The sequence below is a fragment of the Rhodamnia argentea genome, chromosome 11 (genome assembly GCF_020921035.1).
Source record: "Rhodamnia argentea isolate NSW1041297 chromosome 11, ASM2092103v1, whole genome shotgun sequence".
Lineage (NCBI taxonomy): Eukaryota > Viridiplantae > Streptophyta > Magnoliopsida > Myrtales > Myrtaceae > Rhodamnia > Rhodamnia argentea.
In genome coordinates this window covers 4,615,719-4,687,807 of record NC_063160.1, presented here as the reverse complement: position 1 = coordinate 4,687,807, position 72,089 = coordinate 4,615,719, and the positions used below count along the sequence as shown (strand labels likewise).

Genomic DNA, 72,089 nt, shown 5'->3' with positions numbered 1-72,089 from the left:
GCAGACCGAGAGGCAGGGTGGTTATGTAGAACATGTCCGACCAGTCTAGCTTCTGCTCCTCCGACACCACAAAGAGCTGCCCGAACCCTTCGTGGTTCTCCGGTTGTTGCCACAGCTTTTGCTTTTCTTCATAAGGAAGGTCAAAGAAACTCTCAATTTCCTGTTTGAATTCCTCCAGCAACGGCACGCTAACTCCATGATTTAAGACCTATGCTTAACCATATATAAATTAGCAAATCCCTCAAGAAGGACATCCAAACTGAAATGAGCATCCTAATTCTAAAATTCGATTCTAAGGCTGAATGCAAAAATTCTCAGCCATGCAGTGAAACGATCATTAACAAGTGAATATCCTAATTTGTCGTACATATTAGATTGGATGACTTCATTGGATTGGTGATACATGTTCCAGTCAGATGTAGTCCTAACACTTAATGTGCAATCATCAATCATCCAACAGACATGGAAAACGGGTTTCTCCCCTTTCCGGCCCTCCTTCCTACTTGGGATCTACCTTATCCTAATGTGAGCTCAAACAGTATCTCAAAGTCTCAAGACTCTTCCTGGAGAGACCCTTTCTCCAAATTACTTTCGTCCTATTTCTCTTATGCCAAACATCTCCAGCATTGACGTATTTAAAAAGAGGAGAAGGAGAATTTAGGTGTACCTGGAAAAATCCCCAGTCTTTGCAAGCGGAGTGCAATTTCTCCAGCTCCAGCGGATCTCCGCGAGCCAAGCGTTGAACATCGACGACGGGGACGGACTCGGAAGCATCGCCGGAGACGAGCGGAGGGTCCTGATCGGAGCAGCGCACGTACCGAGGCGGGAGGTTGACGATGGGCTCCCTCGCCAGCTCCTGCACGCTGGGTACTATGATTGACCTCCCCAAGTTGACCGCAACCGAAGCCGTTGATTCTGGTGACTCGTCTTTCTCCATCCCCTCTTCACCGATATGACTGATCAGGTGTTACTTGTGAGTCTGTGACCTAGACGAGCTCGCCACCCGCGTTTCAAGGTTACATCACCGACGAGAGGTTGAGGATGGGCTCCCTCGCCAGCTCCTGCACGCTGGGTACTATGATTGACCTCCCCAAGTTGACCGCAACCGTAGCCGTTGATTCTGGTGACTCGTCTTTGTCCATCCCCGCTTCACCGATATGACTGATCAGGTGTTACTTGTGAGTCCGTGAGATAGACGCGCTCGCCACCCGCGTTTCACGGTTACATCACCGACGAGACTCTCTGGTGCATTTCTTTTGCAGAAAATTAGTAATTTAAAAAAATATATATTTACTAGAAATTCTAAAACTTATCTAAAAAATGTAATTGAATCTTCAAACTTGCCAAATTGTTACAATAGAGTCTACTGCTAACATCGTCAATTTATTTGACGGAAAATGATAACGTGATATTTTTAAATTAATTTATTTATCATACATGGCATTTTTAATTATTTTATATTTTGAAATATTATTTAAATTAAATTAAAATCTGAAAAAAAGTTAAAAATTTATTTGAAAAAAATAGAATCGAAATAAATAAAAAAGGGTAGGGCCACGTCGATGAGACCCTACCGCTGCTAATGCCCATCGCCGGAGGGGCCTGCAAGGCTTGCTAGGCATAGGCGAGGCCCCACCCGGATCGGGTTGAAGAAATCTAGACTTAGGCAATGTTGGCTCTCGCTCGGGGCTGACGAGGCCTCGCTAGGGGCTGGCGAGGAACACACTTAATACCACTTGCTTGCATAAGGGGATGAAACTCCGGGCTTCTTTAAAGCTGCGGCATACACCTTCGTGAACCGATCTCTCGGGAGAATATTGAATTGAGCAATTGATCCCAAAGAGAGAGAGGAAGAGACCTGGGGATGTAAGTTTTGCCGGAGAGCAAGTCATCAAGAGAATAGAGGCCCGACTCTACGTGGAGATTTGAGAAGGTGATTGTCATGGCTTCCAATCGATCGAAGATGCGAAGAGTCAATGGCGAGTCGGTGAAGTGAAGCAACTTTGCTTGAACCAACGATGTCGGCTCTCACCCGGGACCGACGAGGCCAAGCTAGGGGTTGGCGAGGGTCGACCACCTTGCCCGGGAGATCGCCGGCTCCTCTAGTGATGGGCATGAGAGACAGCAAGACCTCACCGGCGAGGCTCTGTTCTCTTTTTTTTTTTTTTTTTTTTTGCCCAGTTCTTTTTTTTTTCCAATAAAATTTTATCTCTTTTTTAGTTTTTAATTAATTTAAATAATATTTAGAAAAATAAAATAATTAAAAAATGTCACATAGGATAAGGAAATTAATTTAAAAATGCTATGTCGGTATTTTCCGTTAAATCAATTGATGGTGTCAGCAGAATGACTCGATTGAATCAATTTGACAAGTTTTAGGACTTGATTCTACTTTTTGCAAATTTTAGGACTCAATTGTACTTTCATGACAAGTTTTAGGATTTCTAGTGAACATAATATGAGTAATTATTGCTATTTTTTCATCTTGACGTTTTAAGTTCCTATGCTAAATTTGTTGTTATACAAAAAAAGCTTCTAATTTTAGTTCCCAGAACCCCCCCCCCCCAAAAAAAAAAAAAAAACTAATTTCAATTCTTGGACCATAAAAAAAAAAATTTCAGTTCGACATATAGGATGCATAAGTGGAGTCGCGTGAGTGCAATATTTGGATGGATGAGTGAGTTAACAACAATATGATATTTAAACATATGACCCTCTTGAAAAAGCGCTTAACCTATAATAATTAGTATGGGATGGACGATATCGCACGATATCTCGAGTCATCTAAGCGATTCGATCATTATACTAACAAAGTGGTAGCCATGATAGCAAAGCTCTAACAAGCGGCGAGAGGCAAATAATAAAGATAGAGCTTGATGCGTGATGGGATTGAGAGATTCCGAAATTCGTTTTCCAGGCTAACTGTATGGAAACGGTTGATGGGAAGGTTGTAAATGGATGTGTACGAGTGGAAAATGAAGTTGGGGTTAATTAAGGTCGCCACCATGACATAAAAAAGCACGTCACCACCAGTAACAAAGAACCTTAGATGAAGTTCACTACCCAAGACATAAAGGACCAAGCCACCCATCAAGGAAAAAGGACATTTGGATAGATAAAGTTCACTACCAAGGCTCAAAGAACTTTTGGTTCATCACCTATGGAATTAGACGAAGAACTGAAGATACATATTCACTCACTTCAGGAAAAATTTAATGTATTCATCATATTAACGTCTTTTATCGTACAAATGAGATACACTTCTGTTTATGGAGGACTCTACCAAGCACATGAAAACCACTCTTGAAATTCCATGACTTCGTTATTACGACTCTTGAATTTGTCAACACATTAAGACTCATAAAAACTAAGAGTTGTAATTGACTATACATTTACTTCTCTGACTTAGAAGGGAGTTAAGCTTGTTATGGTCAAATCAGTGTGAGCATAGTTTTTAAGAGTTGACGAGACAGTTAGTGTCAACTCATATATTGACATTACCTTTAGGAATTAGTGTCTTCACAATCTCTTGCGATGCATCTAAAGAAAGTTTAAGTTGTGTTCTTATGCAAAGGGATAAACTTATTGCCTATGCCTCTAGACAGTTGAAGTCACATGAGAAGAGCTATCCCACTCAGGACCTTGAATTAGCAGCGATTGCGTTTGCTTTGAAAATATGGCGACACTACTTGTATGGTGAGAAACGTGAGGTCTTTACCGACCATAAGAGTTTGAAGTATATCTTTACTCAGAAAGAGTTGAATATGAGGCAGAGGAGATGGTTAGAACTTCTCAAAGATTGTGAGCTATCTATTAATCACCATCCGGGTAAAGCTAATGTAGTAGCCGATGCATTGAGTCGAAAATCTTCTAAAAGCATGGCGGTGTTGCTCATTTCTCGAAGACTATTCTTGCGAGATATGAGAAAATTGGACTTAGACGTATTAGTGCATTAGCTTGGCACTCGGTTAGCTAATTTTCGAGTACAACCAACTTTGATTGATAGAAGTAAAGCTAAACAGAATGAAGATCCTTATTTACGGAAAATCAGAGACGGCATAGAAGATGGAAACAAGCAGATTTTAGTATCCATGTGGACGGGTCATTGAGGTTTCGTGATCGGTTATGTGTTCTCAATGATTCAAAATTGAAAACGGAGATATTGTTTGAAGCTGACAACACTAGATTGTCAATTCATCTTGGAAGCATTAAGATGTATAGGGATTTGAGAAGAAATTTCTGGTGGGTCAACATGAAGAAAGATATTGCAAAATTTGTTGACCAATGTCTTGTTTGCCAGCAAGTGAAATTTGAGCATCGGAATCCAGGTGGATAGCTACACTCACTTGAGATACCTATATGGAAATGAGAGCATATCACCATGGACTTCATCTTTAATTTACAGAGGATGCTAGGTGGTAATGAATGCTATATAGGTGATTAGTGAAGTGGTACGTTAATGAGATAGTGTGACATTCCAAATTTTTGTTACATTAGAAATAGTTAGAAAGTAAAATAAATCTCATGGAATAAGCTATTCCATAAGATTTTAAGTAACTTTTAGAAGAGGGTATTCCGTAACTTTTTAAAAAGTTGTTTCAAAATTTATCAAGGAAGTTATTTCTTAATTTATTTGAGAAGTTTTCGAAATTTGCATTAGAAAGTAGAATATAAAGAAATATCTCTTGAATTGATGTTTATAAATCAAATAGAATAGAGAAGTTAATGCTAAGTCAATTTTTTTTTTTTTTTTGGTAAGGTGCTAAGTCAATTTAGTCTTTCTAAAAGTTAAGAACAATGTCATTTTCGGTAAGTCAATGTCAAGTCAAGATATAGTAAATGTTATTTTCAACAAGTCAATATATAATAAATTATACTTTTATAAGTCAATGCGAAGTCAAGAAGAAAATGATAAATAGAAATGTCATTTTCAAGCATTGAATGATAAGATAAAATCAATGTCACTTTTATTAGTAAAGTCAAGATGTTATAAATATGTTTATATTTGTCTAAAACTTAATGAGCAAGAATAATGAAGAAACTTGAAGAAGAAGTAGGGAACTATAATTAAGAATAGTCATAAATGAAATTACATCGAAAAGATTTATAAAGTAGAAATATTCTTAAACTTATTTTTTATAGCAAAACTTATTAAGATAAAGTGTCGTTAATAAATCTACTTAAGATATCTTCTTAGAGTCTATAAAACAAAGATGTAGGACAAAAAATAAGATTTACGAAACAAACAACGACAGATTAAATAAAAACGACGGATTAATGGCAAGAATGCCTAGCCAACGAATGCACGACGAAGTCCGGTCGACTCATGGTTGGCCAGCATGAGGCCGATCAAGACGCGTTGGCCGGATCGCCGGAATGAGGTAGTCGCCGGTCCACGCAGTGAAGACGGCGTGAGCTAGGTGGCGCCGCCGGTCACCACCGGCTGCCGTACCTCAACGGGGAACGGCCAATCCCAAATCTTTCATCTTTAATTGATTAAAATTAATTTAGAAGCAATTAGTTACTTAGCAAACTATTTAATAAGATTGTCATTAAGTGGATTAACCCTTCTTGGACACTTAAACAAATTAGAAAGTGCTACCTAAGATGACAAAGTTAGTTAGGTAGATGCATTAGAGGGCTTCATAACAAGAAATGACTTGATTATAGTCATGACTTTAAAGGAGTTTCATCATTGTATCACTTGAATTCAAGGAGGTTCATTATCAAAGGTTTGAAGTCAAGAGGACTCTATCATAAGGTGGGCTGACTGCAAGAAAGTAAGTCATCATTTTATCTCAAAGAAGAAGAAGAAGAATTGTTCCCCTTCGTGAAACCCACGTGAATTGCATTTGTACTCATCTTCTCCTTTTAGTTTCCCAAGAACCGACATTCTTCTACTCTTTCTTTGCCGCGCGGAGTGATGCGAAGCAATCATACTCACACCGCCGTGGCTGGAATGCCGCACGTGTGGAGCAACCGCAACCGCCGCCGCTGCCGCTCAAGGCGTCGCCCGTCGGCCACCACCGACCGTTTTGCTGTTCGCTTTGTTACGTCTCACCGTTCGTAAAGGTCCTTAATTAATTACTTCCAAAATATTCTAAGTGGACAATTAAAGTAGATAAGGTTAGATTTAAAATAAATCTATGAAACTAATGAGGAATTAACTAAGAGGGTTCTAGAAGAGAAAGATGTGGATCAACAGAATAAAGATAAGTAGCTAGTCTATTCCTAGATTGTCATAAGAGAGTTTTAGGTTGATAAGTGGCCCAATCAAATGAAGCTAAGTGCATGGCAAGTAATGAGTCTTAACAAATACCAAAAATTTAGGTGGAGTAGTAAAGAATGAGTTGACTAATACCATGGAATCTTATTCATTATAAGAAGAGTTAGCCCCCATCTTGAAAACCCACGAGCACCTCAACTTAACCTTTCCTTGTCTTCCCTTTTTCCCAACTAAGTTTCCCCTACTCTCTCTTCCCCTTCCCACCTCACACCAACCCCCTTCACTACTAACTCCCATGTCGCCGTACAAGCCACCACCGCTTGCCATCGCCGATACCATGTCATCCGTCGTCACACCGCAGTCACACACACCTAACATCACGCCGTCATGCCACTATTCCGCCGCCGTCATTTACTTTATTATTACTTGAGGTAGAAAACTGTAAAAGCTAAATGAGATTTCTAGATCTAACGTGGTAATATCCGTTTATTACTTGATTTAGTGTTGCATTACCACATGATTGCATGTGTTCATGAGTATCATGGCATTAACTACAAGATATTTTGGCATAATTTGCAAAGGCAAAGTTGAGGACACCGAACAGGGATCAATTGAAGGAAAATCAGGAGTCATCGAGGCCAATGGAACTGAAAATGAGTTCCTTTTAGACCTAGTCCGGTCTAGAAATGACCAAACCGGCCCGACAAAGCCGATGAGGCTAGGTTAGGCTCGAATTGGACTGGTCTAGACCTATTCCAGATCATACCGGAACCGGTCCTGCCTTTTCGAGCCCAAATAGGTCTGATTTGGTATAGTTCGGGCCGGTCTAAGTGGTTGGTTCAGCCCTAAGCTTTGTCAAGTTGATTCACCGGGTTGAAACATCTCGATTTACCCCTCGTTCTACCTTTATTTCATCAATTAACTCCTGCACATCCGATAATGCGAAAAGATAATAAACGGATCATGCGTATGCAAGTTGGTGAATGGCATTTAAAGATGATGATCGCTACCATAGCGAGAAAAGCAACGATGTAGAGGTTTAAGGGTAATGACATATTTTAATAATCATTGCTCATGACAATGGATGTACCTACCATCATTTGCTAAAAGTTTTATTTGAAACGATGATGTAGATGTCGTTTACCATAATGATGATATAAAGTGAATGTGCCATCGTACACGTTCAGTGATGACATTGCCCGATACCTGAAGTCCCGATATGAAGCTTGGGAAGAGAATGACCAAAAGTGAAAAAAAAGTAAATGCATTGATTGCATAAATCTTTTATGGGAAAATTTTACAATTTATGATGCATAGCATTTTTGAAATGGATCACAAGATAACTTTGTGTCAAAATGAATTTACACTACTAAGTTGAGTTATTCTAATATTCCTATCTTAGGCCTAGAAATTTCATTTATTAGGTTATTTGCTTATCCTATCTTGACACGAACAATTGGAGGAGGGTATGATGATGGGCCCATTATGCAATTTTCATGGGCCACTTGGATTCCCAAGCGCTACAACGCCTTAGGATGAACCACTCCGAGGAGTTAGGGTGATCCCATCCCGTATCGGTAGTATAATTTGACGAGTTAGCGGTTATGGTGGATGGTAGGGAAAAGTACACTAGAAGTGCCATAACTTTTGTACAGCGTTCACTTGAATGCCATAACTTTCAAAACGTTCACTTAAATGCCATAACTTTTAAAAATCGTTCATTTGAGTGTCATGTTGACGTGGCGACCACAAAAGCTGATGTGGTAGCCGAAAAAGTTATTGTAGACGCCGGAAAAGTTACCGTAGCACGCCGGAAAAGTTATTGTAAACGTCGGAAAGATGACGTGGCATGTCGGAAAGCCGACGTAGCACGTCAGAAAAGTTCTTGTGGCACTCAAGTGAACGATTTTGCTCCAACGTAGCACTCAAGTGAACGATTTTTAAAAGTTATGGCACTTAAATGAACGTTTTGAAAGTTATGGCACTTAAGTAAACGTTTTGAAAGTTATGGCACTCAAGTGAACGCCGTACACAAGTTATGGCACTTGTAGTGTACTTTTCCCATGGATGGTAGGATAGCCTCTAATAGTTTTTGCTTGCAAGATAGGTTGGAAGGTGATGTATTATATGTCTACAAGCGATTATGGTGTGTATAGCTTTCCTAAATTTTGGATGTAAAATAAAATAGGAAAGCTTGGATATTATAGTAATGGTTTGGGATGCTTACCCTTATATAATATTAAGTAATTTTCAATTATCTTGGAAGTTGCTACGTTTGCTAATTAAATAGGCTAGGTAGTCCCCAACAATTAAGAATAAAGGTTGGTAGAATATAAGTAAATAATTTAGAAAAAGGTAAAGTGTCATAGAGTTAAGTAATTGATGGAATTAATTAAGGGTCCTTAGGAAATTTATAAAAGAGAAAGACCCTAAATAAATAAACAAAGTAGTCTGCTAAAGTAAAAGAATAGCGGGGTCGGGTCCTACAATCGTTACAGATAGTAACAATTCATCCGGTTTCAATGAGCATTGTTTCTGATAGTGTCCTAGATTTGTATCCAACTTTTAGAGGAGTTTACAAAGATGTTGGGTGCTAAAGTCAACTTCAAGATGACTTTTCATCCATAGAACAGATGGATAGTTACAGAGGATGATTTAAACGTTAAAGGATATGCTAAGATCATGTATTATTAACTTTGGCGGCTGATGAACAAATATGTTCATTTTGCAAAATTTTCTTATAACAACAACTATCATTCTAGCATTAAGATGGCACCTTTTGAAACTCTATGTGACATTCACGATTTAGCTTAGATGAAATTATCATATTAACCATTGAAAATTTAGAAAATGTAATAGGGTGGTTTAGATAACGAACGAGGATGAGACGAGCCGGGGTCGGGATCGCCGACTCCGTCTGACCTAGCATAGTAGGGGCAAGGCGCTCACCCGGCCAACGGGACGCCCTAGCTACCAAGCCCAAGCCACCCACGACCATTCGCCCGCTTGGCCGACATAGGCTGGCCGATGTTTTGATTTCTCTTTATTTGCAAGCCCAAGAAAGGTAGGGAAAGTTCCATCATGCAAAAATATGGAATAAATGAATTGGAATAGGTAATTAAGGAGGGGATTGTATATGGTCGACAATGCAAAACTCATATTTGTTGGTACAATGTTCGTGAAAAAAGACTAACCGGCCCCGAGTTCAAAGAACCTTCAGAAGAGAAAGTCAAATTGATTCGAGAACATTTGAAAATAGCACAAAGTCATTAGAAAGGCTACGCATACCTCAAAAGGCGCAAAATAGAGTTTAGTGTGGAATTTCATGTATTTATGAAGGTTTCCCCTATGAAAGGCGTCATGAGATTAGGCATGCAAGGTGCACGTCGAGTCCAAGATATGTTGGACAATTCTTGATATTAGAGAAGATTAGTGAAGTTGCTTATAAACTAGCTTTGCCACTAGCTTTATCTAAGGTGCATAATGTGTTTCAAGTGTTCTTATTGCAGAGATATGTGTCAAATCCTAAACATGCACTAGGTTTTATGCCATTGAGGTTAAGGGAGTACCTAACACATGAGAAGCAGCCTATTCGGATCATCGATAGAAAGCATCAAGTGTTGTGACAACACACTATCCCTTACGTGATGATCCAATGGTAAAACCACACGGAGATAAAGGCTACTGAGGACCTCGAGGAAGAAGCAAGGCACAATTACCCCTCATTTGTTTGAAAGTTGAGGTAAGTATAAATTTTGACGACGAAATTTCTTTTAAGGAAGGTAGATTATAATATTTGGCCTTTTAATTAGACTAGGTCAATTAGTGGTGGGGACCCACACACAAAAGAAAAAAGAGGGTTGAAAAGTCAAAAAGGCATAACAGTAGACTCCTCAGCTCAAATAATAGTGGCTAAGAGCTTACACGGGAGAAAGAAAGAGAGAAAAGAAAGAAAGAAAGAAAGAAAGAAGAGGAGGAGGATGAGGAGAGGGAAAATAGAGGGCTTTGCATGTACACTCCACGGATGCCTCACCGAGCCAGATTTACTTCAATTCACAATGCTCAGTAAGTACTCCTGCCCTTCATTCTTTTAATTGGAGGAGTTTCCAAATAAGGGCTTAAATTTGAAGTTATATCGATTTTGAGTTGCGAGATCCGATTAAGGGGTTGTTGAGCTACATATATATATTGAAGTGCAACGTTAGGGTGTTGTGGAACCATGAGATTTAACAAAACTTAAATTGAGCTGACGATTTGGTTGGAATGAATTTTGAAGTTGGATGCTTATGCTGAACAGTTTGTGAACAATAGTTTTCAAGCAACTTTTTGGCAATTTCTGGCTGGATGCTGGGTCGGCCAAGTTAGAAATATATAATACACTGAAAGAGATTTTTATGGACTATAAGTTTGCTGGAAACGGAATTTGTTGGAGAAAGTTATGGCCTAAATGATTTCAGTTCACGAGCTATTTGTAGTAGACAAGAATGGATGTCTGCTATGGGCGAGCTCTTTGTTGGCGCATATGTGTCATTTTATCGATGGATAGGCTTAGTTTAGTGGAGTCATTCATTAGAATGTTATTTTACTCAGTTTATGATATCGTTTTTCAATTATTTGTTAGGAATTCGAGTGTATTGGCTTAACTAGCCACTATAGATTGGGTTTTGGCTTTCCTAGGTGAGTAGTGTTTCTCTTCTTTGAGTTTGTAGACTCATCTTTCAAAAATAAAAGGTCTTATATATGTTTTTTTTTGTCAAAAAAGGTATTAATATGTTAGGAATTAAGAAAAAGCATATTTCTTGCATAAATTGGATCGAACTTTTGCTATCTTTTATAGTTGGTTGACAAAGTATTGGAGGTCATTACTTGAAAAAGTTTGAAAGGATCGTTTGTGAATGCCTTGAGTAAATGTTTTGTGAAAGACAATACTAAGAGTTATATGCGCTCATTTATGAAATGAATTTTGTTGATAAATGGAATTGTGATAGTTTATGTGATTTGGTTATGACAGGGTGCTGTTTTGGTTGTGTGTAATTGGATATCGAGATTTATGAACTATGCTCATATTATTATGTTAAGAACCCATTGAGGGGAAATATGCAAACTGTCATGACGTCCTTCTAGGCCGAACCTTCGGCTGATATAGGTGGTAGACCTATCCAAGGGGGTAAGTTTGGTCGCCTTTGTCACGGCGTTAAATGTGACCATAATTTGATGTTCACCATTATAGCAGTCAATGAATTGCACCATTAACACATGGTTTGATGATGTTAATCAATGGAATAGACCATTAGAAGTTGCTTGTTATTGTTGAGTATGTTTTGTTGACTAATCATGTATGTATAAAGTTTTTATCACACACTTTTTCGATATTTTACTTATATTTTATATTGAATTTGAGGTGATGAGTTATGATCTCATTTTATAATGATGCATAGTGATATGTTCAATCCTCTTAGAATAAATGTATTACACATTGAGCTGTGGTTGCTCATTCAATTTATCTTATTTACTTTTTAGGTTCTTCAGTGAGTCATAAGTAGGAATGAGTGTATCATTACAAGGAGGACTTTTTGATATGGTGGATCTCTTGGTATGGGTTTTATATAGCTACTGAGCTTCTAATTTAGTTTTCGTTGGATATGTATATGTGTCTCTTTGATGGCTTGTAGAAAACTTTCATATTATAACCAAATGATGCTTATATATAATATGTATGGATGTATATATATTGACATCGTACATTTGAGGTTGCGTCCTATTGGGTTAAAGGATGGCCATGTAATTGCTCCATTCTTGTAGAAATCGGGGAGTGACACCTTCCATTCATCCAACAATGGATTTACAAATCCCTTTGCCAAGTACGTTAGGTAAAATCACAATTCCCTCTATAGAGCAAACAACTTATGCACACACTACAAAAGGATAACGAATTTTTGAAGAAGATTTGCGAATGAACTTTCAACTCTCACAGTGACAATCACAAATTCCAGCTAATGAGCATAAATGTGTATTCGCAAATTCACGCATCTGCTGGAGTTCATCGTCTTGTGTTCTCAGCTTCGTTTCACATATTCTCAGATATCCAAATCAAACGTTGAAACTTGAATGAGTATACATATGTCAATCTCGAATTTCCTTGAATAATACATTCGTTAATCCACCATTACAACTATAAAAAAACTTCCAATCTATTCGGTTGTCCTATAGATAATCTTCTATTTTTGGAAATATATGTCACAATCTTTTATTAGTATCAGCCTGATAAATCATCGGATATTTTCACTAAAATTTGGTTTACTATGAAATATGTATTGACACCTGATTTTCAATCAATTTATTTTTAGAAAATTCATAAAAAGTTAAAAAAAAAAAAGGCAAATTCAAATTTGGTATCCTAGGCCAAGCCTAAGGAACCATTCTTGAACAAAAAATAATTTTTCATATTTTTTTTCACTTTTTAATATTTTTTGAAAATAGGAAAATGTTTGAAAATCAGAAAAAATAGCATTTGAGGCCGCAAAAATACATAAAAATAGTTAATGGTTTTATTTTAATTACATTTTCATTTTGGCCTCTTAAAATTTGAAAAATTCAATTCGAGGCTATAGGTTACTTCATTGATCGTAATTCCGAGTTGAGCCGAAAAATGCATTTCAAGTCATTAAATTTCCTTTTTCATTTTTTGCTAGTTGTGACATTTGTCTCAAGTCCCTTACATTCACTTTTTGCCCAAAAATTTAGCAGATTGGCCAATTTGGACTAAAAGGACCTAAATGCATAAATATTTTTCAATTTAGTCATTGGGTTTCAATTGAATTGAAATTAATCAAAATCCAAGGATCACCATGGCAAAGGAGGATCCCTACCCTATAGTTTTCAATCTCCTGAATCAATTAGTGGGGGTCGCTTGAACTGATTTTTCCATTTGGGGTCTGAATTGCTCATTTTTAATTCCCGGGTCAAAATAGAAATTGGGGGTTTTGTATAATCCCATGCATAGTCTTTTACAAAAATCACATTTTCTGATAGAATTCATTCCCCTAAGCCCAATTTTGTGGTTTCATTTGACAAATTCGCAAGATTTTCAGGTTAATTTGACGAAATTGAGACAACTGAGTCTACCAAGTAAGACCGGTTCTGACCCACAGACTCGATCGACCATCTTCTTCCCCAATGGTCTTCAAGCGCAAATTTGAACTCCATTTGCAGGCCAAGATTCAACACAGAAATTGAGGGATCAATCGGCCATGATCAAAGGAGCTTGGGGAGGGGTGGTTTTGTCCACCACTCAACTCCGCTCCAATAGAGCCAAGTCTCACCGCCTAGGACCGCTAGAGCTGTGATAGTGAGCCTAGTCAATGTTGTGGCAGTTCAAGAAAAGTCAACTAACACGAACAGACCATGTTGAGCATTAGATTGAGCACGTCGGAGGTGCTACTGGACTTGACGGAAGTTCCCACCCTCCCCGATGCCGTTTGGACCATTTCGTATGTGAGATCACGTGCGAAGTGGAGCCAGTGACAGCCCTCCTGCGTGCCCATTTTGGATTCAAATTGGATATATACAAAACTCAAGCGTTGTCGTCCAAGAAGAGGCTCATTTGGTTCACAGATGCAACAAGAGAGAGAGAGAGAGAGAATTCTCTCTGCGATCACCATTGTAGAAGCTTGAAGCTTTGACTATGGATCTTCAGCAAGAGCAATTTAAAGCAAATCGAAGTGGGAGACCACTTCAGGAAGCTTCGTCACGACTCCAGGAAGCGATCTGACCAGCTTCGCTCACTTGAGAAGTTAGAAAATGGTGAGTCGCACCTCTAAGCTCTCCTCTATGCATCAATGGTGGAGCTCGACTCCGATCATGAATATCGAAACGTTTTGAGGCATTTTAGTCCTTGAACTTCACTAAGCACAACTTGTATGTTTTATTGCATCGATTTCGCATGAGTCATCATGGTTGAGCTTCGAGAAACCTTGAGTCTATTGCGACCTCCATAGCCAAAACTAGAGATATCTAGGTCAATCAAGACCTTAGGCAAGCTTTCTTGGACTTCATTGACGCTGTATGAATGTTCGGTTTAGTTTGATTCTTCGTTTTTGCACATTCATTTCTACCACAGCTGAGCTCTATATGAGCTCGACTAGGTTACATCGCATCGTTGGTTTGCTCTAAGTTTTGGATATGTTAATCTATGTGTTAGGAGCTTTCGATGGATCTATAGATCGCTCGATTTGGTTTAGGATCCACCGTTAATTGGAGTCGGGGAACTCTTGGCCGTTCGAGTCGTCTTCAACCTCTCGACGGTTGACTAATCAAGGTGGTGTTGACGTGGCGCCCACGTCGCCGAGGTCATTAGAACAGTTTTTAAAAATATAGGAAAATAAAAAAATGATCGGACAGTGGGGGTGGTGCCACGCATTACGATCTAGCTTTTTTCCGAAAATAGGAAATGATTTTTTTATATTATAAAACCCTTTTCTGAAATAAAAAAAATAAAATTGGATCATACGGTCGAGAATTAGTGTCGCCGTACGATCGTGGCTGTAGGATCTAGTATGCAAATCGAACAATCGAGAGTTAGTCTTCCCATTCGATCTTGACCGTCCATTTAAGTATGCCAATCGAACGGTCTATGATCTAGTCTCCATTCAATTTGGGCCGCAGATCTTGGTAATCATATCCAAGAGTTGTGGCTTAACCACGTGGGTGAACCCGAATCATAGGATCAAATATTAGAAATAAAAATTCTCAAAAATTCTAAAAAAATCAGAAAATTTCAGAAAATAAATATAAAAAATTCGTGCGGCGTCGTTTTAGGCCAACCCGGGACTGGTAAGGTTTGGGTCGGATGCTCGGTTCAAGTGTGTTGGGTCAACCTGGTCCAAAAATTAATAAAAAATATTTAAAAAGTCAGAAAATCAATAAAATTCATAAAAAATTCCAAAAAAAATTAAAAGATAGAAAAAAATTCAGAAAAATTCCCAAAAATCACAAAAAATGGGAAATTTCCACATTCAACTGGCCCGGCCCAAATTTGTTGATTTTGGATTCTCGAGCCTTTGAAAATGACTATTTTACTCCATTGGACACTCCATCCCAAATTTTTACCGAACCATTCATGAACTTAAATGGACCATTCTCTAAGCCTTTGGGGCTATACTAGGTATGACATGTGGCATATTGATTGATAATTTGATGCGTTTTATCCACACATTATTGATTCCTTGATTTGAGGACTTTTCATTATTAAATGTGATTGATAGTTTAGAAAATTCCCATCCGCATGACACCCTTTAGATCGTTAGAACTTACCTCACCATTCGACGTATCTGCATGAATTCGTAGTTTAGGAAATCACTCAATTTAGGTACCAAAAGAGCGTCGATGACAATCTCGATATAACTAAGTCCCCGAACCAGTTTCTACGATTTTCGTAGAATCAAATGGATTCTCCCGATTGCTCGATAGGGTTTTCGATCATACCCTCCAAAAAATGATTGGTGGCAACTTTGTTGACATGCACACTACGCACATGTCACCCGACCGCACTAAGGTCAACCTCGATTTTAAAATCCTCCATCACAATTTGGGGAATGAGCCTTAGGAGGGGCTCAAGTGAAATCCATACCATCGAGTGTGTGGACGACGGCGACCCATTAACCCTCGCTCCCGCGAGAGGGTCGCGACAATATGATATACCAACATAATAACCATGTGTTAGACTCTTTTTTTTTTTTTTTTTGTATGGAAATATTAGGTGGAGGGGAAGATGCCCTACAAATTTATGCTATCTCACTATGTTTTGTAGCTATGGAGACATCAAATGGAGATACTTATGTTTTGAGTGATAAATTCATCCGATTGTGATTGAAAAAGATAAGGAAGACACATGGACTCAACATGACTTCAATATGCCTTGAATATGCTTTAGAAGTGCACCAGATATATTCTCTATGTCAATGTTACATAAGACGCATCTCATGGTTATTATGTTGAGCTATCATATATCTAAGACCCAGCCCAAGATGCCAAAGTGGGTTGGCTAAGTTAGTAATATTCAAAGTCTCCGCACACCATACCAGGTTCGAGTCATGCTACTGGCCAGTCCCCTTTGGAAAGCAATCTGTAAATCCACTGGCCAGTCCCCTTTGGTAAGCAATCTGTAAATCCACTATAAGACCTTCTAGATTTGTGGTATGTCTGTAAATCCACTATAAAGCCTTTTGGGCTTATGAAAGTAATTAGAGGGATTCTAACACTGATTTCAAATTTCCAATATATTGCGGAAAAGCCTGCGGTGAAGTTGGGCTCCGATAAAACAAGACATTAAAATCCTATGTGAGTGTTTTCTTGTATGTGCAATGCCGAAGCGACAACTATTTCCCTATGCTTTTAATGGTTCAGTTCAGTACTAGTCACCTTACGTTTATAAATTTCATACATGCTATGGGATTCTCCAACTTTTTTGGAGGAATCACGTTCCCTAAATTATTTTATTGGTGCAATGACGTGACGTGCTTGGCAGGCGATCCAAAGGACCCAATTGCATGACTCAGCCAAGTTAGAGAACTAACTGCAAAAGATAAAAATGCAAAGGTTGCAAGAGCCAACAACCCCAACATGGACCAAAAGGAGACTTAAGTATGCTAGCAAAGTTTCCTAAGAGAAGCTATGCCCGGACATAGTTTTGGGAGGATTTATCCCGTTATTTTATTTTTCCTCACCATTAAATTGTTGATTCCTCACCAATTCAATGTTTAGTTGACGTGATTCAGTAACAAATTTTCAGTTATCATCAAACGACCTTTTATTTTCTATTTTCATTGGTTATAGCTATGACCATATAGGGTGATGCTCGAGCTCTCGATTTTTCCAAACAAGCCATAAGTTCACTAGATCAAGCCAATCATACTTCTAGGATCCCATGGATCCACACTAGGTCCCACTAAAAATGAATAAGTTCATATACAGTTTTTTTTTGGGGGGGTGTGGGGGTTATGAAAAAGGCCTAAAGTCAAATACGAAAAATTTTAACATCGTAAAATCTACTTTTCTTATTTTTATCAACTGACAAAACATGAAATAACTCCCCATGAGGAAATAAAAAGAATTTAGTGTCCAAACACTCATCGATTTCAAGATTAACAAACAAGTCGGCAGAATGTTGTTGGAATTAATTCTATTCACCACACCCTTCACACATTTGTAAATACAATACCTTCTCCTCGAGAATAACAGGGACATTAGGAGATATTGTGTGGGGAGAGAATATTTCTTTGGTCGGAATCGCAAGACTCCATGTCTCCTCGAAGGAAAGTTACGATGAGCAGCAGCACAATGTCACGGGACGTGCTTGTGGGATTCCGAGATGTGCTTTGCTTGTCTCATAAGACAATCCAAGGTCACATGAAAGTAAAAAGCTGCTCCTTTCATTCACCACTTTTTGTCCGGACTCCGGCGGTGGGTGCCACATTGATAGTACCATTCTGCAGTTGCCCTTATTCCTTTCTAAAAATTAAGTTAAGCTTTTTATTCCTCTTTATATTTTTTGGGTCAAGAAATTACTCGAGTTTTGTGCATTTATTTCACACAACATAAATGATTCCACAACTATTCTTCTTCTTATCAATAATAGTCCGCACATGAGTATTTTTTATTGATGAAATTATTTTTCGTCCACTTATTTTTGCGACTAATACAGCCAATCGATTTTAAAAAAAGTACTAAATTACTAATTTTTCGTGAAACAAATAATCGTGATGTCTTTGTCCCTGACTTCACTATATTTATGGCACATCAACCCCATAGAAAATTTTTGACAATCCACAAATTCGGGTCTGGACAATTATAACTCGGGTAATAAAAAGAGAATAAGCCGAGAAACCTTTTCTTTTCTTTTTTTTACTCTTATGTCACATATTATTAGGTGCGATGACTATGTAAAAAGCAAAGGTGCGCACGAGAGCCGTCAGGTTCAAAGACTAGCAAGCTATATACATAGTAAAAGGATTTGCCCAGGCAAATTCATTTATCCATGAAAGAGTTATAGTTAATTTGTACCTACGTTCCCACTAGCTCATGCATTGTTTATCAGTCAACTTCAACCACTGTTTAATCTTCCACGCCTTGATATTTTTCAACCTCAACCACCTATATGAATGGCCAATTAGTAATCTTCAAGACAGTGTTCTCTTCACTTTTGTCATAGGACTTAAGAGTCCAATGAGGTATCCTTAGGCGTAACAACACCTCACTTTAAAAATATTTTCTTAAAAAATGATTGCTTGTATCAGTTGAAATAATTAGTCAATAAAAACATTTTCATTATCGATAATGTTGGAGATATGAATTGATTGATGATTATGATATCGATTCTAATTACAAAATAATTGGTTCAATCAATGCGTGATTGATTTGATAAATTGGGATAATGTAATCTTGTATATACATTTTTCTCATATTTGTCTTTCTTGTTATCATTATAAATAGACCAATGTACTTGTATACAAATCATATCAATACAATACATTTTCTCTATTTTCTTCGTCTCCTATCATGGTATTAGAGCTTTCCTGCCTAGCCTAGCTTCCACAAAAAAACTCTAGATTGCCTTGGGTCAATTTTCTAACTTGTCGTTGCAAATCATAATCTGCAAAACAAATTTAACAGTTCAGATAAGAATCCACTTTTTTGTCGACTATTCTATGGAAAACAATTGAAATTCAAGTTCTGATGAAAGTTGCTTTCCAGACATACGTGCATTGGAGGGAAATCCATAGTCACCCGAAACCAGACTTCTGATCAAGCTGATCCGACTCAAGGTGAGCGGTTTTCCGTCTAAAATCCTATTGGTTCTGTTCAATATCCCAGTCTGATCCCATGGCCACCAATCCACTGGTTTTAGATTCAAGGGCAATGGGGTGCCACATCAAACCAACCATGGATTCAGTACGGTTTATCCGGAGAACGAATAGATTCGGGCTTTGGAGTTTAGCCAAATGGAAGTGAGCCGGTTCCTTCTATTCTCGGGACCAATCGAATAGTGGGACGGGCTAGTCGCCTCCTTCGACGTGTTTAGGGGCAAATCCCTACTCGAGTTTTCAATCTAGTTACTTGCCCTTCACCATTCCAGCCACCTGCGGCTGCCTGGAACTTCGCGACCCACTCTATACACCACCGGTAGATGGACCGGAGTTGCGGCTTATCAACCTACAACTCGTCGGACCAGAAAATTACAGCACCTGGGCTCGGGATTTCCAGCGAGCCTTGGTCACAAAGGACAAAGACGACTTCCTCGATGGAAGCATGCTTTTTGTGACTGACGACCGACTATGATGACACTAGTGCAAATGCAACTAGCTCGTCCACACCTGGATCGAAATTGCTTGACTCTCGAGGTTGCAACTGGACTCTCACCGATCGAAAGCTCGAAGATGATTTAGGACAACATCTGTGAGATGTACAAGCTTGATCGAGCTAAGCTACTCTCTCTCTCTCATGCAGGTATTGTCAATGTTGAAGCAAGGAAACCAAACAGTCACCGCCTGCTTCAATCGTCCCTTGGCTCTGTGAAATAAGCTCAAGGCGACCGAAGAACAACTCGAGGGACCCGATGAGATACTCCAACATACAGAGCCATAAAAGAGAGAGAGAAGATGACTCGATTACTCCTAATCCTCAATGAAAGATGTTCACCTTTTCGATCACAAACCCTCGCCATGGAGCCTATGCTGCCGCTTGGCCGGATCTTCCAACCTGCTATCCAAGAGGAAAGCCAATGGCTAGCCACGACGGAACATGCATGGGTGGGTGAAGGCATGACGCTCGCTGCCTTCCCATCTATCTTGATTATGGCTGAATCAACGAATGGGGGTTATAAAGCTAAACGAGCGGCTGTTGCAAGGGTGGAAAATAAAGGAAACCCTAGAGGATTCTGCACGGACGGCTTGGATCGGATAATTACTATTCATCCATCAACATAGTCGAGTCAAACGGCTCCCGGTAGGCTACATTGGCGCAAGCATACAAGTTATCCAACAGCCTACGGAGGGCCTCGCCAACAGGGAAATATAGTGGCCAAAATTCCAAACCCAAATTTAAATTTTGTAAATATTGCAAATGCCCACACCACACTGTTGATACATGCTAGAAACTGCATGGATAGTTAAATGATAAAGAAAAAAAGGAAAAAGAATTTTCTTCTTACCAGGTTTCAGCACAAAGAACTGATGGGGCACATCAAACTATTACTCAAAACCAGTACCAAAATATCATGAAGTTCTACGTCAATTAAAGACCAGTGACAAGAATGCGAGTTTTTCAGGTACTTTTCTCTGCAAGGCAATTTTAGTTTTAGATGATGCATGGACAATTGATTCGGGTGCTAGTAACCACATAATATGCAATGAGCAATTGTTTTCTAATGTTTAGAATTCTTCGGTGTCCGTACGTCTTCCAAGTGGGAGCATTATCTATGTTACCAAGATCGGCATTGTTCATCTCAGTTTGAATATTTTCCTTAAAAATGTTCTAAATATTCCAGATTACCTCTTGTCCATTTCAAAAGTATGCGAGGATAACTCTTGTCGTGTTGTATTCAATTCCAAAATTTGTTTTTTTCAAGACCGTTCGATTGGCAAATTGATGGGCTTGGGAAATGTTGCATAAGGTTAATATTTCTTGATTGGGGATTGTAATTGGTTGCATAAAAGTATTTATTGCAATGCAACCACCAGTAATAAAACTCTCCTTTCTCATCAACGCTTGGGTCATAATGCGTGTTTTCCTCATTTAAAATGTCCAAAATGCTACTTGGTAAAACAATCTTGGGCATCTTTTCCAATTAGTACATCTCTAGCTACAAGTGATTTTTCTTTAATCCATATGGATATTTGGGGTCGTTACCATACCCCAAATCATGACAGATCCCTTTTTTCCTCATGATTGTCGATGATTATACTTGCACCACTTGAGTTTTCCTTATGCAATCCAAGAGTCAAACCTTTTCTTATTTGTCGAATTTTCTTTATTTGATTAAAAATAAATTCGACAAGACTGTCTAGTGAATTTATACAGACAATGGGCGTGAATTTTTCACTACTGAATGCACATCTTTTCTATCATCTCATGGGATACTCCATGAAAGCTCTTGCACTTATACTCCCCAACAAAATGGGATTGTTGAGCGCAAACATAGACATCTCTTAGAAGTGGCTTGAGCACTCAAATACCCAACTTCGATTCTTGAAACTTATTGGGGAGATTGTGTAGTCGGGGCAGCCTATTTGATTAATTGCATGCCGACACAAATTCTTGATGGGCGAACTCCTTTGAAATGCTTTATGGAAAACAGCCAGGGATTGACCATCTTAGAGTATTTGGCTATTTATGCTATGCAATGACTACCGGCCCTCGGGATAAAATGGATCATCGTGCCACTCAATGTAATTTCATGGGATATCCTCATCTAAAAAAAGGATATCGTGTTATGAGAATTTCTACAAGGCTTTTCTTTATAAGCAGAGATGTGGTTTTCCACGAAGATATGTTCCCATTTTGAGAGATGGCATCTACGTCTCAATCATCTAGCTCATCATCGGATCATCCTTGATTTCTATCAGAAGAAGACTTATCTATCGCTTCTCAATATATCCTCATTGTGTTAGAATCATCTATGCTAGTCATGAGGGATCCTTTGCATCAAGAAATTGAATAACTAGTGTTACCACCTGAGGACATTCGTTCGCCAGTGGCATCTCGACTATAGTTTAACCATGAGGCCTTTCCAACGAATCCTAAATAGACAACAATTGAGCAACCTTGACATTCCGGACACAATGTTCACCCTCTCACATGGATAAAAGACTACATATGTCCTACATTGGGTTCTTCAGGTACATAATATCTTGTATCCTCCTATGTTTCATTCAATCGACTATCACCCGAACATATGTATTATATTAGTTGCATTTTCGAGGAACAAGAACCATCTTCTTATAATGAAGCAACATGTGATCCTCGATGGAAAAATGGAATGGAGGCTGAACTTAATGCCCTCATGGAGAATCACACGTGGGATATTGTGCCATTACCCCCAAAGCTAAAACCGATTAGCTGTAAATGGGTATACAAGATTAAATTCAAGGCGGATGGATCCGTTGAACGATACAAAGCTAGTTTAGTCGCTAGGGAATTCACGCAACTAGAAGGTTTTGATTATCATAAGACTTTTTCCCCAATCACCAAAGAGGTACCTATTTGCTCCTTTTTGTCCATTGTAGCCGTTCTCAATTGGCCACTACATCAGATGGATGTTTACGATTCCTTTCTATGTGGGGATCTAGATTAAGAAACCTATATGGAGCTTTCTCAAGGCTTATGAAGATAGGGGAGTCTCAAGTATGTCATTTCCGTAGCTCTCTGTATGAACTTAAATAGGCTTCTAGGCAATGGTATGCCAAGTTCACTACTGCCCTAACAAGTGCAGGTTTTTAGCGCTCCAAACTTGATTATGCCCTCTTCACATGGAATGAAGGTACTTCATCAATTTATTTACTAATATATGTTGATGATATACTTATCATGGGAAATAATGACTACGATGTTAGAAGATTTAAAGAATTTCTTCATTCCGCTTTCCACACCAAGGATTTGGGACCTCCCAAATATTTTCTTGGCATTCAAATAGCTCAATCCAACAAGGAAAACTACCTTAGTCAACAGAAATTCATCTTGGAGATTGTTTCAGAAGCGGGATTGTCGGGATGTAAACCAACTATTATATTGATTGAACAAAATGCAAAATTGAAGACGCATGAATTTGTTGCGGGTTCATATATCAGAGATCCATTGGGATATCGGCGACTTGTTGGGAATTAATATATCTCATCGTGACAAGACCCGACATATGCTATGCGGTGTAGATACTTAGCCAATTTATGCATTAACCGAAATAGTCTCACATGAATGAACCACTGAAGGTTGCGAAATATTTAAAGGGATGTCAAGGACTTGATATGTTTTTGTCCCATGACTGCAATATGAAGATGATAGCCTATCGCGATACAAATTATGCTACTTGCCCAATAACCAAAAGATCCATCATTAGTTTTTTCATCAAATTGGGAAGATGATTTATCTCATGGAAGACTAAGAAATAGTCAACCTTTTCACTTGTCGTTAGCCGAATCGAGTATCGTGCCATGGTGAAAATTGTCCGGGAAATAGTCCGGATATGGGGCCTACTCTCAGATCTTGGGGTAGAGATCGATGGACCAAGTGGATTGTTTTGTAACAATGATTCAGCCCTCAAACTAGCGGCAAATCTAGTCTTTCATGAAAGAACGAAGCATATTGGAGTTGATTGTAATTTCACTCAAGACAACATTTGCGAAGGGATCCTTGTAACAAAAGGAATTGGAACTGTAGAACAACCTACAGACATCTTCACCAAACCACTTTGTCAAAGGCAACATACATTCCTATTAAGCAAGCTAGGTGTCCTTGATATCTATAGGCCCCCAACTTGAGGAGATATGATTTGAGTGATGATTATGATATCAATTTTGATTACAAAGTAATTGATTTAGTCAATCCATGATTGATTTGGTAAATTGGTAAATTGGGAAATTGTAATCTTGTATATTATTTTCCTTATATATGTCTTTCTTGTTAGCATTATAAATAGACCAATGTACGTGTATACAAATCAGACCAATGCAATACATTTTCTCCATTTTCTTCATTTAAGCGATCATTTTTAAGAAAATATTTTGCAAATCGTTCATTTTTCATAAAACAAACACAATATTAACTAGTTATAGCTTGGTTGAGAATCCCAGTATTGCACGATATAAGCAATCATCCATGAAACTCCATTATTTGATAAGAGACTGAGAGAGAGTTGGGTACTTTATGGTGAAGAATAAGAGCGAGAGCTCTAATATGAAGAGATCTGAGCTCAACCGAGGACGAAAGGGAAGAAGAATTGGACTTGAGTCGTTATCGAGATCGGACTCCGAATATCTTTGCAATCTACTCAAGTCTAAACACGCCGCAGCCCAATGAGTTTGGGGCTCGATTACCTTCCCGCTGGTGTAAATTTGCCTCCAAAATCCTAATTGCTTGTCCTTGATCCGATTTATCTATCTTCCTCGTCAAAATTTCCATTGAGATCTTTGAATTCTTCGACTGTATGTATGGGAAATTGAAAAAAAAAAAAAATACTGTGATGACCGACTTATTTCTCCACATTTTAGTACTACATGTTGTTGCGGATGCACGAGGTATCTTCCTACTTAGGATGCGTTTGTTTGAGTGAAAGTGTTTTTCACGAATTGATTTTCTAGGTTTTTACCCGTTTGATTCATCGAAAACACTTTCCAATCAACAGAATATTCATGCATAAAATTAGGACAGTGAATTCGTAAATCTAAAAAAGTGAAAATACTTTAAATTGCTTATCTCAATTTTTTATATTTTATATTTTATATTTTATCTTTTTATATAATTTTCTATTTTATATTATTTTAGTGTTTAAATTTTAATTTTGTTCTTTCTCTTCTTCCTACGCCAATCGCTAGCCATCGCGTAGGGCTGGCGACAAGCGAAGGAAGAAGAAAAATGCAAAATTAAATATAAAAAATCAATACAAGTATTATAATATATAATACAAAAATCATTGAAAATTTTGATTTTTTTCTCTCCATATAAAGTCATAAGATTGAAATCATTTTTCAAAAATTCGATCCAAATATTAGAAAAAAAAATTGATCACATATCACCAAATAAAGGAAACATACGCTTTCTTGTTCAAAAATTTCCCGAAAACCATTTTTCTTGTTCATGAAATTGTCTCCCAAACGAAACATATTAGCATGATTCTTTAGAAGGCAAGTATCTCTCTCGGTCCACTTCGTCTAGTGGGTATAAATTGAGCCACATTTTGATCTGATTTTGTAGAAGGTCTAGACTTCCTCTTTCGACTTGCTAAGGTCTAAGGATGGGTTTGGTTCAACTTTCCCAAGGGGCTTTCAGCTCTCAAAGGCCCTTGGAAGAATGTTGAAGTGTTTGGTTTAGCTTTAGGCCAGGATTTAGCCACATGCTAGCCTTGGGAAAGATAAAAGTCCAATATTGGTAGGGACCAGCATTGGACTTTCAGCATTTGGCCAAATGCAAAAAGATTTTTTTCGTTCCAAAACTATCCTCACTAATTTCTTATTTTTTCGACTTTACCCCTCTCTGTTACTATTCATCTTCTTCATTGAGTAGTTAGATATGGTGTTCCAAGCGATGATCGGCTAAGGGATAGCAAGGGGCCAGCAAGGGATCGGTTACCTAGGTGAGGCCGGCCACCCAAGCTACAACACCTAGGTTGTGTGACCTTGGCGGCGGCTCCCGGTTCACGAGAAACCATGTGTCGCATGAGGTCGACGACGCCCGGGTCTCGCCTGAGGTCGCCCGACCCAGGCGCAATTACCCGGTAGCAAACCCGGGCGTCGCTCGGCCTCATGTGGCCCTCGTCCGGGTCGTACGACCCTCGTCAGGGGCGGCCTAAGGTCGGGCGGCAGCTGCCGATGCCAAATCTTGCTTATCGGGGCCCTGAAACATTTGCCGATCCGGTGAAGGTTATTTTTGATAAAAAAAAAATAAAAAATTACATTCAAAGCCTCTTTGCAAAGTTATTTTTATCAAACACTAGTTAAACCAAAGCACATTTCAAATGAGTTTTTACTAAACGCAATTAGCATTTTTCCAAATCTCTTTAGGTCGAAGGCATTTGCATTTTCTCAATCCTCATTTCAAATGATAAACCAAACCCATCCTAACTCTTATTAATTTCTCTTCTGCTTGGGCTTTTGCAAAATACTTTATAATGGCAGATACCTTTGCCTCTTGCATAGGATTACATATCCTTTCTTTATGCTCACATAAAGAAAAGGCCATCCTCTGCTTTTCGGCCGACTCCTGAAAAGGACGCGCACTGCCTCCTCCCCAATATTTAACCGCACTAGACAGACCAATTATTAGCGAAATCAAGGGGGGAAAAAGGATTTTCTATAAATTATTTTCAGAATCAGTTTTTTTTTTTTCAAACAGAATCAGGTTGTGTACAGTTGTAATTACGCCAAGATGTAAAAATGCTGCAATTTGTGGGTTTGGTAATCTATTCCGGAGAAAATTCCAAATAAGAGGCTAAAATACCATCATTTTCTCAAATAAATACCAGAAGTAAATATTATTTCAAATAAGGATATAAAGTGTCCACGTCAATATCAAAAATGGGTATGACCTCACCATTTAGGTAAGGGTATTTTCGTCATTTTATTCAAATAAGGGCATTTTCGTCATTTATTCCTATTGGGAAAGATTGGGTCCATTAAGGAAAAAATCGATATATGCCTTTATTACGATAATTGATTGCAATTATGGGAGATTTATTTCCTATTCAATACAAAGAAATGAGATGATATATCCTTTATACATAATGTACATAGTTCTATCAATCGACACAAAAAACTCTCTCGGTGAAAACTCTCTTGAAGAAAGATCGATCGGCGATTCCGGATTGTTTTCTCACGTGCGTTTTGGGGCTTTTAGTCCGTGAAAACCGAGGTATGTTCGTTAATCGTGATATGCTTCTCGGATCAATGATACAAGTTGATTCTAGGGCATATTGATCTAGTGCAATCCGTGCGTATATGTACTTATATGATGATTGAGATTGTTGTTCTGCTATAATTCACAAGTTACGCTTATAGGTGTGTAGATTTATAATTTTTCAGATGAGTTTATAGATCTAGATTAGCATTTAGATGTATTACCCTTCAATTCTAAATAAAGGCACCTCAAGCCCTCATTTGGAATTTTCCCTATGTTTTGAAACGGCAGCAGCACAAAATTGAGTGTGGTTGGCTCCTTGGAAGGAGTTCGACGAATTGTTAAGCGGCCGCGAATGACCCATCTCGCTATGCCAATCCCTACCGATCGTAACTTGATTTTCTCATTTGTCATTGCCTTTGTTTTGGTTTTACGAGTGTCCACTAACTTATTCTGGGCTGGCTAGAAGCCAAACAAGACGCGGGGGAGTTTGCCTTTGTTTCTTCGAATTAGAGGAGAGATTCATGAGCTTCCGGAGGCTTGGTGACGTTCCCACGGTGAGCAATTTAACAAATCACGTCACTGTCAAAACCGTAGCGCTCGTTCTCGGATAAAAATGGTATCCAACAGGACCTTTGATGGCACCGCCAAAACGTCACACAACTTATTAAAGAACTTGCCGAAGGAAGCAAAGAGAGCGCTCGCTAGGTACCCAATTAGGAATAGGAAGTAAAGTGAGGTAGACCAACCACCCCAAAGGAAAAGATGGAACAGCACACGCAAAACCGAGCTGATAACATAAAGAAAAAGGCGGCATCTGACGGTCCTTAGGACTATATCGTGACTTATATTCGATTCACCAGGCTAGAAGAGCATCGAATTCGCCGAAGCGGGTTGGCATTAATCACCCTGGAAGCTAGGACAGAACCTTCGAGGTCTGGAAGTTTTTGTCTCTCTTCAGGTCATGTGATGCTCTTCCGCGAGAAGACGAATCTGCCCTCGCTTACAAGACGACGAAGCCTACTCATCAACTTTTACGGCTTTGGAGGCGATTGAGGTTGTCAATTCCACTTCCCGTGGGAAACGAAACGCCACTCTCATAAATCCCACATACTATCTCTCTCTCTCTCTCTCTCTCTCTCTCTCTCTCTCTCTCTCATTCATCTCTGTCTCTCTTTCTTCTAGTGTGGTTGGGTTGTTCTCTGGTGGCCGGTGTGAAGATGGGCTACTGGCGGCCGCAGTGGAGGTTGCTCGACTGCAGCGGACGGCAGGGTAGAGGAGCGGCGGTGGTTCATTTGCTGCTGTGGTGCTGCATTGTCGTTTCTGAGACGACCCAGTTAGGTTCTTCTCTCATCTTCTTCGCACCTCTCTCTCTCTCTCTCTCTCTCTCTCTCTCTCTCGATCGACTTATAATTATTTGCTGAATGAGCAATGCAGCATGTTCTCTCAACCAGTACTGCTGTGTTCTGTTGTTCTGTGGCTGTGAGGCCGCCGGAGCAAAATCCCATGTAATGTATGTTTTCATTCGGGCACGCTTGAGAAATTATCCGTCCAGTCTTGTCCGTGGAATAAACTCATTTTATAGCCAATGAAATCCGTCGAGACCCACGTAAAAACCCTTCGGTTTATATTCGAGTTAGAACCGGTATACGATTTAAGCTTGAGATGATTCATACGTAGTCACACAAGTAAAAGTTAGGCAGTCCAAATGACACAAAGATAAACTTTTGGGATATTGATGTTACAATAAGCATAGTTTAGCATTTTGAGCGGTACTGTTCTTTTTTTTCCCCCTCTGAGGTGGTTCATGATAGATTCTTGCCTTAATACAACCACTTATTGGTGCTCTTTAAAAAATATTTTTTTAATAGACTGAGGTATACTTATAATAAAATAAAAAAAAGGTCAAAAAAAAAAGTGAACCATATAGCTTGGAAAAGTCCATGAACAGGTCAAAAAAGCTCATCATAAATGCTTATGTGGTCCCTTTGTTTCAACTTTAAAAATCATTGCTACCTGACTTTTTTTTTTTTTTGGTCTCTCTTCATATTTTTTGGCCACCGGTCAACATATGGCATTGACGATAACTCTGCCTTCTCTTTCTTCTCCTATTGAAAGAAATTCTCCAGGGAGCAGCAAATCCAAGTCTTCTCTTGGGGTCCAGCTGAAGTTGCAGGACCGGGGGCAGGTAACTAGGCTTCACCTGCTACTCTTAATTTGTCAATGATGAGGCTCAAAATTTGTTGAACTGTCCATTAATGACGACATTAATCAAGATTGTTGTTTAGGTTTCACCCATCATTTTCGGTACCTGATAACGAAGTCCTGTAATTTGACTAGGTAATTCAATCGTAATGAGTGATTTCGAGTTATGAATCTTCTTCTTGATTATGTTTTCAGATGTTGATAGACAACGGGCTTCTCCAAGTAATTTTGTCGATTCCGGATGGAGATGTCATAGGCATTTGGTATAATGGTATCGATAACTTGCTTGAAATCCAGAATGAAGAAAACAACAGAGGGTACGTAATGAAATGTATCCACATGCAATCTAGCTCTTGATTTGCTCGTTTCGTCGGCTTTTCACATGCTATGCGATTCCGAAGAACGCGGGATTCGATTTTCGAATCTCAACCCTGAGCCCTCGTTTGTCAATTCTAGGTACTGGGATGTTGTTTGGAACTGGCCTGGAGAGCCGATCAAATACGACAGGTGAATGTTGACTTCGCGAGCAAGTGAGAATCGAGTTCTTTTCGCCGATTGTCACAGTATCTGACTGATTAATGGCAGGATACAAGGAACAACGTACAAGATCGTAACTCAGAATGACGACCAAGTAGAGATATCGTTCGTCAGAAAATGGAGTGTCTCGGCCAACCAGACTGTGGTTCCGCTGAACATCGACAAGAGGTACGATCAGAGCTTCCGACGACACATAATAATCATTGTGTTTGAACATTGAGCACTTAGGCAAACAATAGGTAACAATAGTTGGGACACCGCAGGTACATAGTGCGGCGTGGATGCTCGGGATTTTACAATTACGCCATTTTCGAGCGCCCGGAAGGATTGCGGGACATCGAAATGGACCAAGTCAGGATCGTTTACAAGCTCCAGAATGCAAAGTAATTGAATATCAGTCTGTAATTGTTCTTGTCATGTTAGTTTTTAGGATTTTCAGAGTGGTCTAGTTACTAAGAGTTGGGGGATGCTGATAACTTGGGACTTCGATTTTATTGTCCAGGTTTCATTTCATGGCTTTGTCGGATGCTAGGCAGAGAGACATGCCGATGCCAGAGGACCGGATCACGGGCCAGCCGCTGGCCTACCCGGAAGCAGTTCTACTGACCGATCCAATTAACCCGGAACTTAGAGGAGAGGTAACCTTAAATATTCCAAATACCATCTACAACAAAAACCTCGTTATGCTCTAATGTTATGCTAATCACTAAAAATTCCTGAAATTACCCTCAACTCTAGTTTCCTTTACTTATTAGGGTTCTAAACTTTTTGCTACTTTATCTGTAAGTCACGTGACGAGTGGGTACCGGTGGCCGGCGCTGCAGGTGGACGACAAGTACCAGTACTCATGCGAGAACCAGTACAACAGAGTGCACGGATGGATCTGCGGGGATCCGCCGGTGGGCTTCTGGATGATCACGCCCAGTAACGAGTTCCGCACCGCTGGGCCCATCAAGCAGGACCTCACTTCCCACGTCGGCCCAATCACCCTCTCCGTGAGTCTTCCCTGCAATTTTCCTACACTAGTCTACAAAATTAGTGTTTTCCTGAACTTGCTTGATACTAAATAGGAGTGGTCGGTTCTCAGGCAATCCGATTCCCACCCCGGAACTGGGAATGGGACCGGAGGGACCGGTTCCCTATTTTTGCTTACCCCTAATAGTAACCCAGTGGCAATGGCGGGTTTGGTCAAAGAATAACTAAGTAGCAATGAACAAATGGGTAGACATAGTAATATGCTTAGCAGTCCTAGATTTTCTTAATTTGTCCTTTTAAGTGCAAAAGTTGTGCTTAAGTACTCAGAGGAAACAGTGCAGATGTTTGTGAGCACTCACTATGCTGGGAAAGAAGTGGGCATGAAGTTCAGAGATGGAGAGCCTTGGAAGAAGGTGTTTGGCCCTGTTCTGGTCTATCTCAACTCTGTTTTACCAGAGGAAGACTTGGGCAATCTCTGGCAAAATGCCAAAGAGCAGGTCCCTCTATACATAGTTTCCCTCATCTGCCCAAATTAGATTAGTCGGTCTTCTATCTAGGCCACGACGGACAATTAGTAATTCTTTTGTTGTTGTCGACTCAATGATTATCAGATGTACGTAGAGTCGGACACCTGGCCGTACAGTTTCACAGAGTCGGAGGATTTCCCTTCGTCGGAGGAGCGAGGAATGGTCGTTGGCCAGTTACTTGTTCGCGACAGGTACTTAAATTAGTTCCATAACCGAAGTTTTATCTCATGATGAAATCTCGACTAGTCCCCATATTCGTTGCTTTTTCGCGAGAACATGGGTGCAAACTTCTCACTAATGGACCCGATATGTGCGAAATTATGCTGTCACGGCTCTAGTAGTGCCTCAATGATCTATTCGATGAGCTTAAAATAGTAAATACTTCATATCATCGTGTAGGAAAGACTAAATGCGGATATGGTGCTTGGTATGCGCTGTAAGATGATGAAACCTTCTAAGTTCGCGCGATCGCATAATTTAAGTTTGCTCTGTTTCTTCACTTGCCTTGCTTTTCTCCAGATATATAACTGAGAAATACTTGTGGGGAGGCTTTGCCTATGTTGGCCTAGCATCGCCTGGTGAGGTCGGGTCGTGGCAAAGGGAGAACAAGGTAGATAGAGCTGCTGAATCTTTTCAGTGCGCCATGATCCATACCTTACCAGTAGCTTCCAGTTCGGCCTAGGCAAAATACAACCAGATTTGATTTATCTTTTGGTAAACGTCATTTAATTTGCAGGGTTATCAGTTTTGGTGTAGAGCAGACAGAAAGGGAAATTTCATAATCAACAACATTCGAGCCGGCGATTACAACTTATATGGATGGGTTCCTGGTATTATAGGAGACTACAAGTATGAAGGCAATGTCACTATCACACCAGGTATGAGGTTTTGCTTCTGTTTATTGAAACCAAACACTGTAACTTGTGTCTGAATTTGCGATTCCATGTATAGACACATCAGTTTAGCATAGATAGGCAACAGGGAAATAAAATGATTATAGTCTCAAAATGCAGGTTCCGCAATCAACTTGGGGATTCTTGTCTACAGGCCGCCGAGACACGGCCCTACTCTGTGGGAAATAGGCGTCCCTGACCGCACGGCTTCGGAGTTCTACGTGCCCGAACCTTACCCAACCCTCATGAATAATCTGTACTCTAAGAACAACCAATACAGGTTTGCGTCAGTAAAGCCCCAACTTATATTTCTTAGCCGATTGACATTCATATACCCGTTCATGTCTCGTGTTGATCTTGTTAAGTTGGGCAGATTTAGGCAATACGGTTTGTGGGAGCGATATGCAGACTTATACCCCCGAGATGATCTCGTCTTTCATGTGGGCGTTGATGATCATCGTAAAGATTGGTTCTTTGCCCAGGTCACTCGGTATGTTTCGTCTCCTCTATGTCCACCACAGAACTTGCTCGATTTCTTCCTTGTTGATTAAGCTTCTCTCCAAGTGCAGGAATTTGTATAACTACACATTCACAGCGACGACATGGCAGATTGTGTTTGAACTCGAGACAGTGAAAGAGACCGCCGGTTACGTCCTCCAATTGGCCTTGGCATCAGTTACTGAATCTGACTTGCAGGTACAAGCACAACATGTAGAACATTATGTATTCAACAGTTCATATAAGCTAGATCGAGGTCGTTCAACCGCATTAAGGATGAATATCGATCAAACCAGCAACCGTGTTCCCTGTATTGTTTGTTGTTCCTTAGGTACGGTTCAACGACCCGAGCATTGAGGCCCCGCACTTCGCCACAGGGAGAATCGGACAGGACAATGCGATAGCGAGACATGGCATTCATGGGTTATACTGGTTGTACAGCATTCCGGTGCTGAGCTCGCGACTTCGGAGCGGAAACAACATCATCTTTTTGACTCAGGCCTTGGCCATAAACCCTTATCAAGGAGTCATGTACGATTACATTCGCCTCGAAGGGCCTCCGGAGTTGTGAATAGAGATAGTCTTCCAAGTTACAAAGTACTAGCATTAAAAGGAAGTGTCGATATTGGCTTCACACACTTTGGATTGTATAGCATTGAGCATTTCTCAGCTTAGAGTCATGGAATTTTAAACATTGGATCATAACATATATGGTTTAGAGCAGCTCTCGGCGTCGCCGCCACGATGATCGACTGCGTTGTCCACTTAGATCTTGGATTTCAAGAATTGGGATCCTGATAAATTGACTCAATTTATCTGGACAGAACATTACACATAACCTCGAGAAAGATTGTTTTGCGGTCGACAGAAGCAAATGAAGCACGAATTGAAAGAGCTACAAATTGATAATAATGCTCATAATGAATCACAAGAGGGAATCAATCATAAAACGATCAAAGTATAGTAGTTCTCCTTTCTGTAGATACTTCAATATACTATCATATTTAAATCGCCATCATTTAATTTCTATCTAAAGTAGCAATCAAATAAAACCACTTAATAAGACGGTGAATAACACAAATTTAATTTTGTTCGGGCCCTTTGGCGTTTGCTTTATGGCATGCTAAACGCACGTAGCACATTCGCGTAAAGCAAGCGGCCCCGTGCTTGCTTTACGCGAAAATAGCAGAAAGTATTCAATCATTCGACGAATAGGAAACCTAAATTTGGTACGAACATTCTTCATCATTCATCACAAAAATTCAGGATCTTGAAAAAATGAAGATTTTCATGAAAGCATCGTGGAAAATAGAGAGGGAAAAAAATGATACTTTTTGTTGTTGTTGTCAAAATAACATTTTATTCACTTTCTCGATCGAAATATAAGAGAGAAATATCTTAGTTCAAAGAGTACAATTTCAAACCAAGATAAATCTTATACAACTTCAAACCAAAATAAGCTCCAGATACCCAGAGAAATCATCATAACGAAGTTATACGTCACATGCTCAAAGAACACACATATGATTTCTTCACACCAAAAAAGGGCATCTAATCACCAACTATGTCTTTAGTAATGAGTAAACTTTGAAAACTCCATATGATGCTACGGCTTTGCTTTTCGGCGGTGCATGCTTAAAATTGGCATCCCCGAGCGGACTGAAAATGTTGAATGAGTATATATCTAACGCCTATGAGAGTGAAACCTTCACAAAGTTTCTCTAATCTCCTTCAAAATTGAACTTGTTCACCAACAAAATCAAAAGGAAAGAAAAATCCTGAAAACATACATGCAAAAAAATCCCAAGTCTAGACTAGGTCATGATAGAAATCTCCTCAAAACAGAAGAGAGAAACTTCCAAATCTAGATGAAAGCGGAAGAGAAAAGCTTCCAAACAAGACGAAAACAAAAAAAGAAAATAAAGGACTAAAACAACTTAAGAAGAAGGGGAGGGGAGAGAGAGATCTAGCTTAGACCCTCCCCTACATGGAGGTTGAAGGAGAAAGCCTTGTATAAGTAAGAGGAAAAAGAGAGAGCTAGGGCTGGCACAGAGAGAGGAGGGGAATCCTCCCATTGTTGAATGTGTAGAAGGTGGCACTACTACTGAATCTCAGGGAAAGTATAAAAAAAGTGTTAAACCTATTGCATTGATACTAATATAGTTCTAAACCTTACAATTGGATCAATTTAGTTCTAAACCTTTTTACATTGGTATCAACTCGGTTTATTGGGATAATTTTTGTCGGAAATTGCTTACGTAGATGCCAACCATCTTAAGTGGCGTGGCTATTGCTGTCCTAAACATTTTTTAATAACTTTTTTTATAAAAATAAATATTTTATTTTTTAAAAGATATTTTATAATTATTTTTATTTCTTTCTTTTTTCATTTCTGACACTTTGGGAAACGAGGGCCATTGGCAACCCTAACCGGCCATTGGGCAAGGGCTAGCGAACCTCATAGCAGCCGACGAGGGCCAACCAGCCCTCACATAATGGCTAGCAAGGATTACCAGCGATCCTCGTCAGCCAAAGTGACAAAAACAAAAAGAGAATGAAACAATATAAAAAAACAATTAATTTGTTTTAAAAAGTAAAATATATATTTTTGTAAAAAATTATTTCATGTTAACGCCAACTGTCTCACGTAGGATAGGCGACGTCCACGTCGTGATTTTCGGCAAATATTGGCAAAATGAACTGAATTGGTATCAATGTAATAAGTTTTAGAACTAAATTAGCCCAAGTGAAAGGTTTAAGATTAAATTGGTACCAATGCAATAAGTTAAGGACTTTTATAATACTTTTCCCTTTGAATTCCGAAGGAAATCGATCTCTCTCTCTCAACCCTTTTCTTAACATTACGACTCAGACAAAATTTTCGTGTGTTGTTAAGTAAGAAGAGGACAGAAGACGGGCTTTACATATGTTTCATTGCTTATTTTGGTACGTCTATCATATAATCATAATCTTAAGAGCAACGGTCGAGGTTGTTTATCCGTTTATTTTCGCATGAATACATTTATCTTTTGCGTGATAATTGGGCTATTAATGATTCGATCTTATCGATCCATGATATAGTCAATCTTTGGGGTATTTTCCTGATAACTTTGAAATTTTTTTTCCAACAGAGCAAAATATAGCTAGGCATTCCACCGGAAAATCTGCCGGTCAAAGTTTATTTCAACACCAAAGTTTTTGCTCGACATCATCATAGACAATCTAATCAGAGCCTCCGGGTACCTCAGGCTTCTTTTAAGGTGTTGCCAATGTCACTCACAAATCGATACTTGACATCGGCCTTGGCAAGGCGGTCCATTGCCGTGTTCAAATAATCAATCGGAACGACCTTAATATCGGTAGTTATATTATGCCAAATCAATCATCTCCTGAGTTTCTTTCAATCCGCCGATGAGACTCCCGGCCACAATCTTCCTCCCTAAAACCACGAGCGGGTTGAGCAATATTATCTATCAGTTCGTGTTTAGCTAAATGAGAAATTTGGCACTTCTATCGCGTTATATTGGTTGTATTAGTTGATTGAACATCATTTTTGCGGCAAAGGAGAGCAACAGAGATTCCTACCGGAGATCAAGGGGAAGACGGGCAACTCGGGAGGCCGATCGGGAGTGCCGACGAGGACAATTTTTCGGTTATTTTTTAGCAAACCAATCAAGGGCAATATCGGGTCCACCACCGAAACCATGTCGATTATACCATCCATTGTCCCTGTCGCAGCCTATTGACAAAAGAAAGTTACTAACACAAACTCAAATCACATAATATACGACAAATAGCAAACCAGATTTTTCTTTTTTAATTGGGTATTTCACGAACTTAGAATGGGCTCTCCGATACAGAAATCACCTGAAGTAGATTGACGTTGCTGCTAACAAGGAACGCGTCGGCCCCGAAACGTCGGAGTGCTTCCTCCCTCTTGCCGGGGGCGGAGCTGATCATGGTCACCTTAACCCCCATTGCCTTTGCGAATTTCACGGCGACATGGCCCAATCCACCGAGACCCACCACGCCCAAGTGGTCCCCAGGGCGGTCGAGCCTGAAGAACCTCATCGGGCTGTAAACAGTGACCCCCACGCAAAACAGGGGAGCACAGGCATGAAGAGGCATTTTCTACGGGAATTTGATGGCGAAGTGCCTGTCCACCGCCATCGTATCGGAGTATCCTCCGTAGGTCATCGTCCCGTCGTGGTACATGGCGCCGTAGGTCATTACCATCCTGAGGCAGTAATTCTCGAGATGGTCGTGGCAGCTGTCGCAGGAGCCGCACGATCCTACAATGCAACCAACTCCCACTTTGTCTCCCAACTTGAACTTCTCAACCTTGCTTCCGACCTCCAGGACCTCGCCCACGGTCTCGTGCCTGCGAATCACATAACAGGTCAAGATACACATGAAGGTCAGACAAATCAAAAGCTAAAAGTTTTGGATGTCTTCTGAAGATGAACTTCAGAAGTTGGACTCATGAATGATCTCGCCGTTGGATTGGCCAGAGTTTCGACTGTTAACTCGTCACAATCGAGTCTCTGTTTCGTGACCCCTCGAAATTACCAAGGAAAAGAGAGAGATCAAACGAGAAAGGTGATTAAAAAAGAGAAAGATAGAAAGATTTACCCAGCAACAAGAGGATAGGTGGAGAATCCCCACTCATTCCTCACGCTGTGGTGGTCGCTGTGGCAGATCCCCCAGAACGACACTTTGAACTTCACGTCTTTCTCTCCCCTTGCCCTAGTTTTCAAATCGAACCAGTATCCGAAAATTCAAAACCAATGATCGCCAGTTTCTTATTAAAGCTAATCTGTAAGATAAGAGTGAACTATGGTGATTCCACCATATGAGAATGACCCATCAAAGAAGAGAAAAAAAAAAAAATACAGGGGAAAGGGAAAGACCTGCGGGAGAATTTGAAGAGAGAGAGGATGCCGGAGGCATCTCCGCAGCCTAGCCAAGAGCCTCCTCTGGGTGTTCTTGCTCCGGCGACTTTGCCATCTTTTCTCTGATGCAATGCGAGAGTTTCTCTTCTTTTTCCCTACTTTCCCAGAAAATGGTCTTGGAGAAGGAAGAGACAGATACTCATTAAGAGAAATTTTTATGAATGATACAAATTTTTTCGAATGCATGTTTTGCAGTTTGATCTAAGGGAGTAACGAACTCGGGCTGGAAATTTTTTTGAAGCTCGAGCTTGACTCGATTCACAAACTGAGGTTTCATTTGGTAGTCACGATAAAATTTAGGATGGGATAATTCATCATATTTTGTGTGTGGTTCCTATGTAAAACAGAACAAAGTCCGATAGATGATGCATATATCTTGCATGAGGAAGTGGAATAAAGGTAGATATGATTTCTTCTATTTATTGTATAAAGCTTTTTTTCTCGAATAATGAACTTTTTTGATCAATAGAACTAGAATAATAATTAAATGTAAATAATTGTTGAATTCTAATGTAAAAAAAAAAAAACAGGAGTTTTCATATGGCTTGCGCTTTTTCCACTCCTTTTATGGATTTTACATTATTTTTTTGTGTTTTGACCATTCTAACCTTTGTGTGGTCTATCGCTTTTGGTACAAATTTTTATGCTTCCTTTTTTTTTTCTTTTTCTTTTTCCCTTACAAATCCCACTTTCCTCCTCCTCCTCTTTCTTCCTTTCCATGCATCCCGCTCCTCGTTGTCTACCGCGCATGAATTCCCTCTGTACATCTCCAACTCCTTCTTCTTCTAGAAACCCCAACGTACTCGTTTATTATCTACGATGCCAATCCCATCATCCTCCACATTTTTGCCGGCACCAACATTGGGCTCATCAATGACCTCCCCAGCAAGTTACTTTTCTTGCTCCATGGAAGGTAATATTGAGAAGCACCGCTTCTCTCTCTTCCCCTTTTTATATTTTTCTCTCCTCTTCTTGCACATGTGAGAGTGCAAAATGACCAAGTATTTAAGGATGCCGTGGCCGAAGACGGATCTAGTTGACCTTGTTGCACGGAATGTGCTCTCTGTTGTTACAGAGAATGTGCTTTCGATTTAGAAGAACAACAGAAGATTACATAGCATTTTCAAAAAATAAAGAAAAACTGAATTGCACTAACTAGCAACAAAATAGGAACTGAATAACAAACTCCTACTATCTTGTTGACTAAGTAAAACAAAACAAACAGCTAACAGACCAGAACAAAAATGACCAAAAATGATCCTTAAGGCATAACCAACATACTCCTCTTTGGCTTAAGGAGCGGAACACATTCCAGCCTTCTTCTTCAGTAACTCAAGTCCGCTTGCTTGCGGTGGCTTAGTAAACACATCAGCCACCCGATCTTCCGTCTTGCAATAGAGTAGCTTCACTTCACCTTCTTGTTGCACTTCCCTCAAATAGTAGAACTTGATCTTGAAATGCTTGGTTCTCCCGTGAAAGACAGGATTTTGAGATATGGCTAGTGCAGCTTGGTTGTCCATAAGTATTTCGGTTGGTCCTTCAACTTCTATTTCCGGATCCCGCATCGCCTTTCTCAACCATATTGCATGATTGGCTGCTGCAGTAGCTACTAGAAACTCAGCTTCAGCAGTAGACCGAGCAACCACTTCTTGCTTCTTTGAGCTCCAGGTGAAATATCTAGATCCCAAAGTAAAACAAAAACCACTTGTACTCCTCATATCCTCGATCGAACCAGCCCAATCACTATCAGCAAAGCCTTGCAACCTGCAATTGTCCACTTTAGTAAACTTGACACCAAATGACCGAGTGCCTTTCAATTATCTAATCACTCTTTTTGCGGCTACCAAGTGTTCTTCACCAGCACAACTTAGGAATCTTGAAAGTACACCTACTGCATACAAGATATCTGGTCTTGTTGCGATTAGATACATCAAGCAACCAACTAAACTCCTATATACTCCTTCATCGCCAGGCTCGGCTCCTTCGGTCTTACACAGGCTTCTCCTTTAGATTCATAGGAGTGTTCACACTTCTACATTCCTCCATCTCAAATCTCTTTAAGATCTCTCTTAGGTATTTCCTTTGACGGATGAATACCTCGCCTTTCCTCTGCTGCACCTCCATTCCCGAAAAGAAGGACATTAGTCCAAGATCGGTCATTTCAAACCGCTTCATCAGTCCTCTCTTCGCTCTCGCAATCTGCTCTTCGCAATCACCAGTGACCAAAAGATCATCAACATAAAGAGAGACAATAGCTACACCTTCCATACCTTTCTTCACATATAGGGTCACTTCACTCAAACTTCTTTTAAACCCAAGTTCTTGCAGATGCTTATCAATCTTACTATACCAAGCTCTTGGAGCCTGCTTCAACCCATACAAGGCTTTTCTCAACTTATACACATGATCTTCCTTGTCTCTCACTACAAAGCCATCAGGCTGCTCAACGTATATCTCCTCCACTAGCTCTCCATTCGGGAAAGCCGACTTCACATCCAGCTAAAATACTTTCCAGCCCTTTTGTACAGCAGTAGTCAGCAGCATCCTTATGGTATCTAACCTTGCCACTGGAGCAAAGGTCTCAGAATAGTTTACTCCCCATACCTGCGCATAGCCTTTGACAACGAGTCTTGCTTTGTGCTTATGTACTGAGCCATCGGGATTCAACTTTGTCCCGAATACCCACTTCACTCCAATCACCTTTACGTTTCTGGGCCTCTCAACCGGATCCCATGTCTGGTTTTTCTCAATCATTATGATTTCTTCTTCCATTGCAGCACACCATTTCACATCTTCGCTTGCTTCCTTATAGCTAGCTGGTTCAATCATAGCTATATTGCATCTCTCATAAATTTCAGCAAGAGATCTAGTGCCTCTCACAGGAACATGATCAATTAGATCCTCGACTTCCACTTCATTTGGTTCAACCCGCAATGGCACTACCTCCTCTTCAGCCTTGCCACCTTCTACAGACCAGTCCCACTTCTTATCTTCCATAAAACTCACATCTCTACACACCACAACCTGGTTGCTAGCGGGATTATAAACTCTATAAGCCTTAGATTGCAAACTATATCCCACAAAGATACATGCTTTTCCTCTTGGATCAAGCTTATCTCTCTTAACAGAAGGAATCAATGAATAGCAAATGCAACCAAACACTTTCAGGTTGCTCACCTTAGGCTTGTAACCATGCCATGCTTCAAATGGTGTCCGCTTGTTGAGAGCTTTAGTGGGCGATGCCTTCGGAAGAAAGACTGCAGTGTTGGCGACCTCAGCCCAGAACTTCTTAGGGAGTTCTTTCTCATGTAGCGTACATCTAGCCATCTCCATGATACTTCTGTTCTTCCTTTCACTCACTCCATTTTGCTGGGGAGTGTATGGCACGATGAGTTGGTGCTTGATCCCCGCATTATCACATATAGCATTGAAACCGCCCGAGGTGTATTCTCCTCCATTGTCCGATCTAATTGTCTTGATATTGCAGCCACTCTCCTTCTCCACTTCTCTTTTGAACCTCAAAAAAATCTCATTAACTTCAGCCTTAGTCTTTATGAAGTACACCCAACACATTCTAGTGCAATCATCTATGAAAGTGATGAGGTATTTGCTGCCATTCAGTGATTCCTCCGGCATTGGACCACACACATCGGTGTGAATTAGTTACAGCTTCTCACTGGCCCTCCAATTTGACCTTTTGAAAGGAATCCTCACTTGCTTGCCTTGTAAACATGCTCTACAGCCGGTTACTTTCTTTTGCAACATAGGTAGCCCCACTGCCATTTCATTTTGCTGCAAGTATTGCAGCCCCTTGCTATGGAAATGACCCAGTCTTCTATGCCATAACTCCTCCTCATCTTGTATACTTTTCATGGCTTCATAATTCTCATCAACTGGATCAAATGTAAAACACTTGTTCCTCATAGGAATCCTAAAAAAAATGTGACCATTCTCATCTCCTATGGCACACTCACTCTTCTCAAACACGACCTTCAACCCCTTCTCTACTAACCGACCCACACTCAAAGGGTTCTGATCTATCTTTGGCACAAACAAAACCTCTGTGATAAGCTTAACACCACCAGGACCTTCAAGCACTACATCACCTTTGCCTTCTACTTCTATGCATTCTCCATTACCAATCCTAACTTTAGACTTCACAGATTTGTCTAAATTGCTAAATAACCCTTCATTACCTGTCATATGGTTGGTGCATCCACCGTCCACGAGCCATCCATCTCTAGATGCATTTGAGATGAAGCAGGAGGCAACAAACAAGTGCTCCACTTCACCGGCTACTGCGGTTTGACCTTCAGCTTGTTGTTGCTGATGCTTTTCCCCGCAAATGACCTCAACATGGCCCATTTTGTGACACCTCCTGCACTTCACATCTGGTTTCTTCCAACACTTGAAATGAGGGTGGTTTCTCTTTCCGCAACGCTTGCATGGAACCGCATTCCACTTCCTATCGTGTCCACCACTACTTGAACCGAACCTCCCCGGCTATGACTATGACCGGCCTCAAAATGTCTTCTATTCCGGTTCCATCCTCTTCCCTTTTCTGCAGTATGCGGTTTCATCTTGGCTTGCAGAGCACTTTCGATAGGCTCATTCTTCCTCATAAGCCTTCTTTGCTCCCGAGCCTGTAGAGCACTTAGGACTTCAACAAGTTTAATGTCTGAAATGTCCTTAGTGTTCTCAAGAGAAGCAATGGTTGCTTCAAACCTTTCGAACACCGCAACCAAAATCTTTTGAACCAGCCTTTTATCATCTATATCCGTCCCTAGGACCCTTATCTTATTGGCTATATCAACTAGCCTATCAACAAACTCTTTCACCGACTCATTCTCCTTCATTTGCTGCCTCTCAAACTCCCTTAACAAGTTCAGCACCTTCATCCCTTTCACTCTCTCATCCCCTTCATACTCTTCCTTCAAATAATTCCATATATCATGTGCTGAATCCTTTTTCATGATTCTAGTAAATATGGTCGAGGAGACGGCATGAAACAAGCAAGATTTTACCTTTGCTTTTCTGGTTACTCTCTCTTTATGGTACCTGATTTGATTGATAGTTGGATTGTTGGGTAGATCAGTAACTTCGTAGTCCTCTTCCACAGCTTCCCATAGATCCGCACCCTCCATGAAAGCTTGCATCTTCACTGCCCATGCCTGGTAGTTGTCTCCATCGAAGATTGGAGCTGTGATTGTTGAGAATGAGGCAGTAGGAACACCAGTTTGTTCCATCTTTCTTGTTCTACTTCGAATTTAGCACTCTCTCACAAGTCCCTTAACATCAATAGGGCTCTGATACCAATTTGTTGCACAGAATGTGCTCTCTGTTGTTACAGAGAATGTGCTTTCGATTTAGAAGAACAACAGAAGATTACATAGCATTTTCAAAAAATAAAGAAAAACTGAATTGCACTAACTAGCAACAAAATAGGAACTGAATAACAAACTCCTACTATCTTGTTGACTAAGTAAAACAAAACAAACAGCTAACAGACCAGAACAAAAATGACCAAAAATGATCCTTAAGGCATAACCAACAGACCTCTTATTCTGTGAAATTACTTGGGCCGTCATTCTTAAGGAAAAGGAACATGAATAAGACAAAAGGCAAATGCCTCCCCTGCACAATGAGACATCCCATGCATTTGACCATGGACCCAATTTCTTTCAATATGAAAGAGCGGAGTTAAAATACTAACGAAGACTATATGGGATCGCCCGGCTCATGTTCCTGCTCGTCATTCACAAGACTCAGACACAAAGTTCATTGAGCTCCACAGAGCAGAGCTCCAACATCTATAGAGTTCAAACAGAGTCAGGTCACAAAAGTCAAGGAACATGGTGGATCATAAGAGCGGAACAATTCAAGTGGACATTGAAAGGCATGCACTTCGCTCGCAAATGCCTTGTTTTGGAAAACTGCTGTCACAGTTGGAAGTCCAGGTCGAGCAACTAGTTCGATCTTGATTTGTTTTTTTTATCAATTTCTTCCTGATTCAATGAAGCAACACGGACGGCTCGACTAGGCTAGAAAGTTCCACGTTGTGTTTGGTTTATTGAAGATACTGATAATCACGCATTTCCATTTGCCTTATATTATCTGTGAACTCATTTAGCTAATATCATTGATGGAGGTGACTAGACCCACGAGCTCGAATCGCATATACCGATACTTGTGGAGAGAAGTGGTGCTTCTCAATATTACCTTCCATGGTGCAAGAAGAGCCGTGCAGAGAAAAGGGGCTCTGGGGAGATCACTGGTGAGCCCAATGTTAGTGCCAGCGAAAGTGTGGAGGACGACAAAATTGGCATTATAGATAATAAACAGAGGACGTCATGGTTTCTGAATGAAGAAGGAGTGAGAAGCAGAGGGAATGCCTTGCGAGCGAGAGAACGGAGAAACGGGAGGCATGGAAAGGAAGGAGGAGGAGGAGCAGGAAAATGGGACCTACAAGGGGAAAAGGAAGAAACAAAATAAAAGAGTTCACAAAATAATAAATAAAAAAGGAAGTATACAAATTTGTACCAGAAGTTGTGGGCCACACAAAGGATAGAATGGTCAAAACACATAAAAAATGGGTGTCAAGAGGAGATCCAAAGAGAGTAAACCTGGTTGAAACTTATCCGCCAGTCTTGGCCTGTCCATAGACGATCGTGAAAAATCAAGATGCTCGAGCTGAACTTTACTAAAACTTATCAGATGACTAAAAGCAGCCTAAGTGCTCAAAACTTGGATTTAAGCTGAGCGAGTACTAAAAGTTTGTTCGAGTTTGACTTTAATATAAAATCAAGATGCTCGAGCTGAACTTTACTCGATCGCTTATGATGAAGTCGTAAACTTGACCTCCAGCTCTCGAGCATAATAAGATTGAATATTTTACATTCGCACTTTTCATACACTAGTTTCAGGGGTACCCTCTTCGCTTTTTTGTTTTCTTTTTAATTATATTTTGGCCATGATAATATTCAGGACATGCTTCTCCTTAGAAACTCCATTTTTATTAGGTGTCCAGATTGAAGTATCAATCCTCTGATTTCGACTGAGAGGGACGTCTTGAATTTCAACTGCAATACCATCCTCAAAAAACAGTAATAATGAACTCAGGTTTATGTTCTTTAAGGTCCACAGAAAAAGACCTTCCTGAAGTAACTGTCTGCTGTAGATCGATGCTGCTCTGCATTCTCCTCCCCCCACCGAAAAAATGGTATCTCTGCCCATAGTAGACGAACAGATTCCTATGATGCGCGAAACAGATTCCTTGTTGCTATTGTTTGGCCGGAATTTCTTCCGCGATGAAATATCTTTCGCCGAAATTAGTTATTCGGCTTTTCAATGGGGGAAAAAGGTCCTATGGCGATTTTGGATAGGAGGGATCTAGAACATCAAGAAATCAACGTGTAGAAAATTCGATAAAATTATACAAATGTAAACCAAATCGGAGTTTGACTCGACGAAAAGGTTTAGATAGTACAATTTGAGGGAATCCACATGTAAGAACTCCAATAAAATTATACAAATGTAAACCAAACCGGAGTTTGACTCTATGGAAAAGTTTAGAGAGTACAATTCTTACAAATGGACCAACGTGTACAAACTTCATTAGAGTTTGACTTGACCACAAAGCCTAAACACGCTTTACCGTGACCTAAAATTCAAGTCTCCAATTTTAGGTTAATGGGTAACCAAATTAATTAATTAGATTAATTAATTTATCTCGAACTCTCCCAAGTTATACCAAATCGTAACTTATGGTTCAAGTGATCATTAGGGTAAAAAGATTTTTTAAAAAATTTTCGGATTTAATGTAAATTAATTTTAAAGCTTTTAGGATAATCTTGAACCAATCCATTCTAATTTTTCATTAATTTTTTATATCGACTCTACAAATGGGAATCTTGATTAAGGAATCCAATCTACACTTGATCCCTATTCTTCTTCGTCTTCTCCTTTCTCTGCCACCTTATACTGTGGCGACAAACTCCTATAGTTCCGATGCCAATTCTCCAAACAATGAATTTTGCAGCGTGTGTGATGCGGAATGTATTAATACTGCGTTTCTGGATCGATTGGACATGCAGAAATCCAATCAAAAGGCGAAAAGGTGATGTGCCAAGAACCGGTGGATCAAGTCGACGACATCGGATCGTGCTCAAATTCGGTCGGCTGAAGCGAAATGGCATCTTGATCAATGTCCACGGCCTTTGGTCGTGACTAACGATGGATTTTGGCGATTCGAGAATGTCTAGATGGGTTTTCCTATTTTTTTTTTTAGTATTTTTGGGCTTTATTTTACTATTAATGGTAGTTTTGTAATTTTGGATTTTGATGTTTAGAATTCTACTAGGGCTAGGTTTAGGGTTAACACCCTATAAAAGGTGTTGTTATCACGTTTTTGAGGATTATTATTGATTATTAGACTTTGAGATTTCTCCCTAAGCAAGATTTGCTTGTTATACTCGCCGAACACTGCGTCGGGTGGTATCAGAGCCTATGGCGACCGATGGTGGTCTTCGTGACGATGCTCGGGGGATTGGAGCCCTAATCCTTGGAGACAACGCGCTGCAACGTTTGGAGCAGTGTTTAATGGAATGCATGGATTAACAATTTGATCAAAGCCTTCGTTGTTTCGAATAGCGATTTGATGAGATAGCGATTCGATTCGAAGGTCTCGGTGTTGATGTGAATTGGAATTGACGGCATGGGAGAAGGCCGGGTGCAGATTTTGTTCACGGTGACCCCGTCGATAGGCCCGTTCATGTCTGCAAGTAGGATAGCCCTCTATATTCAGAGAGTTTGGAAGAAGAGGAGAACGAATTTTTAGATGAAGAACGTGCTGATTATGCAAACAAAAATCACTATGGAGGAATTTGGAGGGGATGTTACAACGATCGTGATAGAAGAGATGGCGGACGACGCTACGATGATCGTAAAGGTAACGACTTTAAACTAAAAGTTGATATACCTTATTTTAATGAAGGTTTAGGGATAGAAGATTTTCTAGATTGGATTGCGGATATTGATAAATTCTTTGATTATATGGAGACCCCTAGTGAGAAACGGGTGCGACTAGTAGCCTGTAGATTGAAGAGGGTGTATCCGCATGGTGGGAAAGATTGCATAATAGGAGAGAGCGAGAAGGAAAAGAAAGGGTTTGAACTTGGTAGAGGATGAGGAGGCTGCTGAAGTAGGAGTTCCTTCCTCCCGATTATGAGCAGATAATGTTCCAGCAATACCAACATTGCCAGCAGGATAATCGGACTGTACATGAGTATATGACAGAATTTATGAGATTGGCGAAGTGGAATAACCTATCGGAGACGGAGGGACAACAGGTGGCCAGATATCTCGATCGGTTGAAGCCCTTCATTCGAGATAAAATTGGAGTACAGTTTTTGCGGAATTTGTCCCAAGCGAAGAACATGGCAATGAAGGCGAAATTGATGCAGCAAGAATGAAGTAAAAGGGGCTACGAAAATTATCGAGGTAGCAGTTCGAATAGTTCGATAGAAAAGGGCAATTTCAACAACCGCCATAACCCAGGGCGTAGTCGGGAAGATAAGACGGCAAGAAAGCGTCCTATGAACGAGCCAAGGGATAAGGGAACGCAAGCTTAGAAAACTGCGAACCCTAACCCTTATGCTAAATCAGCGGCGATAAAGTACTACAGGTATAATCAACCAGGGCACCGATCTAATGAACGCCCTCGTAGGAAGTCGGTGAATGTGGTAGCGAGAGAAGAGGAGGAAGATGGATATTACTGTGAACTAGATGGTGAGGAAGAAGGTTTTGAAGTTGAGGACGAAGAAGAAATAAACCGTATGGTGCGCAGGATGATGTTAGCCCCAAAACAAGAGGATGATTCGCAGTGCCATCAATTATTTCGAACCAGATGCACCATTATGGGAAAAATCTTTGCTGTGGTCATTGATAATGGAAGCATGGAGAATATTATCAGGAAGGAGTTAGTGAAGAAGTTGGGAATATCTGTGGAGAAGCATCCTAACCCATATATGTTAGGATAGTTTAAATCTAGAGCAGAAATCATTCAGTTGATTGAGCAATGTAAAATTCCATTCTCCATTGGAAAATATCACGATGAGTTATATTATGATGTGGTAAACATGGATGTATATCATGTGTTGTTTGGGAGGCCGTAGCAATTTGATGTAGGTGCTCGGCATTTGGGGAGGAGCAATCAATATAATCTCGTGAAGGATGAAGTGAAGTATACATTGCTGCCCCTAAAGAACAAAGAAAAGCATGTTGCTAGGAGTAATTTCCTTACCTTTACAAGGAAATTTGAGTCTAAAATTAAGGAGACCGGACAAATTCATGTTTTGATAGTGAAGCAGGCAATTGAGACAGAGGCTGAGTTACAAGTGGAGGAGCGATCTGAAATAGTTAGGCCTTTGTTGAAGGAATTTAGCGAGCTGATGCCCGAAGAGATTCCAGACGGGTTGCCTCATATGCACGATATTCAACACCATATAGATTTAATTCCTATTGCTAGTCTGCCTAATCTACCGCACTACAGAATGAGTCCGAAGGAGAGCGAGATTCTAAAGGAGAAAGTGGAGGAGTTATTGCGGAAGGGGCATATTCGAAATAGTACGAGCCCATGTGCTATTCCTATTCCGTTAACCCCTAAGAAAGATGGGAGTTGGAGGATGTGTATAGATAGCAGAGCTATCAACAAGATAACTATGGGTTACAAGTTTCCAATTCCGAGATTAGATGACATGTTGGATAGATTGCATGGAGGTAAGTGGTTTTCGAAGCTGGATTTGAAGAATGGATATCATTATATTCGTATTCAGCCCGGAGATGAGTGGATGATGGCTTTCAAGACAAAATAGGGGCTGTACGAGTGGATGGTGATGCCGTTCGGGCTTTCTAATGCCCCAAGCACTTTCATGAGGCTCATGAATCAAGTTCTAAAATCTTTTATTGGCAAATTCGTCGTAGTTTATTTTGATGATATTCTTATTTATAGTAAAACCGAGGAGGAGCATTTGATGCATTTGAGGGAGGTGTTGACGATTCTGCAGATTAATAAGTTGTATGTAAATCTTAAAAAGTGCAGTTTTCTGACTAATAAGCTGTTATTCTTGGGATTTATTATCACTGCGGAGGGAATAGAGATGGATGAGGTGAAAGTAAGAACAATAAGAAAGTGGCCAACTCCTAAAACAGTTTCTAAAGTTAGGATTTTCCATGGGTTGGCTACCTTTTATAGGTGATTTATAAAGAATTTCAATACTATTGCAGCCCCGATTACATAATGTATGAAGAAAGGAAAATTTTTGTGGGGAGAGGAAGCCAATACTAGTTTTACTATATTAATAGAAAAGTTATGTACTTCACCTGTTCTTGCCTTGCCAAATTTTGATAAGCTGTTTAAAGTGGATTGTGATGCCGGTGGAGTGGGTACAGGAGCTGTTTTGTCTTAAGAGCGTAGGCCAATTTGCTATTTTAGTGAGAAACTTAGCGATGCGAGACAGAAGTAGAGCACTTATGACAAAGAATTTTACTCTGTCGTAAGGGCCTTGAAGACCTTGGAGCATTATCCGATTGGGAAAGAATTCGTGCTATATTCTGATTGTGAGGCTTTGAAGTAGCTGAATAGTCAGAAGAGGATTAGCAAAGATATGCATTCGCAATGGTGTCAATTTTTACAAAAGTTTCCTTCCAGATTGCTGCACAAGTCGGGCGTACGAAATATAGTATCGGATGCACTAAGTAGGAGAGCTGGCTTGTTGGTTACATTAAGCCGGGATATTTTGGGATTCAAGCAGTTGAAAAGACTGTTATGCGAGCAATGATAACTTTGGGTAGATTTCGGAGGCATGTGCTTCTGGTCAACCTGTGCAGGAATTCTATGCCATTGATGGTTATCTGATGCTAGATAATCAGCTTTGCCTTTCTCGGACCTCATTACGAGAGAAAGTAATTTGTGATTTACATGAAGGTGGATTAGCTGCACATTTGGGTCATGATAAAACTGTCGCTGCAGTTCGAGAGTGATTTTAATGGCCCCAATTGCTTAGAGATGTCAGCAGGCATGTGCAGAAGTGTTATGTTTGCCAGATCGCTAAGGGGTAGTCTAAAAATATTGGTCTATATATGCTTTTACCTGTCCCCGAAAACATATGGGAAGATCTGTCCATGGATTTCGTGCTTGGTTTGCCACGGACCCAAAAAAGCGTCGATTCTTTTTTTGTTATGGTTGACAGATTTTTCAAGATAGCATGCTTCATTTCTTGTAGGAAGACTTCTGATGCGATAAGCGTGGCCCGATTATTCTTTAAAGAAGTGGTTTGTTTGCATGGCGTCCCTAAGTTTATTACCTCGGATCGGGACAGCAAATTTCTGTGGCATTTTTGGAGGACTTTGCGGAAGCTCTTTGACTCTTCTTTGAATTTCAGTAGCATAGCAAACCCATAGACCGATGGAAAAACAGAGGTGGTCAATAGAACTTGGGGCAACTTAATTCGAAGTATTTGTGGAAACAAGCCGAAGTAGTGGGATATTGCTTTATCTCTAACGGAGTTTGCTTATAATAATGCAGTCCATCGTTCTACCGGCAGGTCACCTTTTTCTGTTGTGTATATAAAGGCACCTCAGCATACTCTGGATTTGGTGCAATTGCCTAAGCAAGCGGACAAGAGTATAGTAGCGGATCATATGGCTAAACAGGTTGTACAGGTGCATCGTAAAGTCAGACAGAAACTGGAGGAAGCTAATAAAAATTACAAAGCAGAAGCAGATAAACACAGGCGCAAGCAGGTATTCGCAGTTGGTGATTAAGTCATGGTGTTTCTTCGTAAAGAGCGGTTACTAGCTGGCTCTTACAACAAATTGCAACAAAAGAAGTACGTGTCTCATACTATCGGCAGGAAGATCAACGATAATGCTTATGTTGTAGACCTTCTACATAGAATGGGCATATCCAACACTTTCAATGTTGCTAATTTGTCGCCGTTTTATGAGTCCATTGACCCGTTGTATCCAGATTCTACTTCTAACTCGAGGACGAGTTTTTCTCAAGTGGAGGAGAATGATGCGGAATGTATTAGTAGTGCGTTTCTAGATCGATTGGATAGGCAGAAATCCAATCGAAAGGCGAAAATGTGATGTGCCAAGAATTGGCGGATCAAGTCGACGACATTAGATCGTGCTCAAATTCGGTTAGCTAAAGCGAAACGGTGTCCTGATTAATATCCACGGCCTTTGGCCATGACTAACGATGCATTTTGGCGACTCGGAAATGTCTAGATGGGTTTTCCTATTTTTTTAGTATTTTTGGGATTTATTTTACTATTAATGGCAGTTTTATAATTTTGGATTTTGATGTTTAGAATCCTATTAGGGCTAGGTGTAGGGTTAACACCTTATAAAAGGTGTTGTTATCACGTTTTTGAGGATTATTATTGATTATTAGACTTTGAGATTTCTCCCTAAGCAAGATTTACTTGTTATACTCACCGAACGATGCGTCGGTGTGGGAGGAACTCATTGGTTATTTAAGCCTTACTAATGCTCGCATTATGGCTCAACCGAAGGTACCGGAAGAAATCCAAACCATGCTACCGAGGTGTATACCTAACCATTTTCCACCGAGTCATCCTTTCTAAGCAAACTCTAAGAAATTTATGTCAAAATTTTCGTGCACAGTTGTCAAGCCTTTCGGGAAAACCAAGTCAAGATTAATGAATTCCTTGCTCTGGATGCTTAGGTACTGTCTCATGAGACATCGGCTTGAATATGGTCGAAAAGTGCTCCTGGAACGGCGTAAACCGCAGAACATGATTCATGGATGCTTTTTGGTTTATTATAATCAAAAAAATTAATTGGCTAGCCAACTAGCTGCAGCGAATGAATGCCCTGGGAGATGACAAAACTCCCAAAATAGCTCGACTATGAGGCCGAGGGGGATGGGATAACAAGGCTGCTGTGTAACACAGTTTGTGATACCCCTTTGGACAACCACCATGCTATATTCCAGCACTTTCAAAGTGTTAGGAGATCTCTAACAATCCGAACAATATCGAATTCGCGCAGAGGAATAAAACAATCTCCCTTCTTGTGCAAAACTAATAGGAAATGATATAATAGTGCAACATATCTGCGAAAATATATAAACACCAAACACCTACGAATATAAAGCAGCTTTTACGTGAAAAATCTCCCCGATGTGGGGAGATAAAAAAATCACGAGACGGGAGTCCACCCAGCTATCAATGAATTGAGTAATCAATGTTCTTCTCTAGTTAATACTAGAGGTACACAGCAACAACAACATCAAGAACACTATTCTTGGCAATACACGTGAATTCGCAACAGATTAAGGATAAATCTCACCAAAATGCAGGTTTAGTTCTATCCACAAAAAACTTGATGAAAAAAGATCCAGATGAAAATCAAACCGATCAAATTTGAGAATAATGCATTGCGAACAATCGGACCACGAATCGACCTTTGATGTAAGCTTGATGAAAAGAAGACAGCACCCTCTTTCTATCATGTTGTTACGTCCGAAAAAGAACGCCTTTAGTAGCTACGACATAAAAAATAGTGAGAAACCCTATTTCTCCATACATATCATTATATGGGCTCAAGCCTTTAAGCTTGCAATTCATTGGGCTTCGTCCACATAGGAGTGAACCCAGCTAACAAATCTCCTCCTCACTACGATATGGAGGGATTTAGTATCCCCACTATCAATCGGCAATATTCAAGCTTCTCCTTTGGTAGAGTCTTCATCATCATATCAGAACCATTGTGGTCTGTATGGATTGTTTCAAGTTCAAACAACTTCTTATCTAGAACATCCCTTATCCAATGATATCTAACATCAATATGTTTCGATCTAGAATGAAAAGTTGAATTCTTACCAATATGAATCGCACTTTGGTTATCACAAAATAACACATACCTTTTTTTTTTTTTTTCTAGAAACCAAGTTCTTCTAAAAACTTCTTTATCCACAATAATTCTTTACTAGCTTTGGTCGCTGCAGTAAATTATGCTTTGGTTGTAGAAAGTGCAACACAATTTTGCAACCTTGACTTCCATGACACAGCCCCGTTGGCAAAAGAAACCTAATAACCAGAAGTAGATTTACGTATATTAATATCTACGGCCAAGTGAGAACTTGTGTATCCAACTAACTCTAATTTTTTGGTCTCGAAACTGAGTTTCAAACTTGTAGTTCCCCGAAGATACCTCGTGATCCACTTTACCGCATTCCAATGCTCTCTTCCCGGATTTGACAAATAGTGACTAACAACGCTAATCGCATGCGCTAAGTCCGGCCATGTACATACCATCGCATACATTAAGCTTTCCCCAATTGAGGCATATAGAATACTTTCCATGTCTTTTTTCTCTTTATCGGTTGTAGGTCTTTGCTTCGTACTTAACATAAGGTGGGCAGCAATATGAGTGCTAACTACTTTAGCCTTGTCCATATGAAATTTCTAAAGACCTTTCTCGATATACTTCTCTTGCGACATGAACAACTTCTTAGAATTTCTGTCCCGGATAATTCTATTACAAAGAATCTATTTCACCGGGCCCAAATCTTTCATGGCAAAAGGCTTGCTCAACTATTTCTTAAATAACTCAATTCGAGAAGCATTCTTGCTAATAATCAACATATCATCAACGTAAAGTAAGAAAACAATAAAGTCATCATTAGAAAATTGTTGGACATACACACGCTTATTCGAGGAAGTCTTCTTATAGCCCTACTCAATCATAACTGTCATAAATTTTTTGTACCACTGTCTCAATGCTTGCTTTAGGCCATAGAGGCTCTTCTTTAGCTTGCACATGTAGTCCTCTTTTCTTTTCACGTTGAAACCTTCTGGCTGTTATATGTATATCTCTTCCCTCAAGTTACCATGTAGGAAGGCTATTTGGACATCCACTTGTTCAATTTCCAAGTCTAGGCTAGCTGCTAAGCCTAAAACCACACGCATAGGAGATAATTTTACCACTCAAGAAAATATATTAGCAAAGTCGATATCCTTTCTCTGACCGAATCCCTTAACAACCAATTTAGCTTTGTACTGTGGTTGTAAAGTATGTTCATCTTGCTTCAACCTGTATACCCACTTATTCTTCAAAGCTCTTTTGCCTTTAAACAACTTCACCAGCTCATAAGTATGATTATCATAAAGTGAGTGCATTTCATCCAGCATGGCATCAAACCACTTGCTTTTGCACTCCTCTTCTATTGCTTTTGTATAGCACTCTAATTCACCTGCATCAATCAATAATACATACTTATATATAGAATATCCGGTGGAAGGTCGTCGGTCTTTGATAGATCTCCGGACTGGAATATCTAGTGGAGCATCTAATGGAGCTTCCGGTTAAGCAATAATATCATCTATCTCAACATGTTCAAGGACATGTACATTATCTCAAACATTTATTTTCAGTTGCTCCTCATCGACCTGTGTAGGAACATGTGTATGAGGAACTGGATCTAAGTCAATCAAATCATCTATAACTTGTGGCGTTGAAATCATCTTCGATTTCTCAATATCCTCTATTGTTTGATCTTCCATAAACACAACATCTCTGCTTCTTATAACTTTCTTCTCAACTGAATCATAGAGCTAGTAGCCAAACATATCCTGTCCCGAGCTAATGAATATGCATTGTCGTGTTTTCACATCAAGTTTAGATCTCTCATTTTTGGGAATATGCACAAATACCTCGCACCATACCCGTTCATGAACATTAAACTCTAAAGGAACACATGAACTAAGATTTAATACATATTCAATTGTACTTAAAACCTCACCCCAAATGATCTCGGTAGCTTTGATTGTGAAAGCAAACATCATACCCGTTCAACCAGTATCATGGTCATTCTCTCGCCTAGGTCATTTAATTGAGGTGTCTTGGGAGGTATCTTTTGATGTCGAATACCCCGATGTTTGCAATATTCATCAAAAGATCCAATATCTCCCTATTATCGCTTTTGATGCATTTTAGCTTCCTTCCAGTCTACCTCTCAACTAAAGCTTGAAACTGCTTAAAAGCATCTAATACTTGATTTTTAGTTTTCAAGGTATAAACACAAAGTTTCCTTGAACAATCATCTATGAAAGTAACAAACTAAAGAGAGCCACCAAGCGATTTTGTCTTCATAAGATAACAAACATAATAATGCACTAAATCAAGTATACTTGACTTTCTCGAATGAGAGGAACTTTGAATGCAACTCTATTCAGTTTTCCCGCTAAACAATGAGCACTCTTCTTCAATGTTGAATTTTCATTCCTAAAAGAAGTTTCTTCTTGGACAATACTAACAAACCCTTCTCACTAATGTGACTAAGCCTCTTGTGTCATAACTCAACCGCCTCTGCTCTGTCTATTGCATTAATTTTGTCTATGGACAATTTTTCCTACATAATGTACAACGAAGAACATTTGTTGCTTCTAGCCACAACCATAGAACTTTTAGTGAGCTTCTATCAACCATCACCGAAGGTGTTGCAATACCTCTCATCATCTAGCTTACTTGTGGAAATCAAATTGAATCGAATATCATGTATATGCTTAACGTTGTTTAGTACTAACCTCGTGCCATTGATGGTCTCTAGGCACACATCACCAATGCCTACAACTTCAGCCAACCCATTATTTCCCATCTTCTTGACAGATCCAAAGTCACCTACCCCGTACGATGTAAAGAAATCCCTACAAGAAGTAGCATGAATAGATGCACCACTATCGGTTACCCAACTGGTCTCATGACATATAAAGTTCACTGCATCACCGTAAAAAACAATGAGAAAATCTTCCGAAAGTATAGCAACACGATTGTCATCATTGTTATTATCACTTTTCGTCTCTTTGCTTTTCTCTTTCTGCTTCTCTCTTTTCAATTGATGGAAATACCTCTAGATATGTCCCTTCTGATGGCAATAATAACACTCAATATTTATAAATTTATTAGATTTACCTCTGTTTTTACCTCGACTCTTATCTCCATACCACGAACTTCGAATCTCATTTCTTCCCCTTTTCTCAACAACCAAGGCATCAGAATTTGAAGAGGATCCATGTGTCTTCCTTCTCATCTCTTCATTCAGAATATCACTCTTGGCCAAATCCATGGTAATTTTACAATCCGGGGCTGAATTAGACAAAAACAGGAAAAGCACACTAGAAGTGTCATAACTTGTGTACAGCGTTCACTTGAGTGCCATAACTTTCAAAACGTTCGCTTAAGTGCCATAACTTTCAAAAATCGTTCACTTAAGTGCCACGTCGGAGCAAAATCGTTCACTTGAGTGCTACGGTAATTTTTCCGCATGTGCCACGTCGGCTTTCCGGCTTGCCACGTTAGCTTTCTAGCGTCTACAGTAACTTTTCTTGTGTGCTACAGTAACTTTCTCGGCGTGCCACGTCAGCTTTTCTAGCTGCCACGTCAACATGGCACTCAAGTGAACGATTTTTGAAAGTTATGACACTTAAGTGAACGTCATACAAAAGTTATGGCACTTCTAGTGTACTTTTCCCGACAAAAACGTTCGAAACGTTTCCCAAGAGTTCGGCAAAGTATCGGGCAACCATAATGCTTGTATCTCATCACCAAACATAATTCCCATTATAACCAATTGATTTATAATTCCTAGAAAAGAATTTAAATGGTTAGTCAAAGGAGTCGCATCATGATATCTCAAAGCCGTCATCTATTTAATCAGAAATAACTTATTATTCCTGATCTTTCGAGCATACAATTGTTCGAGCCTATTCCACAAACGACGTGCATGTGTTTCTTCAATGATATGGTTCAAATCATTATGGTCCACCCACTGCCTAATATAACCACACTCTTGATGACGACATATAGACCATTCATCATCAATTTTATTTTCGATTTCTCATCAGCAAACACGAGCAAATATTAATCCTTCACAAATAAAATGCCTTCCATTTTTCCTTTCTAGATATGATAATATGAACCATTCAATTAATCATTCTACTCGTATTCGTTTCCATCATTCAACACAAAGCACAAAAATCTAGCAAAAACCAACGATCCGATATCACTTTGTTAGGAGATCTCCAATAATCCGAACAATATTGAATTAGCACAAATAAATAAAATAATCTCCCCTCTTGTGCAATCCTAATAGGAAATGATATAATAGTGCAATATATCTGTGAATATACATATATATATATAAATAAATACCAAGCAACCACGAACACAAAGTAGTTTTTGCATGGAAGATCTCCCCGATGTGATGAGATAAAAAAAAAATCACGGAACCCGAATCCACCCAAAAAATTTCACTATCAACGAATTGGGTAATGAATGTTCTTCTCTAATTAATATTAGAGGTACATAGCAGCAACAACATCAAGAACACTATTCTTAGCAATACACGTGATGAAAGAAGATTCAAATAAAAATCAAACCGATCAAATTCGAGAGCAATGTTTCGCGAGCAATAGGACCATGAGTGGACCTCCGATGTAAGTTTGATGAAAAACCAGACAACACCCTCTTTCTAGATTTTCTTCTCTCTTTCTCTCTTGCTATTACGTCTGAAAAAGAATCTTTCGTGGCTACGACATAAAGAATAGTGGGAAACCCTATTTCTCCATATATATCATTATATGGGCTCAAGCCTTTAGGCTTCCTCCGCATAGGAGTGACCAGCCAACACAAAGGGAGTGTCATACCCTCCCGGGCAGCCTAAAAACTCTCGAAAAGCTTCATGATCAAGCAGCTGAAGGAAACACCTGCCTGGAGGGTCACTTCATCTTTCGTTGTTAGGTTTTGAAGGCATGTTAGTAAGTTAGAATAATATTTATTTGTAACCTTCCAATGACTGGCTTGTTTCTAGTGTTGTATGAGATGTAGCTTCGCTCCCCAAAATTTATCATCTTTCATTCTTTTGAATATGACATTGCGACTTGCGTTCTTTATTCCTCGATGAATACAAGACTAATCGTGCGTCCAAATATATTCCATCCAATGGGCCGCCAGGAATGTATCCGTCAATCAGAATCGTCCAACATAAACCATCAATCAACATATGTTGTTATGGTTTTAAGGTTATGATTTGCTGGCGGCTTGAATTAACCTCGCTCTTTGTGGTTTCCCGGTAATCCATATGCACGTTTATTGCAACCCGCCCGGACGAGGGGTGGGGGTTATATCGAAAGGCATAGTTCCTTCATCCAACGTAAGGTACCTCCATGGGTGCAAATAAACACCAAATCAAGAAAATAACTCGAAGATTGCTTTATGGCGACGGTTTGGGAAAGTTTTTATTTTGGAGTCACCGCTAACTTTTTATAACCGGTGGTTAGAAAATCTGATTAGGATGGGGGAGGACCATCCTAATTCCTACACAACCTGAGTTTTTGGATCGGGAATTTGATTATGCTAATATTTCTATTAACGCCCTTTCAGTATCGAATTGGTTTCTTTTGTTTCCTAAGATGATCATGCAAAGTTCGATTAGTCCTTTTTGACTCCTAACTGGTTTTTTCACCATGCTAAGTGTTCATGCAAATAGCTTTTGTAGTGTCATTTTCATGCCATTTTCTAAAAGTGATTTTCATTCTAGAAGAAAAGAAACTCAACCAAAGCATTCAAAGGGTAAGAGATAAACAAAATGTTCAATAAAATTAAACCCACAACTTATCGGGCAATTATTACAAACCAAATTGAAAATTCGAGACATGATCGGGGGTACAACAATGAAGGAGACTGGATGGGACCTCGGTCTTTCAATCTCTATTCTTCAACTATATCGCCTTCACCTCCATGGACCGCCTCATATGTAGGCCAACGTCCGTCGCATCGAACTTTTGAACATTCATTTGCACATTCTAAACAAGCATTCAAAGATGAACGAAATGTAACCAAACAATCCATCAATCTAATGAGGGTCTCGGGATCTGCCTTTGCATGGCATGCATTGCAATTAACCATTAATCCCACTATTCAATTGATTATGGTTAATGATGATGCACCACTGTTAGCGGACGCATAAGATTAGGTTCAAGTTAACCCATGTGACTTCTCGTGTGTCATGCATCGGTCCTAACATTCATCTAAAAGAACACATTCACGAGCTTGAAATAAACATACATTCAGGCCAATGGACCTTGTTTATCAAACAATCAAGCAATTAGTGAACCAAATGGGTAACTTAACCAATTTTCGGAATTTTCCGAATTAGGCACTAATTATGTTTGAGTCTCGTTAATATACCAAACGGCGATCAATTCATTGGGGATTTTAAGGTGAAGAAAACTGATTTCTCTCTCTAATACCTTTTCTTGACATCATGACTTAGACAGAAATTCCGTGTGTCGTAGGTAAGAAGAAGATAGAAGACGAGATTAATTTAAATTTTCATTGGTTGTTTTGGTACGTCTATCATACAATCATAACTTTAAGAGCAATGGTCGTGGTTGTTTATCCATTTATTTTTGCATGAATGTATCTGTCCTTTAAATGATAATCGGGTGCTTAATGATCCGATCTTATCAATCCATGATTTAATCGAACTTTTGGGGATTTTGCTAATATTGCTGATTTTTTTTTTCCAACAAAAGAAATTTAGCCAGGCATCCAACCTGAAAATCTGATGGTCGAAGTTTATTTGAACATCAAAGTTTTTACTCGACATCATCATAGGCAACCTAATCAGAGCCTCCGGGAACCTCAAGCTTCTTTTAAGGTGTTGCCGATGTCTATCACAAACCGATACTTGACATCGGCCTTGGCAAGGCGGTCCATTGCTGTGTTCAAATAATTGATCGGAATGACCTCGATATCAGCAGTTATGTTGTGCTTTGCGGCAAAATCAATCATCTCCTGAGTTTCTTTCACTCCACCGATGCTGCTCCCAGTCACAGTCTTCCTCCCTAAAATGGCGACCGATTGAGTAATATAATTTATCAGTTTATGTTTAGCTAAACAAGACATTTGGTACTTCTATCACATTATATCGGTTCTATTAGTTGATTCAACATTATTTTTCCGGCAAAGGAGAACGACGGAGATTCTTACCCATAATCAAGGGGATGACGGGCAACTCAAGAGGCCGATTGGGAGCGCCGACGAGGACAAGTTTCCCGTTATTTTTTAGCAAACCAATCAAGGGCAATATCGGGTGCACTGCTGAAACCGTGTCAATTATACCAGCCATTGTTCCTGTCGCAGCCTATTGACAAAAGGAAGTTCCAACGCAAACTCAAATCACAAGACACAAAACAAATATCAAACCAGATGAACTTAGAATAGGCTCACTTAAACAGAGTTCCCATTCAGAAATCACCTGAACTTGACTGACGTCGCTGCTAACAAGGAACGCATCGGCGCCAAGATGCTGGAGCGCTTCCTCCCTCTTGCCGGGGGAGGAGCTGATCACGGTCACCTTAAGCCCCATCGCCTTTGCGAATTTCACAGCTACATGGCCCAGTCCACCAAGACCCACCACGCCCAAGTGGTCCCCTGGGCGGTCAAGCCCGTAGAACCTCATCGGGCTGTAGACAGTGATCCCGGCACAAAGCAGAGGTGCGCCGGCATCGAGAGGCATGTTCTGCGGGAATTTGATGGCGAAGTGCTCATCCACCACCATCATGTTGGAGTATCCACCGTAGGTCATCGTCCCGTCATGGTATTTGGAGCCATAGGTCAGTATCATTTTGGGGCAGTAATTCTCGAGATGGTCGTGGCAGCTGTCGCAGGAGCCGCACGATCCGACCATGCAACCAACTCCCACTTTGTCTCCCACCTTGAACTTCTCCACCTTGCTTCCGACCTCCAGGACCTCACCCACGATCTCGTGCCTGCGTATCAAACAGATCAAAGATATAAATGAAGTTTAGACAAATTAAAAGCCAAAAATTTTGGATGTCTTCTGAAGATGAAATTCAGAAGTTGGACTCAGGAGTGATCTCGCTGTTGAATCGGCCAGATTTTCAACCATTAAGCTCATCACGATCGAATCTCTCTGTTTCGTGACACCTTGAAATTACGAAGGAAAAGAGAAAGAGCTAAGGAGAAAGGGGAGTAGAAAAGAGAAAGAACGGTTTACCCAGGAACAAGAGGATAAGTAGAGAATCCCCAGTCATTCCTCAAGCTGTGGAGGTCGGTGTGGCAGATCCCGCAGAACAACACTTTGAACTTAACGTCTTTCTCTCCAGTCGCCCTACATTCGGATCGAAACGATGTGCGAAAAGCGAAACCGGTGATCACCACCTTTTGTTAAGTACTACGATAGATTCCACCCTATGAGAATGAGAAGGGAAATAACCTGCGGGAGAACTTGAAGGGAGAGAGAAGGCCGGAGGCGTCTCTCGCAGCCCAGCCAAGTGCCGCCTCTGGATGTTCTTGCTCCGGCAACTTCGCCATCTTTTCTCTGATTCAATGCGGGAGTTCCTTTTCTCTTTCCCTGTTTTCTCGGAAAATGGGTTTGGAGGAGGAGGAATGGGGGCGGCGGGGAACTGGTTCACCTGTTCAAGAGATTATATAGAAGAAAGTCAGGGGATTGGTGGAAAAAAAGCGCACTTTGCACGCGGACTTTGTCTCGCGGTTATTGGCTCTTCTTCTATTCGATGAAGAATAAATTATTAACATAAGCGAGACAGATTCCCATGAAAATCATAGTCTTATCTTGTGAGACAACGAGACCTAGAATATAATTTTTGTTAGCATTTGGCGCACAATCAAATCGAAATAAAACGTAAAGCGAAAAAGAGAAATCGAGATACGAGATTTTATTCTAGTTCACCTTTCAATTAGGGTTATGTTCAGTAGAGGATTTCACTATAATTAGCACCTCACACCTTTCGTTACATCACTCAATTACAAGTGAAAAAGAATATATATATAACAATAGTTATTTATGAGCCCAAGCTCAAAATATTAATGAAAAACTATGGACTCAAATTAAAAAATCCCTCTGATATTCAGAGGGCACTGCCCCCCTGAGACCTTCATCGGAGCAGCTCCCCCATACCTCTGCCCACTTAACATAGAGCAGGACTAACGTACTTTCCTTTCGTAAGAGATTATAATCACGTCCCAACAATTTTTATTGGAGGTCTTCGAAGAGACATGACCCTCGTTTAAAAGAAAATTTCATGAATGCACAGTCCGTGATGTGAGGGATAGCTTCGATAATAGTACTGTGATGAGAAAAGCGGGGGTTGCGCGATACGGGATAGTTCCAAGCAAGGCAAGATATATAAATAGTTACTGCCGCTAGCAGGGGATGAGATGTTCCTAATTTGTCGGATTAGAATCGTAAAATGGTTTGCATATTTTCGCAGTTTCATTTCCGGTCTCCAATTAAGCGCGCAACCGATTCGGGTAGAAAAAAAAAAATCAAGTTGGAGCTTGCCTCGGCTCACAAACTCAGTGCTCGGAAGTTGGCTTAAGGTCGAGCGAGTACTAAAAGTTTGTTCAAGTTTGGTTTCAATGAAAAACCGAGAGAGTCGAACTGAATTTTATTTGATTGATTACGATGAAAGCATAAACATAACTCAACCTCCAGCTTAGGAGCATAATAAGATTGAATATTTTCCATTCACACTTCCCATGTATTAGTTTCAGGGGCATCCTCGTTTTCTTTATTTTATTTTATGAAAGCTAAGTTATTTCATTTCATAAAGTCAATGTATCGCAAACATATATCTTGGCCATTACAAAATTGAGAGCATGCTTCTCCTTAGGAACTCCATTTTCATTAGGTATCTGGATTGAAGTTCCACTCCTCTGATGTTGACAAAGAGAAACAGCTTGAATCTCTATTGGGGGAAAAACCACTAAAAAATCTTAAATTATGTCCACTATAACACATTTATCCCAAATTTTTTTTTTGTGAAATCAAAGATCCCAAATTATGCTCATTACGATGCATTTTCTCTCCGTTACAATTCCATCTAAAGTCACCATTAAACAAGATGACGTGAATCTGATGTAGTATTTTTAGGGACAAGTGGCATCGATGGGCACCATGTGGGGGCCACATTTAAAAATAAAAAATAAAAACCTATAGATAAAAAAAAGTGGCACTGTTCGTCGTTCGACGATCTCAAAGCCATCGCCGCTCGGAGCTTGAAGCTTGCGTTGAGGTTCTGACCTCGACCTTCGAAGCTCGTGGGTTCGCAAGCCGCCATGGCCAAGCCTTGAAGCAACTTGAAGGTCGAGCTTCGAAGCTCGCGGCCGTCATGGCCACTTGAGCTCCAAGCTTTGCTTGAGGGTCTGACCTCGACCTTCGAAGTTTGCGGGTGGTCGCAAGCTGCCATGGCCAAGCTTTGAAGCAACTTGCAGGTCAAGCTTCGAAGCTCGCAGCCACCATGGCTGCTCTTTCTCGAAGCTTGGCTTGAGGGTCTGATCTCAACCTTTGAAGCTCACCGGTGGTTGGACAAGTGCGGTCAAGCACCGTCAGATGTCCAAGTAGTCGTGGGCAGTGAAGCAAGAGCACCTGAGGAGTTTGGCCAAGCGACGGAAGAAGATGAACAATACTTTGGACAGTCCACATTAGCTTTTTTAGTAGTGACTTTGGACAGAATAGTAACTGCAGATTAATGTGTCACAATAAACATAACTTAGAATTTTTGGTGTTATAAAAAATGTTAACGATAAATACGTTTCACTGGGCATAATTTTAGATGTTTGTTGATTTTCTTTTTCCCATTCTAGTGCAGTACCATCCTCAGAGTCGTTTGCACCTAATTAATTAAATCAGAAATAAACTCAGGATCATCTTCTTTACCAGGTCCATTGGAAAAGACCCTCCTGAAGTCCATTACAACAGCTTTATGACAGTTTCTTAATGTCTCTCTTCTGTTTGAACATAAAATAAAGCTTTAGAAGACAATCTTAAAGGATATGCGAATTAAAAAAGAGAATATCATTTTCTTGTTCGATCGTTCACTTTCTTACTAGATTATACACATATCGTTATTCCAAGTAGGGCTGTCAAAACCAAACAATATACCCAAACTGAAACACGAACCAACCCAAATTTTTGAGTATTTGTGATTTGGGTCTTGTTCATTCAGGTAATGACTTAAATTTTGGGTATTATAAAAATTTCGGGTCATGTTTCAATTCGAGTTTGTCGGGTGTGAATGTTGCTCACTTATCTAAATTTAACTTTTCTCTAACAATTAGTCGTATCTTATATCGATTCTCTTCACTAATTTTGGCATCTCTGGTCATCTATTGAAAAAATTAAATTTTCTTTGTCATTTTTTAAAATTAGAAATGAAGCAAGGGACAAATGGATGATGCTTTGCCCTCAATTAAATTTGTGTTATTGAGGGAGGTAACATTTAATATGAAAACAGGAAAAAAAAAAAAATACGCAGCCCTCAATTTTATATCAGTGCTTATCCATAATCATAATCTATTTAGAACAAGCAGCCCATGTTCGCTTTAAAATATATGATAAATTGCTGACCTTGTGCAATGTAATTACAAAAATGCCATGCAATCGCATCATCCATTAGGGGTAAGCATGGTTCCAGGGTAGAACCCGGAACCGGAACCCGTAGGATTCGCTCCGGTTCCAGGTTCCAAGATATGCAGGGTATGTTCCAGGTTCTAAAAATTGAGGAACCTGTTCCAACGGGTAGGTTCCAGGTTCCACTACCTAGAACTTGGAACCCGGAACCTGGACTCTGGATTCCGAAATAAATTTTTATATTTTTTTTTGTATATATTTTTGCACAATCATATAACGTTATATGACATCCAATGATGAGTGTATAATTTGGAATCAAACAATTTTTTATGTTTGAGGTTCCAAAAAATGATAAATATGTTCCGATGGATTGGTTTCGGGTTCTAAATGTAATCTATACAGAGCCTAAAATCACTCACATCTACTTTCTCTTAGATGTTGTAGTGTTCACTCTCATTTTGCTTAACTAAAAATGAAAAAATAAAAGAAATTGATAGGTTCTCGGGTACCCTGGAACCGACCCTAGAACCTGTGACGGGGTAGGTTCCAAGTTCCAAGGTGTGACGGGTAGGTTCCGGGTTCCAAAAAATGAGGAACCTGTTTGGACGGGTAGGTTTCGGGTTCCAGGTGGAACTTGTAAGGAACCCGGAACCGCTCACCCCTATCATCCATGACGCAACGATTTGATTTTTTTTTTTTATATTTTATTTGTCCGCACTTTTTAATGCACGTATGTTATAATCCCATCATATTCTTGTTGCAAAGAAATTCTGCCCCTTTCCTGGAAATTAAATACTTTTCCAATTGACTAAACTATCGGTGTTTTCATGCAAAGTGCAAAGACCTAAAAGTTGAGGGGATTTATAAAATTTTGGGGAATCTCATATTAAAGCAGGTGAAACATGAAAAATTTACCTAATATTTCAATAAATTATAGCATATAATACGACATTTCACGATCACTATCGGGTCTTGGGTCTGCAGAAACAATGAGTCAAAATTCGTCGTTGACATTGCTTTGTTTACTATGAAATGGGAAAAGTATACTAGAAGTGCCATAACTTTTGTACGGCATTCACTTGAGTGCCATAACTTTCAAGACATTTACTTTAGTGCCATAATTTTCAAAAATCGTTCACTTGAGTGCCATGTTGACGTGGACGTCGGAAAAGCTAACGTGGCAGCCGGAAAGCCGACGTGGCACGCCGCAAAAGCTACCGTAGCACGCCGGAAAGCTACCGAGCACGCCGAAAAAGTTGCTATAGCACTCAAGTGAACGATTTTTAAAAGTTATGACACTTAAGTGAACATTTTGAAAATTATGGCACTCAAGTGAACGCCGTACACAAGTTATGGCACTTCCAATGTACTTTTCCCCCATGAAATCTTGTTAGATAGCAGGCAATGTTTTGATTTTTTCCTTGAGTGGTCAAAATTACTCTATTACGAAATAGTTAAACCATCACATAATGGAGAGAATTATACACAATACCAGTAAATTGTAAACATCATATCTATATATATGCGTATAGAAAGATAAGAATATTTTAGGCACGGTTTGTACAGCGAACAATGAATTAATTTGGAAAATAAAAATAATCAATTATATCGCTTAAACTAATTAGTCGGTAGAAAATATTTTCCTATTGACAACAATTTATGTATAAATATTTTCATGGATGATGAAAATATTTTCATTCATTTATTTTCTTAAGTGATACGGGCGAGATTTAAAAAGAAGTTCGTGATACAAATGAAGCCTTATAATTTGTATATAAAAAAGAAACACAAAACTCAACTCGTACTGACCTGGCATGACCGGACCCAATCGCTTTGGGTTGTGACTTTAATGTTTCGGGTCGGGTCGGGTCGGGGTCGGTCAAGCATATTCCTCTATTGTTACTAGTCGGGTCGGATATCATGGAAACACACCCTACCCACTAACACCATTAGTTCCTATTCCTTCTATAATTCAGTGTAGAGTAAAAAAAAATGTCTATTGTACCCTGGGAAGATAGCTATTCAAAGTCTATCGCACCGAATTTCGTACTCCGATGGGAGAAATTATCCTTAAGAATAGTGTTTGCATGCCTCAAACTATTAATCTTATTTTCTCATCTTTTCCAATAGATTTCCAACAATTCTCATTTTTTATATTATCTAATAATTTTCCCAAAATTTTAAGCATAAGTGCCATATGGATTCCAACTGGAACTGCCATTGCCACCACCGCTGTTGAAATTGAACGAGAATTCGGAGATGGTGAAGGATAAGTACTACATATTCGTTGAGCGGTTTACCATGTGACATTATCGAACATCAGCACAAAATAGCTTTTGGTCGTTTCGCACAAGTGAAAATGCCTTTCAAGAGACACGTAAAATCGAAAAGATCACTCTCATCAACTATGGTATGCTTGTCATGATTGTCGATATTGACGACTATAACCAGGGATGCACGCTTCCTCTTTCTTATCGCGAGCTTGATTTTTTAGTGGTTGTAAGGTGTTGTCTTCTTTGAGGAAAGAAGATAGCAAGAGAATTAATATATTGAAATATTCGTCATAATCTGATTTGTTGATATATAAGTGCTTGTTTGGAGAAGCTGAAGTATTTTTGTTGGGGAAATTGTGTGGACGTGATGCTACGTCGGCAGATTGTTTATTGAGAAATGCTTGTTTTTGGGTTGTGCGATTTTTGCATTGTAAAATAATTTTTAAACTCTTTTACATTACTAATAGACAGATATACATGACGTAGTTGATTAATGACTATCATAATTTTTTCCATTATAATACACGAGAAACATTGGATCAGGAAAGGTGAAGTGGTATACATTTTAGTGATCTTTCGTCCGTTTCAAAATTGATTTAGTTTAATTTCCAATACGATATATAATTCTCCACTTGGTGAAACTTTCGTATGAAGTCGAAAGATTATTGAGGATATGGTATTTAGTGGGGAATGAGGATTTCTTTTATTAGGTTTGTGTGCTTCACCTCTCTTATGGAGAGCGTTCATGTGCTGAAGGGTATTTGTCTTCTAATGTTTTTATACCACTCCTATATGAAGTGGCATGATATGCTTCTCCTTGTTTTCTTCTCTAGTTGCTAACTTCTTGTGATAGCAGTTTATTGCTCTGAATATTATGCTATTTCATACAGGCTTGTTACAGTATACTTTATTTGAAATAATTATATTTTCCGAGATACAAATTAATACGATATATTCGAATTGAGATTTATTGTGATGCATTGAACCATATTCGTTCGGTGACAATGCTATCTTGTTGCTTTGATAGCTTCAAAAATTCAAAAGAAGTAATAATGGCCAAATGCATAGTCAAGAGTATTATGGGGAGAGGCTACTTTAAAAAAACATTCTATACTGTGGATTTTTGCTGCATTAGAAGGATACGGTGAGCCAAATGTGACTTATATTCATATGAGAAAAAAAATCCAATACAGGATATATGTTCAACTTTTGGTGGAGATGCTGTAACTTGGAAATCAGCCAAATAAAATTGTGGTGGAATTGACAATCCTACTAAATCAAAACTCGATTTGATATCTTGCTAAACCAAAAGTGGATTTGATCGAAGCAAATGATCCAATGGCATTGACAATTCGACTAAAGCAAAAGTCAACTTGATTGAAGTAGATGTGATGACTTAATTACTGCAGTCATTCTCCAAGCCAATATTGTGAAAGAAAATTCTTCTCAAACTCACATTTGAATATGAGGCTAAGTAGTTGAGAAACTTCTTAGCAAATGTTCTAAAACGGACACCTTTTGTGTTGAGGCATTGTGATTGCCAAGAGGCAATAGTCATTGTAAAGAATGAAACTTTCAATGGTTAAAAGAGATATATCTAATTGAGGCATGATATGGTAAAATGGCCACTTAAAGAAAGAATCATATCCATTGATTGTGCAAAGTCAGAAGTGGTTTTGGCCAATCCTCTAACTATTCATTGAGGGGATTGGGACTAGTTGAAGAAAACCAACAATGATAGTAACCCAATGTGTGTGATTCACGATCCAATGTATTAAGTTCATATGGGTAAAAACAAATCACTTGTTGATTTAGTGATCCACTATTAGAAAATTATTGTCCCTCCTAAGGTGATAATAGTGCAAGACTGAAATGAAATGGAGATTGAGGTAAGCTCTTAATGAATTATATAGCTATTATTGGTGGTGTATTAAACTGCAGACCCCAATTGAAGAATCACTTATATAAGTGTGGAGTGCGACCGCTCCTATGAAATTTTTTTGCGAAAATCTCGAGAGCACTTATGAATAAATCAAGCACGGGCATGGCCTATTAGCGCAAAACCACATTAAACTACAAACTATGCGAGGCTGTAATGTTATTGGTGGAAATCGTAATTCGTAAAAAGGAATTCTTGGCTCATAGAAGTTTCAACTTCATCAATGATTTCGTGAACTATATTTCATTCTTTCTAAGGTTGGTTCATAGCCTAACAAGCACCAGTTCTGATGCATTACGCTCTAATAACCTAGTCTTATTATATTTTTCCTTTTCAAAACCTTTTGAAATATGTGAAGAATTATTGAATATGTCAAGAGTTTTGAAATATTTTAAACTTTGATAGAAGTTCCAACTATGATGAAACCCATCATTATTTTTAACGGTTTTGTAAAGTTTGTTTTATTTTTCATTAACTCTCCATAATTTTAGAACGGTTTTATAACGGTTTCTTAATGGCTCTCTTTTGTTTGAACACAACATAAAAGTTCATAAGACAATCTTAAATGATACATTGGATTAAAAAGGAGAATTTCACTTGAAATCTGTAATTTCTTTGCTGGGTTATATACATAATATTGTTACTGTTCTTTTTATTATTCTATGTGGAACAAAGAAAATGATCCATTGTATCTTAGGAGGGTAGCCATTAGAAGCCTATTACACCAAGTTTCGTACTCTGCGGGGTGATTTTATTTTCTCATCTTTTTCAATAGATTTTTAACAAATTTTATTTTCCATATTATCCAACAAATGTGACAAACGACACCGAATGCAAACTATATGCATATCAACAAGCGAAACAATGTCGTTTATCATGAATAAAGAATAATTTTAAATTTTGTAGACTTTTTTCAATCGAGAACCAATTTTCAGGGAGAAAGAGAAAAAATCAGCAGCCTTAAATTGGAAGAGCCAGGTTCTTGAACCAAGTTGGTAGCAAATCGAACGTGAGGCAGTCTTGTTTTGATTCCAAAATTCATATTTAAAACATTTTTCAACCAGTTAGGGTGCATTTGTTTAACTGGGAATAAATCATATGAAATATATTTTTCAAAAAATTGATTGCCTGCATCACTTACTAGAATAATGAATGAAATATATTCTCATCGTCCACGAAATTGTATGGGCGTAAATTGTTGTCAATAATTGAAATATTTTTTAGTAACTAGTTATTTCAAGAGATATAAGCAACCGGTTTCTAAAAAATATTTTTTAAATTATTCATTTTTCACGAAACAAACGGAACCTTAGTCACTAGACTATGACCATCAAACACGAGAATCCTGCTAGAGATAGCGGACATCGTCTTGACCCCTTAACTAAACGCGCACATTTGCCATAACCTATGAATCTCTAAGTTCAAAAATGCATAAAAGACGTGCTAAACGAAATATAGTATTTATGTTTTTTTTTCTCCACCTTGTTCTTTCGGTTTACAATAAATTTCTATAAATTCGATGCCAATTTTTTGAAACACTACTAAATGCCTGACTCCAAAATAATCTGAAATTCAAGTATGTGACGGTGAAAAAAGTAAAATACTTTTTGAAGGAAAATAAGTTCCAATTTTTTTGGACAAATACTATATTTCGTTTTGATTGGGGGAAACGTAGCAAGGGTTAGCACAAAACTTGAAGGGTGAAAGTAAAAGTTTCAGTCACGAGTTGGGAAGGAAATACTTATTAAAGTAGTAGCACATGCACCGTCTAACCTGCCATGTCAATATTAAAGTGGGAGGATCTTTGTCTTTTTTAAAAATTTATTATAGTACTAAATTGTTACATCTTAATCAATGTAAATATTAAATTAGTAAGCACCTCCTCTGGTTGTTCCTCTGCACCTCCTATTTTAGAAGAATATTTTACATTTTTCGAGACGCACCATATTGTTGACTAGTAAATTCTTCATTTAAGTGAAGTTTAATCACGTGGAGTCTTTATTTGAGGAGCTTGGACTGTTCTTAATGTGGGATTAAAGAATATATTAACTCACATTTCTTAAATCATGAACCATCACGGGATTGGGGTTGGAGTATCTGCTAATCTTTGACGGATCCACACTTGCTAAGCAATTTTGGCATATATCTTTCATGTCTTCGTACTTTTTTATACGGGAAAATTTAAAAAAAAATCTTAAATATATTACAATTGTGCCAATTTAATCTTTTTTTTTTTTTTTGCCGATTCAATCTTAAACTTTTTGCAATTGTATTAATTCGGTTCATCCGGACAATTTTGATAAAAATAAAAATAACAAAATTTAAACAAAATATTAAAATATTATATCATCGGACAGCCGGGACCGGTCCACATCAATATCGAGGAAAAAAATACTTTATAACTAAATTGATATAATTATAATAGCTTTAGTATTTTTTTATAATATTTTTCACTTTTATGCAGAATGATTTCAAAAGGAATATGTGCCCCGCATGCCGACTTTTGGCACGCAGCGAAAAGGACGTACAGGTCGAGCATCTTTTGGAGATGCACAAGTCAAACACGGACTGAGAGATTCCTTCTTCTGTCCCTTTCGTCAAGTGGAGAGACACCTTAACATCCCCCAAGGAATGAGACGATTAGTTTGGCTTTTCAATGAGTCGATTATTTCTTTCCATTAGTTTGACTTTTCACGGATCAAAATTGTGGCCAAGAACGGCATGGGACCTAAGGATGGAATCTGTGAGTCGAGTTTCACGAGAGTAACTCAGATCCAGCACGATGATTGCTCGGAAGCAAGTTGCAGAATTTCGAATTGAGATTACGTTTGAGTTATTTGAGTATCTTGTCGAGTTGAGCTCAAGCTCATCAATGCGCCGCTTGAAAAGCTCATTTGCCTAAGCAAGTTACTAGAATTGTTTTTCAAAAAAAAAAACAAAAGCTATCGTGAAAAACGACTCAAAACTCTTCAGAATTAACATGCAAAAATGTGAGGAAAACATTCAAAATTATGTGTCTGAGCTCAAGTTACTTTTGTTACTTCATCAAAACAGAGTCAAGTCAAGTCCAATTCAAGTATCATGAATTTTTCGTCCGAATCAAACTTGAACATAAACATATGACTCCCTCAAGCTCAAGCCAAGTTTCGAGCAATGAGTTTGTGAGCCGAGTCAAGCTCAAGTATGATTTTTTTTTTTAATTTTCCCGACTCAATTACACCTTCAATCGGACATCGTAGACGAAATTGCAAAACACTTAATCAATCTTACGGATTTTATGTGTCATATCTCTCATAATTCATCAATGAAATATGCTGAACATGTGTCCAAAACCGCCAGACAAATTGCATGTGTCAAAGTGTTTTCCCACTCTCCTAACTTTCATCTATATATGATCCCTCAAAAGGCGAATTGATTCCCTTACCCACCACCTCATTTTCCTTCGCCAAGTCCATTTTCCGGGAAAGTAGGAAAAAGAAAAGAAAATACTCACATTGCATCAGAGAGAAAATATAATATATTGGGCCAAATTACATGCAAAGCCCAAAACCCTCAGCCCACCTTGATTTATCTTTACAGATGATGCACGTTGAAGCCGTTGAAGCCAGCGAACAAGCGAAGGAAAATAGAAGAAGCTCGTCCGTGAAAAAGCAAAAGGAGAAAACTGACAGAGAATGAAAAATAGGAAGAATTTGAGAGATAATGTATATTTGTATTCTTCTTTCTTATTTTCTTTACATTGCACAAGCTCCTATTTATAATACAATGAAAGATAAACTAAGGAAACAATAAACGAAGATACATGAAATCAACTCCAATCTCGGATAGATTTAATTTGATCAATTATAATCCTAGGGATCTCGAATTGATCAAACATGATCCGTAATTGATCCTTGCATATCTCCAACACTCCCCCTCAAGCTGGTGGCTGATATATATCCAAAACACCCAGCTTGCTTAATAGATATGCATGTTGCC

At 39.3% G+C, this 72,089-nt stretch overlaps 3 protein-coding genes and 1 pseudogene across 10 annotated transcripts in view; 1 reads left to right on the top strand and 3 right to left on the bottom strand.

Moving 5' to 3' along the window:
* The window catches only part of LOC115739401 (protein SRG1-like), a 3,149-nt gene extending 1,970 nt beyond the window's left edge, over nt 1-1,179 (bottom strand). Inside the window, exons 1-3 of one of the 2 annotated variants that reach the window (XM_048272798.1) lie at nt 1,087-1,179; nt 668-881; nt 1-208 (exon numbers count right to left, since the gene is read on the bottom strand). The exon at nt 1-208 is cut by the window's left edge and continues 40 nt beyond it. In XM_048272798.1, coding sequence (XP_048128755.1) covers nt 1-208; nt 668-881; nt 1,087-1,142 — 478 coding nt within the window. In that variant the 5' untranslated portion in view covers nt 1,143-1,179. Of the gene's footprint in view, nt 209-667; nt 1,028-1,086 lie in introns of those variants that run through there. The other variant, XM_030672471.2, reaches the window with a different exon arrangement.
* Nucleotides 1,180-27,745: 26,566 nt separating this feature from the next.
* On the top strand, nt 27,746-33,134 carry LOC115739425 (rhamnogalacturonate lyase B). 7 transcript variants are annotated; one of them, XR_004015235.2, is made up of 17 exons: nt 27,746-27,881; nt 28,010-28,160; nt 28,943-29,012; nt 29,225-29,346; nt 29,486-29,536; nt 29,615-29,734; nt 29,830-29,949; nt 30,069-30,204; nt 30,391-30,561; nt 30,883-31,038; nt 31,153-31,259; nt 31,588-31,678; nt 31,805-31,946; nt 32,082-32,241; nt 32,327-32,448; nt 32,528-32,657; nt 32,791-32,932. XR_004015235.2 is itself a non-coding variant. In XM_030672514.1 (17 exons), exons 2-17 carry the CDS (start codon nt 28,045-28,047, stop codon nt 33,028-33,030), a joined length of 2,046 nt encoding a protein of 681 aa, XP_030528374.1. In that variant the 5' UTR covers nt 27,746-27,881; nt 28,010-28,044; the 3' UTR covers nt 33,031-33,134. The 7 variants fall into 7 exon arrangements, 4 of the variants coding, with proteins under 4 accessions (XP_030528374.1, XP_030528372.1, XP_030528375.1 ...); XR_004015234.2 differs by having other exon boundaries at nt 32,327-32,451; nt 32,531-32,657; XR_004015236.1 differs by having other exon boundaries at nt 32,327-32,451; nt 32,531-32,670; nt 32,778-32,896.
* Nucleotides 33,135-36,296: 3,162 nt separating this feature from the next.
* LOC115739423 lies at nt 36,297-62,736 on the bottom strand (annotated as a pseudogene).
* Nucleotides 59,052-60,920, bottom strand: LOC115739421 (probable mannitol dehydrogenase). Its single transcript, XM_030672510.1, has 5 exons — nt 60,741-60,920; nt 60,522-60,635; nt 59,760-60,273; nt 59,497-59,645; nt 59,052-59,357 (listed from the first exon to the last, which is right to left on the bottom strand). Exons 1-5 carry the CDS (start codon nt 60,836-60,838, stop codon nt 59,144-59,146), a joined length of 1,089 nt encoding a protein of 362 aa, XP_030528370.1. The 5' UTR covers nt 60,839-60,920; the 3' UTR covers nt 59,052-59,143.
* Nucleotides 62,737-72,089: the final 9,353 nt, after the last annotated feature.

Bases quoted from the DNA above. Each gene is read 5' to 3' on its own strand.
- LOC115739421 (XM_030672510.1), bottom strand. From the start codon at position 60,838: ATGGCGAAGTTGCCGGAGCAAGAACATCCAGAGGCGGCACTTGGCTGG. The intron at 60,636-60,740 runs GTTATTTCCCTT...ATCCGAATGTAG, and splicing joins CCCTTCAAGTTCTCCCGCAG to GGCGACTGGAGAGAAAGACG. The intron at 59,358-59,496 runs TATGGGTAAGAA...TACTCAATCGGT, and splicing joins TTGCCCGTCATCCCCTTGAT to CGCCATTTTAGGGAGGAAGA.
- LOC115739425 (XM_030672514.1), top strand. From the start codon at position 28,045: ATGGGCTACTGGCGGCCGCAGTGGAGGTTGCTCGACTGCAGCGGACGG. The intron at 29,347-29,485 runs GTACGTAATGAA...TGTCAATTCTAG, and splicing joins AATGAAGAAAACAACAGAGG to GTACTGGGATGTTGTTTGGA. The intron at 29,537-29,614 runs GTGAATGTTGAC...GATTAATGGCAG, and splicing joins GAGCCGATCAAATACGACAG to GATACAAGGAACAACGTACA.